General features: G+C 44.8%; 1 protein-coding gene across 1 annotated transcript; it reads right to left on the reverse strand.

The window, feature by feature from the left end:
* Nucleotides 1-21,755: 21,755 nt before the first annotated feature.
* Nucleotides 21,756-58,491, reverse strand: MRPS9 (mitochondrial ribosomal protein S9). Its single transcript, XM_068976417.1, has 11 exons — nucleotides 58,341-58,491; nucleotides 52,803-52,982; nucleotides 45,231-45,293; nucleotides 45,111-45,141; nucleotides 37,700-37,779; nucleotides 29,127-29,212; nucleotides 27,965-28,040; nucleotides 25,440-25,608; nucleotides 24,409-24,517; nucleotides 23,374-23,543; nucleotides 21,756-22,389 (listed from the first exon to the last, which is right to left on the reverse strand). The coding sequence occupies exons 1-11, from the start codon at nucleotides 58,473-58,475 to the stop codon at nucleotides 22,298-22,300; spliced, it is 1,191 nt and encodes a 396-aa protein (XP_068832518.1). The 5' UTR covers nucleotides 58,476-58,491; the 3' UTR covers nucleotides 21,756-22,297.
* Nucleotides 58,492-72,089: the final 13,598 nt, after the last annotated feature.

The following is a 72,089-nucleotide window of genomic DNA, read 5'->3' on the forward strand; positions in this document are numbered from 1 at the left end:
TGCGGCGAGTGGGAGCTGCTCTCTAGCGGTGGTGTGTGGGCTTCTCTTGCTGCAGAGCATGGGCTCTAGGGAGCACGGGCTCTAGAGAGCACGGGCTCTAGGGTGCACGGGCTCCAGGGTGCACGGGCTCCAGGGTGCACTGGTTCAGTAGTTGTGGTTTCTGGGCTTAATTTCTCCTCGGCATGTGGAATCTTCCCAGACCAGGGATTGAACCAACGTCTCCTGTACTGGCAGGCAGATTCTTTACTACTAAGCCACCAAGGAAGTCCCCAGTCCTATTTGCTAAAGGAACAGGCCAACCAGATTTAATGTGAGATACTGAAAAGAAATCAATCCAAAAGGAAATCAGTCCTGAATATTCACTGGAAGGACTGATGCTGAAGCTGAAGCATCAATACTCTGGCCACCTGACGTGAAGAGCCAACTCACTGGAAAAGACCCCGATGCTGGGAAAGATTGAGGGCAGGAGGAGAAGGGGACGACAGAGGATGAGATGTTTGGAAGCCATCATCAACTCAAGGGACATGAGTCTCAGCAAGCTCTGGGAGATGGTGAAGGACAGGGAAGCCTGGCGTGCTGCAGTCCATGGGGTCACAAAGAGTTGGACATGACTGAGTGACTGAACGACACTGAAAAGAAATTATTTTAAAAGAAATTATTTTTCTATGTTGGGAACAGCCTGAGAAGCAGTTATATCTGGAAAAGGACACAGAGGGACACTCATGGACCACAGAGATTTTCTATCTCTTGCTCTGGGAGGAGGTTATGTGGGGGTCAACATAGGTAAAGTTTGAGCTGTGCAGTGAGCTAAGTGTATAAATGCTACTTCAGTGAAAAGAAAGAAGTTAGGGCTTCCCTGGTGACTCAGTGGTAAAGAATTCGCCTGCCAATGCAGGAGGCACGGGTTTGATCCCTGGTCTGGGAAGATCTCACCTGCTGCAGAGCAACTGAGCCTGTGCACCACAGCTACCAAAGCCCGCACTCTACAGCCTATGCCCTACAAGAGATGCCACCACAATGAGACGCTCGAGCACTGCAACCAGAGAACAGCCGCCGCTGGCCACAGCCAGAGAAAAGCCCGCGCAGCAGAGGACCCAGTGCAGCCACAGACAGATAATAAAGAAACACCATCTTTAAAAAGGAGTCCTGCTACCCTGACTTGTGGGCAAGAAAATTTCCCAGCATATCAAGATATGTAGGATTGTCTAGTTTATGTCTAGTTGGATGAGAACACAAAACCCAGACGTCCAAGGCTCATTTCTAACCAGTGGGCAAAAACAGAGGGGACTTAGCTGCCTATTTTCTGAAAGTCACTTTTCGTAAGGAGCCGGTTTTGTGGGGCTCACCTTGGGCTCCCTAACAGCCTTGATGGCTCCAGAGTTGTGTGCGAGCTCCAGTCGGATCTATGGTCCCTTGGACTAAGGAAAGGCCAGTTTGAAACAGCAACGGAAACATTCTTGAGGCAGCGTGAGAAATTACATACATCCAGAGTCATGAGATCGAGATCCACCAACCGCCAAAAGCACTTTCCACACCTGACGGGACTCACTGCCTTCAGCCCACTTGGGTGACTTTTCTACAAAGGACCTCTTTTACCCCTATTCCTGGTTATTATTTTTGGAAAAGCTTCATTTTCCTCATGTCTCCACTTACTGCTGGTATTTTCACACCCAAAAATTAAAAGAGAGAGAGAGAAAAATTAAACTCCTGATTATCTAATTTAGTGAGGATATTACTTTATACTTGATCATCATCATCAACATCATCATCATTACCAAGTGAGGGGGAGTTTTTAATCAGACCTCTCCAGCACCAGAATTAGAAAAACCGAGAGCATCGAAGCCTGATTGCTACCTTAGTTAACCGGCCCCGGACAGATGACTGCACGCCCCTCTGATCTCTGATTTGAGGAGCTCTGACGCTTTTTCAAAGTATTACCCGTGAAAAGGAAGTAATCTGATAAAGTTGTCTTTACACCGGGGAGAGGAGGTGGGGGAAGCCGGGATGGGCGCAGGTCAGTGATGGTGATGGTGGTGGTGGTGGTGGTGATGATGGTGATGGTGCTGGTGACGCCAGCCCGGTCCTCTCCCGTGGCTTCATCACCGCCTGTCCTCTGCCTCCTGCGTCCCCGTGTGGCCTCTGCCCGGAGAAACACGGCCGACAGGACTCGCACCCAAGCCACACGTCCGCAGGCGCACGGCTGCGGCGCCCAGCGAAAGCGCACAGGGTCCCCGAGCACCGCGGCTCGGCACCGCCCCCACGACCCCTGCGCCTCCTCCGCGCACTCCCGCGCCCCTCTCGGCGCCCTCTCGGCGGCGGCCCTTCCGCGCCCACCGCGCCCCGGCACCGCCTGGCCGGGCGCGCACAGCCCGAGCCCCGGGCAACCGGGCTGGCCCGCATCCCCCGCAGGGAGTGCCCCCGACCCGGGCCCGCTCCCTGCCGAGCCCCCCCGCCCGGCCACCGGTCACTTACGCCTGCGCTGGGCCCTCCGCCCGGCTGCCCCGAGACAAAGGCTGCGCGGCCGCTGCGCCGCCGGCTGCTCCCCGAGCCTCGGCTGCCGGGGACCCGGAGGAGGATGGGGCGGAGGAGGCGGGGCGGAGGGGAAGGGATCGCAAGGGAGGGGCCGCCGCACCACCAGCCTCCCGGCTGGGGCTGCGAGACCTTCTCCCCGGCCCGCCGCGCTCTCGGATCCTCGGCCTAAACCTCCCCCAGGGACCAGGGTACCGCCCCTCGGGGGGCGGAGTGAGAGGAAGAGGATGGAGGGAGATGAGTGTGCGTGTGTTTTCCTCCTTCCCAATCACGAGTCTCTCCATCCACCCCCGCGTCCCCAGCCAGCTTTGGAAAATGCCGGCCTCTGCTTCACCTGGGCAACCCTGGAGGCGCTCCCAACCCACCCCCCTTCACTGCCTGCGCCCCTTACAAGAGGGACGTCAGCCCATTTCAGAGACAGCAAAACCGAGGCCAGGCTCGCTGCGGGGGTGGAGGAGGGGCGCCAGCTCTTTAAGAGCGGGACCCACCTCTTTTATCTGTTTTCCTTCCGAAAGCGTGGCACCTGTCGGACAGACAGACGGGCAAGGTGCAGGGTGGCGACTGAGCTTGCCGTCTCTGGGAGAAGTTATACTTCCGCCTGGCTGAGTGATTTGCATCTTGTTATGAAGAGTAGCTTGGATTTATTTTTATTTTTTAAACTTTTTTATTACGGCATTTAAAAAATCAAAAGTAGAAAAAATTGTATCCTGAACCCAGGAATGCTCAGCTCCAGCCTGAAAGATTGTCAACATTTTCTTTCTTCTTTAACTGCTCCCCACTCCCCCATCCCCCAGGCTAACTAAAGACTGAAAAAAAAAAAAAAAAACCAAAAACAAAAAACCCATGATCACAATATCATAATCCTGTGTTACAAAATTAAGAATAATTTCTTAATATCATCTGACTATGATTTATTGACAGCTGACTGTTGTCATCTGCCTGGTCTGTTCTAGCGCTTTACCTGTGCGGCTCAGCCTTGGTGGGCCCTGACTTTCGCTAAAGCTGGTGGTGGGCAGGCGGTGAGCTGGCAGTTACCTGCCTACAATAGTTTGTGGAGCAGGAATCAGAGAGCAGTGACCCCCTCCCAGTCCCAGACACTCCTTTCTGGGCCTGAACGCCTTGAGAATTTTGATTGAAGGCCATCCTTCCAGAAAAAAGGCACACAGAGAGTTTTTATTTAAATTCCAGGAGTTTCACGCTTATTAAATAGATAAATAACAAGGACCTAAAGGATGAGATGGTTGGATGGCATCTTATCTCAGGCGAGAATACTGGAGTGGGTTGCCATTTCCTTCTCCAGGGGATCTTCCCGACCCAGGGATCAAACCTGCGTCTCCTGCATTGGCAGGCAGATTTTTTACCACTGAGCCCCCGGGGAAGCCCAACGAACAATATCAGCATCACCCAGACACCTGTCCGTCATCCACCAGGACTGGTGCAAGGGGCGCCTCGTGTAGCGTGCACACAGATCACAGGCCACCCTCCCAAGAGGTTTCGGCCCCAGCCAGGACCTCCCAGCCATTAGCTTGAGCAACTCACATCTGTGCACTTCCTCAAGCCCTTCCTGGGGGCAGGACAGGGCCGGAGAGGGAAGGAACGTGCCCTGGGCTGGGGCGTCTGAGTCTCCCTGATTGTGACCGCTTGACCTTGCCTCTTCTCCTCCTGGTTGCTCTGTATCTGGCGCCCTGAGTGGGAAGGCTCCTCTCCTCTCTCCAGTCTCCCCCTCCCTTCCCCCACTCACGACTTCCTGTTTTCCTATCTCACGATCCGGATTGTACTGGTTTTTAAAACCATTTGATGTACTTTGCTTGTATCAGTGAGGGATGATGTAGGTGAATAAAGCCAAGATTAAAGCTTTTGTGGAGTGAGATGGACTAGTGACACTCAGCGTCCAATTCTACTCAGGGGAGAGCAGCCCAACGGGAAGACTTCAGTGGAAAATATCTGAGGGATATTCAGGCCTATGGGTCTTCTCGGGAATAAATTTACCAAAGGCTCCCAAGGTAACCCTTCCAATGAGCTGACTTATTGGAAAAGACCCTGATGCTGGGAAAGATTGAGGGCAGGAGAAGGGGGCGACAGAGGATGGGATGGTTAGCAATACCAACTCAACGGACATGGATCTGAGCAAACTCCGGGACATAGTGAAGGACAGGGAAGCCTGGCGTGCTGCAGTCCAGCATGCAAATGGCATGACTCAGTGACTGAACACCAACCACCCAAGGTAACAGAGAGCGTTGCCAGCATCTACTTGTTCTTTGGGGGACAGTCTGACACTCTGTGCCAGCTCTAGGAAGAACTATTAAAATGATAAAGACCCTTAGTCGTGGTAAAGAAATAGGGTTTGGTTTAGCTAAACTGAAGACCATGCGGTTGTGAAAGGACAATGCTTGGCGATGAATGGATTTCACAACCCTAAGGATCAATTCACAGAAGATTAATAGAAGGAGAGCTGTATGTTATCGGGGCGTCCAGCTGTCGAGAAATGGGAAAATTATTGACACTGAAGATAAGCTCAGATAAAAGGCACTCCATCCAAGTGGAGAGAAAATACTTGAAAATAAGCCTAATGTTAGCAATTAAATGAAGGCAGTAAATACATCTGTGGTTCCAGCCCACTGACTGTTATAGAGACCACAGATCATCGTAATGGGCCGCAGATGATTAACCACCAAGTGCTCCGTGCATCACAGGAACCTGAACCCTCACACTCCTACATCAGAGGAAATCGGCTGTCCTGACAAGGGAACTTTCACACCTTAGCTGGAAACCGAGGAAGCTGAGATGATCATACGGGGTGAGGTGTGGTCTGGATCCCCACCCACTGAATCTGGATGGGCTTGGGGCAGCTTCGGCCAACAGAGAAAGGAGGAAGGGTCCAGCGGGGTCTCCTGAGACCAGATCGTCAGAGGCATGTAGCCTCCATCTGGGTCATTTGGAGCACTCACCCTCCAGTGCTCCCTCTTAGGATAAGCCCATTCAGAACATGGCCATCCTGCTGGGAGAAATCTGAGCCACATGGAAAGGTCACGAGAGGTACCCAGATCAGTGGTCCCAGACTTCGAGCCCTCCCTCCCAACCCCGGTGCCTCCCGAGATTCTGGGGCCCAGCCTTCAAGCTCTCTTCCTCCCTGTGTGTCTCTTTGTCCCTTCTTTTTCCTTCTTGTCTTTGCTTTTCCCTTCTCTAGTAATTTCCATTTGTAAGACTTGACCCCTCTCTGATATATAGCCAATGATGTCAGCTTCCTGCCAGCATCCTCCAGTTCTTTCCTGGTGATAAAATCCCAGCAGAAACCTTTGCCACACATAAACCTTTGCAGTTTCTAGAACAGGAGGTGTGAGGGAGAGAGGAAAGCTGGGAAGGACCTTGGTGCCAAGCCCAGGGATGCTGGTGTACCATCAGGACAAGGGTCTCAGTGTGGATGGCAAGGGTAGGGGGGTGGGACAGAGGGGCTGGGCCAGAGCAACTCCTCGCACCCTGTTTGCACAGGTGTTGGTTTTACTCTGAGGGACAGGCTGGTCATAAACACAGTAATACAGAGGACAGACTACTCCAGGAAGGCCCCGTGATGCCCACCCCTGCCCCCAGGGGGTAGAATCTGCTCTCCTGAGTGTGGGGGACTGGTGGAAACAACCAAACCTCAGTTTGGACAGGAAGGAAAGAAAGACAGATGTGTGTTCTTTGGCCGTGTGTAAAGCAATCTGCTCGGTGGCGAAACTCCCGCCTCGGAGTTCAGAGCACATGCAGTACCTGCTCTTAGGTAAACAGCAGGTTTGGGGGCACAGAGCATCCAGGATGCCTGGGAAGCCAGAAGAGGGTGGGCTGGGAGGGTCTGTCTGTCTGAGTCCTGCCCGCCCTCGTCCTCCGGGCTGTCGATGTGCTTGGGAACGTGGTCGGGACCCAGCGAAGCAGCTCGCACTTTGCCGGTTAGATGCTCATCCTGTGACTTGGTTATTTTGTCTGAATCGAATCCCCAGAATATTAAACACACGCATAATCAAATGTAAGTACAAGCTCACATTTGAAAGTCAAATATAAAGAGTTTCTGCATTTGTATCATTTTGCATTATCCAGGCTTCTGCTTTCATCTGTGGGAATGAATAAATAAGAGTTGTCTGAGACCGAAATAATTTTCTGGGCAAGGCAGAAAGAATGTGTTAAAATGAAGGGGAAAAAAAAACCAAAAAACAAAAAAAACACACCAAGCTTCTGAAAATGAAGAGGTTTTCACCCAAGATGGAGATCGGAGAGATGGAATCTGCCTGTTACTTTCAATTTTGATCATCTAGCTTTTTGTCATCAATGTAATGATAAGGCTGCACAGAACATCTCGAAGGGAGGATGAGGCCAAAACAGCCCTGGACCTGAGCCTTGGGAAACAGTGGCCTCCAAGCAGCTCCCCTCAAGGTTCTTATGAAAACCAAATTTTGCTTGATAATTAATATGTTCAGAGGAAGCCTGAGAACGTCACTTCCCACTTAAGATCCTAAGTGAGCTGGATGTTAATTCAAATAAAGGAGATTCTGCAGTTCGTGTCCTCGTTCCATTTTTAGAAAAGAGTAGACATTTTCTGGATATCCCTAGTGGCTCAGCAGACCTGCAATGTGGGAGACCTGGGTTCAATCCCTGGGTCAGGAAGATCCCCTAGAGGAGGGCAGGGCAACCCACTCCAGTATTCTTGCCTGGGAAATCCCATGGGCAGAGCAGTCTGGTGGCCTACAATCCGTGGGGTCACAAAGATTCAGCCACGACTGAGCAACTGAGCATGCACGCACATAGATCTTTTCTAGCTCAAGGCCTCTCGGAAGCCTTCTAAACTGGGCAGAGATAAATTATTAAAACGGCTTCCCAAGTGGCTCAGCAGTAAAGAATCCGCCTGCCAATGCAGGCGATGAGGGTTTGATCCCTGGGTTGGGACGATCCCCTGGAGAAAGAAATGGCCACTCACTCCAGTACTCTTGCCTGGAGGGTCCCATGGACAGAGGAGCCTGGTGGGCTGCAGTCCATGGGGCCACAGAGAGTTGGATACTACTGAAGGGACTACAAAACAACAACAAATTATCAGAAAACTGTTTCTCTTCTGACAACTTGGTATCTCTCGTCTTGGCTTATCTAAGAAGCCCTATCTGTATTTTCAAAAATGGCTTTCTCAATAACATTCACGTAAGAACTAGCTCTATTTTAAATTGCACAGGCATCTCCCCTTGTCAAAGACAACAGGTACTTTGATTAGTGAAATGGAATCAGTGGGTTGAAATAGCATTTCTACGTGGGCCACCTGGATTTCTGCTGCTTCTCTGAACACGGAAGGTCGCTTCTTATTGTGGGACACAACATCTGTACAGGTGTGTGCAGCTGAACGGATAATTCTCCTGGGGACACTGCGTGCTGTCACTGTGGAGACCAAGACAGAGAGAACTCCACCAGCACCCAAAGGCCCCGCTGGCCCCCCACCCACAGCCCCAGACTTCACCTGCAGTCCTCCACGTGCTTTTCTCTTCTATGATTGACTTATTTACTGTTGGCTGTTCTGGGTCTTCGTTGCTGCTAAGGCTTTCTAAGTTGTGGCGAGAGGCGGCTCCTCTCTGGGTGTGTGGGTGGCCTTCTCTTGTTGCAGAGCATGGCCTCAAGGGCACGCAGGGTTTAGTAGTTGTGACCCGTGGGATTAGTCGCTCTGAGGCATGTGGACTCTCCCTAGACCAGGGATTGAACCTGTCCCCTGAACTGGCAGGCAGATTCCCCTCCACTGGCCACAAGGAAGTCTCATATCTGTTAATTTTTCACTCAGGGTAATGTGTTGAGGCTTATCTGTGTTGCTGGGTGTGTCCGTGGTTGATCCCTTGGTATTTCTGGGTAGCACTGCCCCGCAGGCAGATCACAACTGTGCATCTGTTCATCTGTTGAAGGATGTTTGGGTTGTTTCCAGGCTGGGACTAGTGAGAGTAAAGTGTCAGTCATGCCTGACTCTTTGTGACCCCATGGACTGTAGCCCTCCGGGCTCCTCTGTCCGTGGGATTTCACAAGCAAGAATGCTGGAATGGGTTGCCATTTCCTTCTCCAGGGGATCTTCACAACCCAGGGATTGAACTCATGTCTCCTGTATTGCAGACAGATTCTTTATCATCTGAGTCACAAGGGAAGTCCTAGTGAGAATAAAGCAACTACAAATCTGCCCACGTACAAGCCTCTGTGCGGACATAGTTTTAATTTCTCTTGGGTAATAATCCAGGCTGGGACCTCTCGGCCATATGGTTAGTGGTCAAGAAGCAACAGTTAGAACTGGATATGGAACAACAGACTGGTTCCAAATTGGGAAAGGAGTATATCAAGGCTGTATATTGTCACCCTGCTTATTTAACTTATATGCAGAGTACATCATGAGAAACACTGGGCTGGATGAAGCAAAAGCTGGAATCAAGATTGCTGGGAGAAATATCAATAACCTCAGATATGCAGATGACACCACCCTTATAGCAAAAAGCAAAAAAGAACTACAGAGCCTCTTGATGAAAGTGAAAGAGGAGAGTGGAAAAGTTGGCTTAAAGCTCAACATTCAGAAAACGAAGATCATGGCATCCGGTCCCATCACTTCATGGCAAATAGATGGGGAAACAATGGAAACAGTGACAAACTTTATTTTGGGGGGCTCCAAAATCATTGCAGATGGTGAGTGCAGCCATGAAATGAAAAGATGCTTGCTCCTTGGAAGAAAAGCTTTGAGCAACCTAGACAGCATATTCAAAAGCAGAGACATTACTTTACTGACAAAGGTCTGTCTAGTCAAAGCTATGGTTTTTCCAGTAGTCATGTATGGATATGAGAATTGGACCATAAAGAAGGCTGAATGCTGAAGAATTGATGCTTTTGAATTGTGGTGCTGGAGAAGATTCTTGAGAGTCCCTTGGACTGCAAGGAGATCCAACCAGTCAATCCTAAAGGAAATCAGTCCTGAATATTCATTGGAAGGACTGATGCTGAAGCTGAAACTCCAATACTTTGGCACCTGATGTGAAGAGCTGACTCATTTGAAAAGACCCTGATGCTGGGAAAGATTGAAGGCAGGAGGAGAAGGGGACGACAGATGATGAGATGGTTGGATGGCATCACCAACTCAATGGACATGAGTTTGAGCAAGCTCAGGGAGTTGGTGATGGACAGGGAAGCCTGTATAGTGCAGTCCACAGGGTTGCAGAGTTGGACATGACTGAGCGATTGAACTGAACTGAACTGTATAGATGCTGGCACAAGGCCACCCAAGGTCACCACGTACATTCCCTGTCTTGGACACAGCAGTGACTTCTCCAAGCCCTGACTCCTTTTTAGTAAAAAAATAGTACTTAGAAATCAGGTTGAGTACGGTTGTGCGCACAGCTGTGAGCAGTGGCTGTGTCGGTAAGCACTGTTTCCAGTGGATCGCTTTCTGAAAAGGTGAGTCCCTGTCTTAGCACTGCAGGTCACCTGGCCTCCTGGCCCTGGTGCAGTAAACACCAGCATTACCCCTCAGTCACTGAGAAACACACTCCCCCACAAAGGCCTCCCCCCTATTTTCCGTCCTGGAAAGAGCCACTGGTCCACACCACTTTCACCATCAAATGCAGCTGTGATCTGCATCTGCGCTCTGGCTCCCTCCTGTCTAACAGAAGAAGGGAGCTTTCTCCTGTCCGCGGTTACAGCCTCCTCTGTCCTCACTTCCCTGGCTTCCCCAGGGCCTCTCTCCTCCATGTAACCCCCTTTCCTAACATCTTCATCTCTTTCCCCCCTTCACTTCCTACCCCACCTACACTTCCGCCATCTTCACTTCCTCCCCGCAGCTTCACTTCCTTTTGCCATTATGGAAACACAAATTAAATCCACACTGAAACAACACAGAATGGCTAAAATAAAAACCAGTGGCAACACCAAATGCAGACACTGGACCTCTCACACCTGGCTGCTGCTGCTGCTGCTGCTAAGTTGCATCAGTCGTGTCTGACTCTGTGCGACCCCATAGACAGCAGCCCACCAGGCTCTCCTGTCCCTGGGATTCTCCAGGCAAGAACGCTGGAGTAGGCTGCCATTTCCTTCTCCAATGCATGAAAGTGAAAAGTGAAAGTGAAGTCACTCATTCGTGTCCGACTCTTATCAACCCCATGGACTGCAGCCCACCAGGCTCCTCCCTCCATGGGACTTTCCAGGCAAGAGTACTGGAGTGGGGTGCCATTGCCTTCTCCTCACACTTGGCTAGAGGGAATGTAAAATGGTTCAGCCCCCCAGCCAATAGTTCAGTTGTGTCCGACTGTTTTCAACCCCATGGCCTGTAGCCCACCAGGCTCCTCTGTCCATGGGATTCTCCAGGCAAGAATACTGTGGTGGGTTGCCATTCCCTTCTCCAGGGGATCTTCCCGACCCAGGATTGAACCTGCATCTTCTGCACTGGCAGGTGGATTCTTTACCACTCTGCCACCAGGGAAGCCTCTAACAGTTCAGCAGTTTCTCACAAAACCAAATAGGCAGTGACCATGTGACCTGCACACTTGGGTCTCTGGTCAGAGAAATGAAGACTTGAGAGTGAAAGTGAAGTCGCTCAGTCATGTCCAACTCTTTGCGACTCCATAGACTGTAGCCTACCAGGCTCCTCTGTCTGTGGGATTTTCCAGGCAAGAGTACTGGAGTGGGCTACCATTTCCTTCTCCAATAAAGACAGGTTCACACAAAAATACGTACCCAGAGGCTCACAACAGTTTTGTTTGATCTCAGACTGGAGGAAAGACTCCAGTTAAAACTGGAGTTTTAAGTTAGGGAAACAAAAATTGGCCATGTTCACCTTTGCTTGCAAAAATAGCCTCCCCCACACTCAACAAAATAAAGTCAGTAGCTTAAAAATGCCTTTTGTGAAGCTCTTTCCTGCTTTGTAGTTGATGCAAACCAGCGGATAATCAGGGAAAGTTCTTGTGTGATAAAAGGGGAAGTTTTCCATTTAATGTATTCATGTTCCAGGACTTTCTAACCCCTGAACAAGGTTTTGAGACATGAGAGGAGGGGGACATCCCTCCGATTTAAATGCAGACGCGCTGCCGGACACTCTAGGAACTGCACACTTCCTTCTTGATAGCATCCTGATGCTTCTCATCATATAGATGAATTGGCGGGAATTAACACTCAGCTTTATTTCCTGCCTTTCTCATTAGAAAAACCCATAAACTTTACCTGTTACTTATGCTAATGTTTTTCAGCAAACTTTGCTGTCTTATTTGCATAATATCAAAATATTGCTTGAAATCTTACATTCGTCTTAGTTAATTTCAAGCTCAGAGACATGCAAGCACCAGGATCAGGATGAGCTAAAACCTCCGGGACTGCACACTTGGTACTCCATCGCATGCAGACAGCATTTTGTTTCTCCATCATCTGTCGACGGGCACTTGGGTTGTGAGCACTTTCTATAAATTTTAGAACTGATACGACAGCCTGGAGAGAGGGGCGAGGCCCCACTGCACTGCCCCACTAGCCATCCATCCTAGTTGGGGGACACCAATGGTTAGGAACTGGGTCAGCAAAGAGGAGACAGCTGACACTTACCGAGAAGTGGCAGGAGGACACAGGCTCCGAGGTGAGAGAAAGTGTCTGGAAGGATGAGATCCAGGCCTCACAGAGACCAAGTGGAAGGGCCTCTGTAGTTAACACCCCAGTGATACTAGAAAAAGCCAGTCCCCCATGTGGTGGAAGCGTCCTGGGCCAGGGCCTGGCAGAGCAGGGTGTATGTGGGGTGTGGAAGGATGTGGACGGGCACCAGGAGGAGGGGAAGCGGGCAGGAGCTGTGGGGGGACCCTGGGGAGCAGCAGGCACACTCCCACCAAGGAAGGGAGCTGTGCAGACCGCCAGGGTTTGGGAGACCAGAGGACAGGCTGACAAGACAAGGCTCACTCCCAGCAGAGGGACGCCTGAGAACAGAATGGGCTGAGGAACAGCTGGATGTCTGTGTCCCCCAGGCAGAGCCCACGGGAAAGCTGGAGTCTCTGAAAAAGGAAATGGTCAGTGTTGACCTTGGCCGTGGGGCTGGCACATGTACCCCAGAAACAGCAGGGTGCTCTGGGGATAAAGTCACAATTCATGCCATTGATCTGATAAAGGTGGTTCAGGGCACTGACCCTGAGGGTGTGCTTAGTTGCTCAGTCATGTCTGACCCTTTGTGACCCCATAGACTGTAGCCCACCAGGCTCCTCTGTCCATGGGGATCCTCCAGGCAAGAATACTGGAGTGGGTTGCCATGCCCTCCTTCAGGGGATCCTCCCAACCCAGGGATCGAACCCAGGTCTCTTGCATCGCAGGAGATTCTTTACCATCTGAGCCACCAGGGAAAACCGACCCCAAGGGTAAATGAAAGAAAAAGCAGCCATGCATGAATGCTGGCGACACATTATTTACAGTATCATTTTTAACAAGCCCACGTGACCAACAGTATGGAAACTAGCTAAGTCCATGAGGGAGCATATGCTCAGTGAAAGTGAAGTCGCTCAGCCGTGTCCGACTCTTTGGAATCCCACGGGCTGTAGCCTACTGGGCTCCTCTGTCCATGGGATTTTCCAGGCAATAGTCCTGGAGTGGATCGCCATTTCCCTCTTCAGGGGATCTTCCCAACCCAGGGATGGAACCCGGGTCTCCCACATAGTAGAAAGACGCTTTACCGTCTGAGCCTATTATGAGGTCATTAAAACAATAATTATGCAGTTCAGGGTGGTTACGATAGTAAATGAAAATCTGTTTTAAAATCGTATGTGTGCTGCAATTACAACTATGGAAAATATGCTTTCACGTGAAAATATACAAAATAGAACTGAAAATGCTACTAGCTGTCAGTTGGGGATCAAGGTAAGATTTATTATTCTTGTTCAATCACTAAGTCATGATCGACTCCTTGCGCCTCCATGGGCTATAGCCCAACAGGCTTCTCTGTCTATGGGATCTCCAAGGTAAGAACACTGGAGTGGGTTGCCATTTCCCCTACAGGGGATTTTCCTGACCCAGGAATCAAACCTGCATCTCCTGAGTCTCTTGCATTGGTAGATGGGTTCTTTACCACCGAGCCACCTGGGAAGCCCGGATGGGTTTTTCTCTTTCTCTATTTGGTAAATTCACTTTGAATCTGAGTGCTGCCAGTGCTGGTTAAAACAACAGAAAAGCAGCTTATATCTTATTAGTTCTCAGCCTATTGGAAAGAGCTGCTGCTCTTGCTAAGTCACTTCAGTCGTGTCCGACTCTGTGCGACCAATGGCAACCCACTCCAGTACTCTTGCCTGGAAAATCCCATGGATGGAGGAGTCTGGTAGGCTGCAGTCCATGGGGTTGCTAAGAGTCGGACACAACTGAGAGACTTCACTTTCACTTTTCACTTTCATGCATTGGAGAAGGAAATGGCAACCCACTTCAGTGTTCTTGCCTGGAGAATCCCAGGGACGGGGGAGCCTGGTGGGCTGCCGTCTATGGGGTCATGGCTCAGTCCCTCGCCTTGGTCCTCTGACAGTACGGAGGTCTAAGGAGATGGCGTTTCTGTGATACAGAGAATCCGCTCACATCTGCCTTGGACGGGGGAGGGTGAGTGTTTCCAGCCAGGGCTGTCTCCTTCCCCACTGCAGCCCGGGTCACCCCGCAGGCGCCTGGATGCTTCTGGCAGAAAACATGCTGATTAAACTCCTGCCACTCTCCGTCCACGTGTCCTGCCAGGATGGATTTTGGGCGGACGGCAGGGAAGTGGAGAGATGGCCATCCTGGCCAAGTCCCTGGAGCTTCCGAGCCCCGGGGGCATGTCTCTGGGTGGGGTCTCACCCACCCCCACCCCTCCCACCTGAGACTCAGGATGAATCACCATCCTAAATGGGTTGGTGTTGTGTCTCAGTTTCTTAACACTTGCCTTCCACTGCTGCTGCTGCTGCTGCTGCTAAGTAGCTTCAGTCGTGTCCAACTCTGTGCAGCCCTAGAGACGGCAGCCCACCAGGCTCCCCCGTCCCTGGGATTCTCCAGGCAAGAACACTGGAGTGGGTTGCCATTTCCTTCTCCAATACATGAAAGTGAAAAGTGAAAGTGAAGTCGTTCAGTCATGTCCAACTCCTAGCGACCCCATGCACTGCAGCCTACCAGGCTCCTCTGCCCATGGGATTTTCCAGACAAGAGTACTGGAGTGAGGTGCCATTGCCTTCTCCGTGGCTTCCACTATTTTGAGTTAAATTCTCTCCACTTTTTTTTTTTGTAAACTAGCATTTAGACAGTTTATTAATATTCAAAACACTGATGTAAATGTATGTTTTGAAACAGCAACTCAACGTCTCAGGGGAGCCATGCTGTCCTGGGGGTGGCGGCTGGAGGAGGCAGCTGGGGCATCCAGTCTTCCCTCTGCAGGAAACTTCCTTCTCTGCAGGATGCTGTGGCCAAGTCCTGCGATGGCAGATCTTGGTCATCTCCAACAATTCACCTCTCGGAAAAGGACCCAGTTTATCCTCATCACAAAAATCCTTTATTTGTCACCATGTGCGGCAACAGATGGGAACTCAACCTCTTATGGTGATCCTTTTGCAATACAGGTAGACCTCGGAGGTGCTGTGGGTTTGCTTCCAGACCTCCACGGGTACGGCAAATATCACAATAAAGTGAGTCACATGAAATGTTTCATTTCCCAGTGCATAAAAGTTACATTTATGCTATACTATAGGCTATTAAGTGTAGCATCATGTCTAAGAAATGTACAAACCTTAATTAAAAATATTTTATTGCTAAAAAACGTTAACCATCACCTGAGCCCTCAGTGAGTCTGATTTTTTTTTTCTCTCAGACCCATTGGAGGAGTCACTATCAATGGTGGCTATAGCCTTAGAAAATGTTTTCCGTAAATAATAAGATTTGAAAGATGAAATTACTCTGAGCAATTTCATGGACTGCAGGATGAAAACAGCTGTAATCTCATTGTCTCCATCAGAGATACTCTTGGGTCACTGTCAGTAAGCAGTATTATTCTGAAAGAAACTTAAAATTACTTACTCATTCATTGTATTTTGGGGTCTTCATGGCTGCGAGAGCTTTCTCTAGTTGCGGCGAGCGGGGTTCTCTCTAGTTGCGATGCACAGGCTGCCTTCGCAGTGAGTTCTCTTGCTGCTGAGCGCAGGCTCCAGGGTGCATGGGCTTCAGCGGCTGCGGCTCCCAGGCTCTGGAGCACAGGCTGGATGGTTGTGACTCTCGGGCTGAGTTGCTCCGAGGCACGTCTTATCATCTGTGTGTGTCCACTGGAGCACCGTTCATTTTCTCCAAGGACCTTTCCTTTGTATCCACTAGCAGGCTGTTTGGCACAAGAACATTAGCTGTCAGCCTGCCGTGGCTTTCGATGTGCTTTCTTCATTAAGCTTAATCATTTTTGGCATTTTTAACAAAAGATGTATTTATTTATGCTTGGCTGCACTGGGTCTTTGTTGCTGCGTGCAGGCTTTCTCCAGTCGCGGCAAGCGGGGGTTCTTCTTTGATTTGGTATGTGGGCCTCTCATTGCAGTGGCTTCTCTTGTTGCAGAGCACAGGCTCTAGACCTCGGGTCACCTGTTGAGGCGCACGGGGTTAGTTGCTCCGCGGCAGGTGGGATCTTCCCGGGTCAGGGATTGAACCCGTGTCTCCTGCATTGGCAGGAGGATTCTCAACCACTGGACCACCAGGAAAACCCCATTTCTAAATTTTTATTTCAAGTGAGAGAGACGTGGATCTTCCTTTCACTTGAACACTAGAGGCCACTGAAGAGCTATCAATTGGCCTGATTTCAATATTGTTGTGTCTCTGAAAAGGTGGAGGCCCAAGGAGAAGGAGAGAGAGCAGTAACGGCTGGTCAGTGGAGCAGTCACAACACACACACATTAATCGAAGAAATTCCTGTCTTTTGTGGGTGTGGCTCGTGGCAGCCCAAGACAGTTACAGTACAATAACGTCAAAGGTCCCTGATCATATAGCACCCTAGCAAATTTAATAATAATGAAAATGTTGGAAACATTGAGAGAATTACCAAAACGGGACACAGAAACACAAAGAGAGGAGATGCTTTGGGGAAATGGCACCGACAGCCTTGCTCAACACAGGTTTGCCACAAACCTTCCATTTGTTAAAAAAAAAAAAATGCAGTATCTGGGAAGCACAGTAAAATGATGAGGTGTGCAAATATCAAATCATTATGTTGCATACCTAAAACTAATATAGTAAAAAGGAATCAATTTTATAAGTGAGAGAACTATATGTTCAAAGGTAAGCATATGAAAATATACCAGAATGTAGTTTCATCCACAATGCATGGATCTGAAAATATAATTAATACACCTGTTGTTTCCAAGGGCCTTAGAACATCCATGGATCACCTAGGTGAACCTGGGGGGGAGCCGGGGATCCACCCCTTCAGCTCACCGCATGGAGTCGCTTATTCTGTTGTAAACTCCTCCACCTTGTGGTTGAACAAGGGTACTGCCCGCTAGAAATCTGCACACGTCACGGTGAAAAATCACTATTTTATGTGATAGAAGTTTATGAATGAGCTTTAAAAAGTTCAAACCACACATAAAAGGAGAAAGTGAAAAATTATCCATAATTTCACCACATAAAGATATCTAGACACAAGTAGATTCTATAAGTCAAATACAGGCACATAATAAATGAATATCCTTTGATAGAAGAGAAATAGTCACCACTTGGCTTCACTTTCAACGAATCAATGTCTCCAGATGATTCAGGAATGAGAGCTGGTCAGGATTTGATCAGTTGGCATGTTGGAATAAAAACTCGGAACCCTGTCACCCAGCAATGAGGGAAGCCACCCCCTTGGTGCACCTTGGTGTCCCTGTCTGAGAAAGGGTGGGGGGCAGGTGTCAGAGGTTGCACCCCAGTGGGACCCCGAGTCTGGCCCCTGACCTCCTGGTGCGCGTGTGGGGAGCCTCTGGTTGGTGACCCCTGGACAGAACAAGCCCTAAGCTCCCGCCCACCTGACGATGCTCCTTCCTCCCCTCAGTGGTATTCTCCTACCTGACGTCTCTCCAGGGCGAGGGGCCTGTGCTTCCATCTCATACCCTGGTTCCCACATGGATCCATGGTTCCCACATGGATTGGAAGTTTCACGGTTTGAATTTGCATCATCTTGAGAGAGAACCCCTGGTGCCGATGTGTGTGTGGGCCTCCAGCTTGCTCGCCATCTGTGTGCAGAGATGCCTCCAGGGAGCGTGCCCCCACGCCGTGTGTCAGGCCAAACTGATGCCCTTGTCGCTGCCTGTGGGTAGCCAGGTCAGAGCGAAGGGAAGCCAGATCCAGGAGGGCCTGGAAGAGGGTCCTCACCAGGAATGTAGCCAGCCCGGAGAGGTCAGCCCACCTTGGGACACGGGAATGCCCAGGGCACAGCGCCAGGCAGCAACAGTGGGCACCGACTTCCTGTCACTTCTTTCCTCAGGCAGACGGGTGGTGTGCAGGGGGGCGACTGCCAGGAGCAGCTAGAGTGCAGCCTCTGGCCGCTGCCCTGTGGGCAGGGCCCATCTCCTCTGGGCAGTTTTGTTTTGATGTTTCCGGTCAAACTGCCAGTCACAGTGATTCTCTAGGACTAGATGCCTCAGACCACCCCGTGTCTCACTCCAGTTCTGAGGGGTCCAAGGAGCCCTGGAATGCCCTGGAATTCTGCCCCATTTTTCAGGCCAGAGGGCAGAGGCCGTGGGGACAGAGGGCAGTGGTCTCCTGAGCAGCTGTCACCCAGGCTTTGTAGAGACTCCAAGCCGACCTGCCAGGTGAGGGCGGCCCATCTTTGGCTCCGTGTCATTATCTCAGTCGACATTTCCCAGCAGGGCCTAATTGCCATCTAATTGTTTTCTCTGTTTGTTGTGTGTCTCTAATTAGAGACATAAACTTACGGCTTGGAGGACAGGAACTCCATCAAGGGTTTTCTGTAACCCTTGTCCTGCGGGACCCCAAGGAGTCCCCAGTGAAGACACCGCGGCCAGATGGATGATCCGAGGCAGACAGGCAGATGGGCCCAGCTCCTGAGCTACCTGAGCCACCCAGCAACGGGTCGGCAGTGATGGCCCTCCCCAAGGCGGCCTGCTCACTCCCGAGCCCCCTGCTAGCCAGGTGCTGGCCAGGCAGCAGAGTCCGCAGCCCGCGTCTGCTGGAGGAGACAGACGCAGACCAGCACCGCATGCCACGCCTGGGCTGAGGATGGGCGGATGCGAGGGCAGGAGGGGAACTGGGGCCAGTGGCCGGGCCACTCGTGGGCACCGGGCAGGGGAGGGCAGGGTGGCTGGGTGGAGGGTCAGAGTTGGACCTGGTGGCAGGGTCAGGGGTCGGCCACCCCGCTGGCGCTGGTTGGGGAGTTGCAGGCAGGGCTGAGCCTGGGGCTGGGGGTGAGGGGCCCCAGACCACTCTGCACACCCCTGAAGCGAGAGACCCAGGCCCGACCCTGGCACCCAGGTCCCACCTCCGGGCACAGGACTGTCTGCCAGGTCTGCCCCTGCTCCACCACGGCTTCCACGGGGGTGGCCCTCAGTCCCAAGTGACCCTAGATCCCTAGTCTGTGGGAAGAACCCCAAGGAACAAGCAAGCAAGACCCTGGATTGGGAGCTGAGCACCCCGGAGACGGGGGACACAGCCCCTTTCCTGCCCTGCAGGACGTCCACCCAGCCCCTCCCTCAGGGGTCACGTACCCCGAGAACCTCCCAAGAAGACCCTCCTTTTCAGTGTCAAGTCCAGGTTTGGGGCTTCTGCAACCTGCAACTGAGGTCTCCATGTTAACTGACCTGCAATATTCTGCTTCATCAATCACCATCGTGAAAGATGCCCCTCCCACCATCGACCCTTTACTTCAAGGTAGTGTACTGAAATCACAGGAGAAAAATTCAAGTAACAGTAGGGAAGCTGCGAGGGAACAGTGATAACGGCATCTCTGGTGGAGAGGTTGATGGCAGGTGAGACTCAATCAGGAGAGCTTGCGCGAACCCCTCATTCTCCACATGCAGAGGAAGACCCCACACTACAAGGCCGGCTCCCCAGGCAGGTTTCAATCAGGTGTTGGGAAAATGAAAAAGGAATAAATTTACATTTCTCATGAGAAGTTCTCATAGAGGATCCAAAAGCGGTCCTAATGTTTGTGGAAGCTTTAAGCAGCCATAATTTCGTGGGAAATGGCAACCCACTCCAGTATCGTTGCCTGGAAAATCCCATGGTCAGAGGAACCTGGCAGGCTGTCATCCAAAGGATTGCAGTCGGACACGACTGAGCGACTAAGCATGCGTGCAACAGGAATTTACCATTTTCATGAAGGGGCCTCCTCCCATCCTTTAAAGAAAATTTCCTAGAAGGAACCTGTATTTATAATGTAGCAAGTAAATGTTTGATGAACAAAACTTGAGTACGAAAAGGCACTAACAGCAAGGCTAGACTGTGACCCTCCATGCTGCTACTGCAGGACAGAGCCTGAAAGGCCGAGGCCAGGAGTAAAACCTAGGTTTTATCATGATCAGGTATGAGGAATCCAACAGACTAGGAGTGACTGCTTGGAAGGCACGGAGCAGGCATGTGGTTACCGCCTCCAGGGTCTGGCAAGCCTGGGAGGGGCCCTCCCTGTAGACAGCAAGGCCCCCAGAGCTTAGAAACACAAAGGTAAAGCAGGCCCTCGGTCCATTACATCAAAACCCCTGAGTGTCTTCTGATTCTAATGAGATACCTAATTCTAACTATGGTTCCTTTTTAAAAACATATGAATCTTATCACTTTGTTTAAAAAACTAATGGCCTGAGTTGAAGGAATACAGTGATACGACTTTGAACTCCTTTTTCCCTACACTTCGCACCTCTGTAGTAATTTATATTTTCTAAGAAATGACAGAAGAAAATAGACAAGATCTTGCTCAGTGCTGAAGCTCAGGAGTTTTTACAGCTTAGCACTCAAAGATGACTGCCGATTTTTAATTATGAGTTTACTGTGTCTTAACCAAGGGTTTACATATAATAAGAAAAATTTCTATATCCCAAGGCTGGTCACCAAAGAAGGTGGCAGTATTTTTGTGAGATGTTGATTTTTATGGCTCCTTGATTACATTTTTAAACTTTTTATTTTTTGGGCTGTGCGGGGTCTTCATTGCAGGGCCTGGCGTGCAGGCTTGGCAGACCCCCAAATGTGTAGTCTCAGATCCCCTATCAGGGATTAGGCCCACGTCCCCTCCCTTCAGTGGAAGGAGGATTCTTTACCACTGGACCACAGGGAAGCCCCTCCTTGACGGTTAATTTGGTGGAAGGTGTCACAGCCTTCATGATAGAGGTACCTTAAGTCAGCATTGTGCAAACACAATGGGCTTACCGTCCCTTATAGATACTGAGAGGTCCTCATGGTTGGCCACCTCCCTTGTTTATGTGGGCTACACACCCGTGTCTGTGGGGCTGCCAAGTCGGGTGTAGCCTGGACGTCATAACAGATGTGGAAGCCCTGCGTCTGCAGCGTGCAGCTAACTCCATCCAGAGCATCGTGCTTCTGTTTGTTCTGAGGGGCCAAGGCAATGAAGCATCCTTCATTTTCAAGGACACTGCCTGTTCACAACATGACTCCACCTGCCCAGCCAGACTGAGACCCCTGCACACACGTGTGTAACTGAACGATAGAGGATATGGGGGTCGGGGGTGGGTGGGTTTCCTGATGAGAATCACAACCCATGATCACCGTGCACCTACTGGGGCCTTGCGGGCCTGTGGATTGTCCTAACCTCCCAAACCTGGGCCAAGGCTGCTATGCCCACATCTCAAGGGTGGCCCACCCCCCACTCCCACCCAAGGCCACACCTGAGCCCTACATCCTGCCTCACGGTGGTCGGTCCTTTAGTCACTTTTATCATAAAACAGTTTGTAACAAAAGCTGTTTGTATCACATTTGGGAGGTAAAGTGGACACTCATGTCCTCCCCTCCCAGACAGAGATCATGCCCAGGGCCCTCAACCCCTGCTCCCCCTGGGCCAGGCCCTCTCACCACACTGTCCGCTGTATTCAGGGCTGCACACGAAGACCAGACTTACTGTCCTTTACGAAACCCCAAACCCACCTCACGCCTGTGGTTCCCAGTGTCACAGGGAGGGACCCCCAGGGCATTGTGCGAGCCCAGAGCCTCAGAACTGATTCATCCTGTGACTACAAGCCTGTGTCCAACCTGGAGGGCACCATGCTCCATGAAATAAGCCAGACAGAGAAAGACAAACACTGTACGGGATCACTTATACACAGAATCGTAAAGAAAAAACAACAACAACTAAAGTCAAACTCATAGAAACAAACAGAGGACTGGTGGCTGCCGGGGCCCGGGAGAGGCGGGCCTGTCGTCGTCATCAGCAACTCGGTGGGGCTCCTGACAGACACTCCGCTGGCTCCATTCTTTTTGACAAGCATCTCATCCCTCAATTGTGAAAAATGTGTAGCTGTCTGGAAAAGCGACAGCATGCGGAGGACGGAGCTCAAGTCTGCGCTGCTCTTAGGTCAGCAGTATGGCTCCAGAGCTCAGACCTTCCCATCTGAGAAAGGTCTCCTGGCTGGGTTTTGCTGAATGTTCCTTTCAGATCAAATACGCCAGGAGTCTGAGTTAGGCTTTGAAAACTCTCTTCTGAAAAAGTTTTAAAAGTGAAGCAGCAGAACAAAGCTAAAACATTTTAAGTAATTATTTTCAGAAGGCGACCTTCACAGCATTGCAAGTAAGTCATCTCACGAGGCAGCCGCCCAGCCGGCCGTGGTCTCCCGTGCGCCCCTCGCTTTCCCACAAGGGACACTCAGCGCTTCTTCCAGGTGAACTTCCTCCGGGCGCCCTCCTGGCCTGGCTTCTTACGCTCTCGGACACGGGGATCCGTGGTGAGCAGTCCAGCTGTAGCATAAAAAGAGACGCCTTTAGGAGCCATGGAAAACGCAGGGAGCCAGGTGAGTCACGTGAACCGACAGGTCCTGGGGTAAGAGGAAGCACCCAGGCCCACAGCCTACGCCCGCCTCACATAAACCTCCAGACAGCAGCGTGATTTCCCTCTTCGGGGCTATCTTCCTGATTTCTGGGACAAACACCAGGCACGTTATTTGAGTCTGCTTGTCTTCTGCTCTGAGAGCTATGATCAATTCCTTTTTGGTTTTAAAACTTGTTCAACTAAGGACAAAGCTGCTCCTGTGGTGGCATCACTAGTCACTGCAAGGAAAGCCACGTGGTGCGCTTACCGTTACAGAAGCGGAAGTTTTACAGACTCCAAGGTGTCTATACTTCCACACACTTCACCTTCCAGGAGGTTTTTCTTTTCTACCTCTGGGCTCCGTTATGTACAAGTAACATACGACTTCATGAACACATTTGAGAAAAGAAACTTCTACCTTTTAATCTGTGTGACAATAGTATTTCTTGGGACTTTGTTTCAAGATCTAAAACAAAAGTTTTAGAGTTGCGTTCTCAGCACAAGACTTCCATTCTGGGAGAGTAAAGTCAGTTTTGCTGGTGGCTCCCACTCTCCCAGTCCTCAGGCGTGATTACGAGTCACTCTCAGCCTCCATCCCTGATGTGTTTGTAAGTATTACACAGGCTGGAGTTTTTCACTGTTCTCTTCACTCTTCCAACACTAGCACTTCTTTTCATTGTGTGCCAGGCTCACATATTTTGTTAAGAATACTTTGAACGGCCACACAGCAAAGGCAAAACTTCACTTACCATATACCCATGGCTTTTGCACGCGCTCGACTTAAAAGGAGTGGAAAAAAACAGCAAGCTTGCATGGAAGGCAAACCAGACCTGTCTAAATAAATTCTAGTTGAAAAGATAAGTGATGACGCCTTATTACTTTTCAGGGCTCACAGAAACTCAAACTAGCCGTACCTTGGCGCATCCATTCAACCTCGTCCTCGGTGATGAAGCTGCACAGGGCTCTGGCCACGGCCAGGCGGATGGCCCCCGCCTGCGACGACCGCCCGCCCCCTGACACCGTGCAGGTCACGTCGTGTTTCCCAAGCCGGTCGAGGAAATGAAAGGGGAACATGAGCTGCTCTCTGAGGACATCACAAGAGGCGGAGTTAGATTTGCAGCATCTACACACGACTTCACAGAACGCTCACACTCCAGGCGTTTATAGGAATCACAACACGTGCAGAGACACTGCTGTTTCGGATACTCAGACCCCCTGAGAGTGGGGCCGGTCTCTTTTTTTCGGGTGCAGTGGCACACCCTGCCTCACTGAGGGGGAGTGATGGGAGTGACAATGCTACTAAGGGAAGCTCTGCTCACCTACTCGTTTGGGTATCTGTATCTGCTTTAAACATGTATCTGCTTTAATTTCTGAAACTTTTAAGATTCCCAAGCAAATGCTTATAAACATAAAGAAACTGAGAATAAAATTGAGAAAAAACATCAGGAGATATGAGAGCACTTGCATCAGGGTGGTCAAGGTGAGAAAGAAGCCCCAGGAGGCGGGGTCTGCACAGTCAGGAGGCAGGTACCCAGAATACAGCAAACGTCTGTGAGGACAGGGAACCACACCCCAAGGGGAGCAGCTAGAAACGGTCACTCCAGTAGTGATCTGCGTTAGCCTGGACTGGAGCTTCCCTGGTGGCTCAGTGGCAAAGAACGAGCCTGCCGATGCAGGAGGTGCAGGTTGGAGCCCTGGGTGGGGAAGATCCCTCGGAGAAGGGAATGGCAACCCACTTTAGCATCCTTGCCTGAGAAATCCCATGGACAGAGGAGCCTGGTGGGCTACGGTCCAGGGGATCGCAAAGGAGTCAGACATGACTTAGCAACTAAACAACAAAGAGAAGTAATTGGGCAAACATAAGGAAATCATGAGCCTTGTTGATCGGGATGTATCATGAAGTATATTTCCTTTAAAATAAAAAAGCCAAACCCAAACGCAGATCTCACCTGTCTTGGGTCACTGGGAAGTAGAGCAGGTAGTCGACCCCATTTATTTCTATCTTCCCACTTCCATGGCCATAAACAACCGCCTCTGCATTTGCAGTCTTTCTCTTACCTTGAAAAATACAAGACATCTATGCGGTGAACATCTTGGAAGACCAGTGCTCTGAGTGAGGCAAACAACATTAATTTCCTCCCCTCAGAATAACAATACCTAACACTCTATATAGGAAAGTTCTATAATTATTACACATCAAACAAAAATAAAACAGGCAAACTACACCATAACTGATGTGATGAACTTATTATGGGGGTGTTTTGTTCTTTGATCCCATTTTAGAAATATTACAATGATTCTAGTTTCAACCAAGTAATTCACATTTGTTTACATTATTTTTTTTAAACGAATTTACCTAGTATTCTATTTTAAATTAATAAGAATATACCTGAATCTCAACTGTAAATTTTTATAATACGTGAACAGTATAATAAAGTATAACTAAAAGAAAAGGAATTGAAATGAAAGGAATCCTCAGGGAAGGTCACACTTCTTTGAAAATATTAACTGAAAATGACAAAGGAAATGATGTTAAACTTTTGCAGACGGATCATTTAATAGCTCAATTCTTTAAAGTGACACCACGTCAAATGGCTCTGGGCATCTACAAGGAAGATGTCAGCTGAGGACCTAAAGTTTTCGGGTTTCGTAGTTTTGGCATCTGACAGGAAGATTCGCTGAACATTTTCAGTGTATGTAAGAAAGCTCTGTGATAAATATGCTGTTGTTTCCACCAGTTGAAAATGTGAAAATACCAAGTGCTAATGTGATTGTGCAGGCTATGTGTCCACAGTTTTCTTGGGACATTAAAAGGTTCGGTTTTTCAAAATGTCAACAAGAATCTTAAAACCTCGGAAATCCAGTGTAACAACAGCAAAAATAGACAAATGGACAAAATGAACAGCAAAGGGCGAGAGCGCACACCCGCCCCACCGTCTCCCCATGCTCGGGGGTGCGCCTCGTCTCCAGGGCGCGTTACCTTGGCCTGTGCTGAAGGCCATGCCCTGCTCATCATACTGCAAAGGCTCGATCAGATGCTTCTTCGACTGAACGGTCACTGTCCTGCGGAACCTGCCCACAAATTCCTCTTCAGCTGCATCGCACGGCAAGGCTGATAACCTTTCCAGCAGCCGGATGAACCGTGCGTACTGCAGACAATAAAAATTCATTAGGAGATGGGGGTGTAATTGCATTTGCTGAGTTTTTTCTATTTTTATATACTTGATCTTTCCAGGGCTGCTTTTCTTGATGAATTCTGACAGGATGACACTTGCGCTGCTTCTAAAACAGCGTGCAGGCGTGGCATTCTCCCTGGGCACCTCTGGTGCTCAATCTTTTCTTTTGAGAAACAAAGAGATAAACCTTTCAAAGAAAAATCCATTTCTCTGAACTGGGATATTACAAGAAAGTGAAATTTAAATTCCGTTTCAAAAAAATATTTAGATGATCTTTGAGTGTGACTTCTACTCTTTTACTAGAATTGCTATCAAGAGGAGCTTCATAAATAATTTCCAGTGAGTTTCGCACAGTAAAATGGGGAGAGTCTGATTTTGAGAAAATGTACCTCTTAAATTATATTTCATAATACACTTGGCAAATATATCTTTAGCTGTTCAAGCTGTGTTACTTTAATGTTTATGATTTCCTTTAAAACTGAACAATCAAGCTATTTAAAAATTCAAGAGATACTTGACTTAAAGGGCAACCTCTTGAAATAAATTATCCTTGCTACTCTGTGCATTTTTTTAACAGTTCTTGAACATGTGATTAGAAAGTAAACAACTTGGTATTAACCCCTTAAAATTAGAAGCCAGAGTAATCACTCTAAAGTGTTTATGCAGAAGGAAACAACTGACACTTGACATCCTTGGTGAGCACAGAGTGTGAAACCCAGTTTTTTGATAATCTGATTTATGTTTTTGCCAACCCTGAAAATCAGGCTCGCCTTTATGACCTCTGCCTTTATAGTGAAAATCTGCCACTAATGACTTGAAATATATAAAAATCACACATGTAAGATTCAAAGGGCTGCTTCAGCGACTGCCTCCAGGGATGTTATGAGAGAAGCAGTCTGAGGAAGGGTGAGATACTGAGGCACCCAACCTGGTGGAGCTCCATCGCCTCCATTCACCGCTGTCCTTCCCCAGCTGCTCTCAGTTCCCCTGAATGTGCCGTGACACCCTCAAACGCACAAGTAGGTAACTAGAGCTGTGACAAAGCCATGCTCAGGAACTGGGATCATGAGAAGAGCTATCACTGACCACTCCTGCCTCCTTCATCTCAACACCAGTTGTCAGCTTCAGGATTTCTTCCATTATCCAACTGTCCAAAGTACAAAGACCCCACATATTTACAGATAGATAGATGAATAGATGAGCCTATATATTTGGTTGTTCTGTCTTCATGGCTGCGCACCTTTAACAAAGTCTTTGGGATATTTCCAAAATGAAAACAAACTTGTTATTTTATAAAAAAATGAAAGCAGCCAGGAAATGGGAAACACAGAAATGATGCAGTCAGTTAAGATGCAAAAGAGATCTTTTTTTCCAGTTGCATCCAATGCAGTAATACCGACCTGGCAGTCAGGCTATCAGAAATTAATTCCAGCTCTACCACTCACCAAATGTCCAACACCTCAGTTTAGCAAATTGCAACTTTTCCAACACATTAATTTCTATAATAACTTAAATGAAGAACAGAGAAATTTAAGTATATGACTTAAAATCTACACGGTGGCAAGGTACTAACAATGTCACTCACTGCCGTGGGAAGGAAAAAACCTTTCTTGAAACAATTTGTGAAATTTATCTACACTCTCATCTTCTAGAAATAATCTAAATCCAGAACATCAACATATTTAAAACATCAGATTTCCTCTGATAATTTTGGCATATGCTGGAATACTGAGCAAAATAAGAATCTGGCTGAGACCTAACCAAGGATCACCATCTTTATACACTTTTGGGAGCCTGCTAAAAATGTATATTCCTGGGTGAGGCCGGTGGAAATTCTGGGCAAGGCCTGGACCGTAGGAAACCACATTTTGTTCCCAGCATTCCAGGTGATCCTGACACTGGTGGTTTTGCCGAATCTAAGAAGTGGCCATACAGATACTGCATATGCTAAGCAGGAAGGGAACCCTGTGCTTCGTTTCTTTCCTATTTCATCTGTAACGGCTCCTTATACTTACCTTTGGCCTGTAAAATTAACACCTGCTCTATTGAAGGATGTAAAAAATGACACCCGCCACACTAACCCCAAGACAACAGGCAGAGAGATGGCCAGTGCACTTGCAGGGGAGGGTCTGGGTCTTTTAGGCTGCCACCTTCCTGGCCTACGGGCAGAATTAGCTCCAAATGTTTTCTTTTTTTTTTTAAAGGAAAACTGTCTTAGGAACACATACCTCTTGAGGAATGTTACTATTAGGATCCTAAATATTAATATAGCAATTGTCTACAATCTTACGGCACAGGTCCCCTTAAATTAAAAAGATTAATTACTCACGTCTTGATCTGACAGTTTTTCTACTAACATTTCTTCCAGTTCCTCCTTAATCAGCCATCTGCTACCAATCGGGTCTCTGTTAAAATATCACATATATTCTCTTTTAAATTAACCATGCAATGAGAGTTATATCATGAAAGATCCCACAAGTGGTAGTGATTCTTGACGGGGAAACACACTTTTGTATTAATATTACACAGTTGTAAAACTCCATCCAAGTGAATAGTTTTTTGAGATAGGTTATTACATTTCCTCAGTCTACTTTAAACGAAGAGATACCCAGGCTAGCAATGTCCCATTGGCAGAGTTAGACTTGGCAGTGTGAAACTTGCTGGATATTCAAGTCACCAGGTTTCTCAGAAATTCAAATTGCGCTTGCTTTTCATAGTTTGTCTGAAAGGAGAGGTCATGGAGGCACAGTCATCTGTCAGTGGACTAAAGCAGTAATGAGCACAAAGCAAAGGCGAGGGGTAGTACTTAACAGATTAGACTAGCTATGCTCCCAAACCTGGGTCTTTTGAAGAAGAGAAAACACAAGAATGTGCTGTGCTGTGTGCCCAGTCAGGTCTCCGTGGCCCCGTGGCCTGTAGCCCGGCAGGCTCCTCTGTCCACGAGAAGGCTGGAGTGGACTGCTCCTCCTTCTCCAGGAGAGCTTCCCAACCCAGGGACTGAACCCACATTTCTTGTGTCTCCCCTGCATTGGCAGGCAGGTTCTTTACCACTGTGTCACCTGGGTCAAAAATTTGTGTCTTTTGAATAAGAGGAAATATACGACTAACCAGTCCAAAATTTAAAACCAGTTGGTCAAGTTGATGGATCTAGTCTATCACTGTTTGCTAAATGGATGCACACATCTTTAAACACAAAATACATAAAATACACACACATACACACATATACATACGCATACATACATAAGCACAAAAATTTTGAAGAAATAATATTCAAATATAGTAATGAAGTGCCATGTAATATATAAATCTGGAATGAAGTAATATAAAAACAATAGCCTTAATATTTACATCCTCCCAAACAAAAAAACAAATTATAAAGATTAATGTTGAAATAATGAACACATTTTTAAGCTTTATGTAATGCCTAAGAAACACCAGTGATAAGCGGTATGTTTTTAGTTAGTAGTTTAACGCAAAGAAGAACTTACTTGGTTTTAGGTTTTTCTGAAAGCAGACCTTTGGCTCGCAGCTGGTCTTGGCGTTCTTCTACATGGAGCACCTTTCCATACGCTTCCTGTGGCAAGTAAAACACAGACTAAACCGAGAGACGGCACATTCTCACCACTACTTTCTCCTCCCTTTGAGTCCTCCTCATCTCAAAAGTACTCCTCCTCAGTTCTCAAGTCACAGCTGCACAGCAAGTACTGCTGAAAATGCTTTCCCACAATGACCATCTCTCACTCAAGCTGGAGAATGGGACAGTAACTTCAATGAGAATTCCGTATTCTGCATAGCAACACACTTCAGCTGAATTCAGATAACTCCACAAAAGGCTTACAACTAGCTCAGTGAGGATATTAAACACAGAATAAAGTTACAAACGATTTATTTTCCTTAAGAGTTCCTCAAACAAAACCAAAAACTTCCTTAAAAAATTCCTAATTTATACAGCCATATGCCTTTAAACTTGGGAGAAATGCCAGTAAAAATTATACTTGCCACTGAACAACTTTTCTAACATTTAACACTTATGTAATAGTTAAGTCTTCACCATGTAGTCTGTGTCTTTTAAAGTTCTCTATTAATATTTACTTCTCATTATTTGATTTCTATTAATTTACTTTCTAGCAAAGACTTCAAATGTATGTCACCTGTTAAACTGTAATGCAAGTAAGGGAAATTTACCATTTTGTTAGAATTGTAAAAAAGCAATAATCTGGCAACAAAAGTGATTAATAAAATACATTTTTCCAGGAAATGAGTTTACAACAAGCAGAATAATGCAACTGTCTCCCAGTTTTTTTTGACTGAGCCTATCTGAAGACTCATGTTGAATCGGTGTGCATTCATTTATCATTTCATACTAATTTCAAGTGCATATCCGTTTATAATATATTAATCGAAGGAACAGACATGCTCAAAGGATGAACTAGAGATCTCAGAAGACACAACTGGTTACCCCGAGATGCCTGTCCGTATTTCAAACAGTCTTAATGATCTCCAGCTTGGGGTCAACCTTGTGTGGATGCTGATCAGAGCACTATTTTATATTCAAAGCTGCCGATAGTCCGCTCTAAGAACGGGAGTGTCCCTGGCTGCTGCCTCTGTACTGACCAGTGCTTCCATTTTATTATCTTCATTCTGCAGCCTCTTCTCAGGAATCCATTTCTTTCAAGTGGAAAAGGGAGAAAGGGCAGATGAAGGAAGAAAGGATATAAGGACTGCACCTTTGATTTGCATAAATATAGGTGAGAAAAGCCCAGATCATACTCCACGGGCTAGGAAGGGTGAGACGAGGACAAAGCTCATTTTCTATGGCTGGGAGACTCCTGAGAGTGTGTTTTGTGTTGTTTGTTCTTGGAAGGAGAGAATTGATAACTTAGACAAGAAGAAGAAAAGCAGCCCCATGTAGAAGCCGGGCTGAGCATCTCCGACACGGTGAAGAATCACTAACCGGTCAGAGGTTCTACGGCTAAGGCCCCGTCAGCAGCAGCAGCTAAGCCAAACACCAGGTCAGAAACACACCGTCTCAGGCTCCACCCCAGACTTCCGGAAGAGGAACCTCTGACATGGGCTCACTGATCTGTTAGAACCATGCCCTGGAGTAATGTACACTGAAGTCTAGGTTTAAACACCGGAACTATGGAAAGAAATTAGGTTAATTCAATTCTATTGTCCAGATTAAAAATAACTACCTCTACAACTTGGATAGCAAGATCAAACCGGTCAATCCTAAAGGAAATAAACCCTGAATATTCATTGCAAAGACTGATGCTGAAGCTCCAATACTTTGGCCGCCTGATGCGAAGAGCCAACTCACAGGAAAAGACCCTCATGCTGGGAAAGACTGAAGGCAGGAAAAGAAGGGGACAACAGAGGATGAGATGTTTGGATGGCATCCCTGACTCAACGGACCTGAGTTTGAGCAAGCTCTGGGAGACGGTGAGACACAGGGAAGCCTGGCGTGCTGCAGTCCATGCAGTCACAAAGAGCTGAACACGACTGAGCGACTAACACACCCAGCTTGTTAAAGATCTATTTAATTTTCTGGAATAACCAAGGCAACAAAAACAAAAATAGTCGACCTGCTTCATAGGTAAGTTTCAAGTCATAGTTTGGGCTGCTAAAGCTGTTATCGTTTGCTGGTGACTTCTGAGCAATTTTTACATTAAGGCCACATTTTTCTTAAACTTTTCACTCTGCTATTATCTTCTGCAGTTCATATTTAGTTCCACAAAAATGCATAAATAGTGTATGTAAAAATCACCAGAAAAAACATCGAAAATGAGAAAAACCACCCATGAAGGTACATGTCAAATTTCGAATATGCTAAGTTCTAATCATTTATGGAGCTTCCCTGGTGGCTCAGATGTGCTTTGACAGTTGTGATCCATCAAGTTATATAATGCTCACATTAAAGCCCTTCATTCAGTTCTCTAAATATTTAGGAAAATATATGTAAAGTACTTGGCACAGTGCCTGGCCTATAGCAATGGCCAAAAAAGGACACAGGGGTGAGGTATGGTGTTTGGGTGTCAAATACGCGAAACCATTTTATGTGCACGCCGTTTCTACCTTTCTTTCTCTTCTAAATAATAAACCCGCTCTTCAGAGTCTGTCCTGGCTACTCTGAGACAAGAGTCGTCTGCAAAGTACACCCTACAGCTTCAGCTCCCTGAAGAGGTGTGTGTGCTAATTTACATCAGAAAATCCTCGAGAGTATAAAATACGCCAGGCACTGTCAACATCACAGATTATCAGGACTGGCTTCTGGTCTATTGTTCAATTTCCACTTAATTTTTAAGGGGCGCTAGAGGATTAGCCGTGACCCCAGCTATGCTAAGTTTATATACTGTATTTAATAGTATAATTTTCAAATATGACAGGAATAACCCAGATGTGAAATGCTGAATCATTAATCACAGCTATGATTAATATTTCATAAAATCAAAGCCAGTCTATCCACCCCTCATGTCATCAGATTTCCATAATGTATGAGTCGCATTTAGAAGGTGCCTAATTTGAAAATACCAGATGCTCAGGGTGCAAAAAAGAAATGCTTAAACTAAACTCTTCCAAGAGCATGAGCAATACGATTTTTAGTCTAAAGAAATCTGATTTTAGTCTTCCCAAATCTGTTTTGGTTTATTAATCATGTAGAAGTTCCAATTTTAGGAAGGGCAAACAAATAACATTTCTTAGGAGGGTGGTACAGAAAAAGTCTGTATATATATATTTTTTGATATACAAAATATATACAACTAACTAATTATCATCTTAGATACTAGTTCAGTACAGTTGAGATTTTAAAATGTTTGTTGGGAAAAAGAAAATCACAGAAAATAAATTTCCTAAATAACAATCTTCTCAAAATTTTTTGGCTACTGGCATATACAAAACCAACTGAAATGAACGTAATATAATTCATTTCTCATGGATTTCGTCATGCTATTTATCTAGAGTTCCAAGAGACATATTTCCACAGGAGACCATGACTATCACTTCGTGAACACAGTATGCTATACAGGTACACTTCATGTAATGCTATTCAGCACAAACAAAAGTCTCACATATAGGTCATGGAGACAAGTCCTCTGGGAAAGTACACACCAGGAGTAATTACACAGGAGTGCTTGTGACTCGATCCCATACATTTTCACTACCTAAAGCTCCATCATATACTTAGAAAAATAATCTTATCATTACAAAAGAAGTGATCTGGTTGAAATCAACAGAGGCAGTAAGTTGAATCGGTTTTTAAAAATTGATTTTCCTAATTGTTACACTTAGAACATACAAGATCCACAACTGTAATTATTCACATGTGAGGAAAATGTATATTAAGGATACTTCCAGAACAGTAGATTCTGTTACTGAATTAGTTACCAAAGGAACTCTCCACAATTCTTGCCTGGAGAATCCCACGGACAGAGGAGCCTGGTGGGCTACATGCAGTCCAAAAGGTCACATGGAGCTGGCCACAGCTGAAGCGACACAGCACGCACAGATGCAGGTCAAGAAGGACTGAGGACAGCACGCAGATGCATGCCAGCCTGGTCTGCAGCTTTCTAAAAGGAAGCCCTGAGTGTAGTTGCAAAGCAGAATTCTCTAATACCTCACTGTGGGAAGGGTCACTGCTGTAAGTCCATTTCTAAGAAGTGGTGCTTCACAAGTTTTGAACATGCACTACCAGGTGACAGGGAGGATGGAAACCAAGGAAGAACTCTGGGGTGCCAGGTCCCTAGAACTTCCGTTAGTTGGGTCTGCAGCACCATAAGTGGGCATACACACCCCTCTGGGGCAGCTGTGTGAACCCAGAAGTTATTTAAGTCACTTAAAATAAACTGGAGAATTTCTACATGAGCCAGGCAAATGAATCCTGTTTATACCTACACTATCAGGATTAGAATCACTTTCTCTTTTTCCACATTTTAAACTTTCTCCCCGCTAATTCGGTAGAATAGTTTAAGTATATAATAATCTACTTATTCCTTAATTTGACCCTTCTTTGGGTAAAAATTTCATCTGTGGCCATATACTTGCTTTGAATTATAGAAATATTCTGGCAATACTCCAATGTTTACTGTAAGACAAGTCATGAAATATAAATGAGGTTTCTAAATTCCCAGTGTAGCCTTTAGAGATGAAGAACCTTATCTTAAGGGTTGTGGTAGGGAGAGCTGATGGATAATTTCAATAAATGCTGGATGTTTCTGACAGCTTACAGTGTTTTCGAAGTGTTTCACACCCTTTCCTGAGCTCTGGTTTCATGGGATGTGAAAAGGTGTTCTGGGTGGAGAGGTTTCAGGTCACTTCCTTTACTATCTTTTTTCATTCTGCTCCTGAAAGCTTAAATCATGTCTGAGAAGTACACAAATTCTACTGGTAAGTGGCTATTAAGGAGATGGAAAGTCATCTACTTTGGGTAAAAAAGAGATGAGCAGGACTGTCCAGCATGGAGCCCCTTAATCCTCCGCAGTGATCCTTTGAGAAACCATAAGGCTCTCATTTCCTCTTACTTAAAATGACCTTTACTGTTTAAGAATTTACTTGTTAGTAGTGTTTCACACTTCATTCACTACGTATGTACATCTTACTCACTCTTTTGTAAAATAGATGGTTTTTATTGACTTTCCCAGGAACCTGGAGACAGGTGTGCGGCTGTGCCCACAGGAGGGAGTTCCAGCCAACCTGCCTGTGAACTCTGAGGGTGTAACACACTCAGGAATAACACGCTCACTCAGGGTGTAACACACTCAGGGTGCAACCCCCAAGGACCAGGACGTGCTCCCACACCTTACATTCTCCCAGCAGTTTCACTTCCGGGCAAAACGACGAGCTGCTTCTTTCTGAGAATCCTCTGCTTCCCTCAAAACCGCCCCCACTTCTCCACAAAAGAACCGGTTGGACTAACTTCAGGCCAGTGGGAAACAGTGCTCACTAAAGCTTTACGTCTCATCCTCAACTGGAAGCTGCAGCAGGCCCGTGTTGTGTAACTTTAACAGGCAGGCAGTGATCAGACACGGGAAAGCGGCTCCGACATCATTACAGAAGGTCAACAGATGCCACAGAGGGCCCCCGGCAGAGCTGCACACAGGCTTGGGATTGGTGCTCTTCTGCCAAAAAGCCTGGCCGAGGACGCCCATGGCTCACGCCATCACAGACTGCCCAGGACATGGGAGAATCAGAGCCTGGCTTAGAGTCTTTCACCCTGCCACACGGAAAGAAATGACATTGACAGAAAGAGACGGTGACAACAGTGACTCACTTCCCGCCCACCTGTCACAGTCTTTGGGGGTTTGATGCCCTGGGCTGTGGTGGATGGTAGTGGGGGGACTCCCCTCCCCCACCAAGAGAGGGCAGAGCAACACAGGGAGCAGCTTCGAGGTATACTGTCTTATATCACATGCGATGCTGATTCACCACAAACAGGGAGGGTTTAGCCACATAACACGGTTCAGGGTTACAAGCGGCTTCTCGCATAACGCGGACCCACATCGGCCCGGCAAGGACCACAACTGTGATTAACGACATCTGCCCTGCATGAGGTGCACGCGCTTGGTATGCACTTAGGGAAACTCCTATCCTTTTTTCTATACATACAATTAGTTTAAAATTTCATAAGGTGCATTTTTTTGAAAATACAAAATTTTATTAATTATCTGAATTAATATGCTCAAATTTAACCAAAACATCTGTAATTCACAGGTGTAAACTGTTCTGATGGACAACAAAAAACAAATACCAAACCCATAGTGTTTGGGGGTCGAAACACGCAACAGACTCTTAAGACAGACCTAAATTATTGGCTTTATCTAAAACATAGAAGCCCGAAGAACCCTCCTGCATGTAACGAAAGTGTATGATACATAAAGGAAGACCGTTGATAAACTGGGCGTAATCTGACATTTGAGTTTAGACCGGGGTAGTATCTGATCGGCTGAGAAACCGACCAGATTCTTGAGCGATCCCTATTAAAAACATATAAAGTTAGGCCTCTTCTCCGATGTGTAATTTCTTCATTATGATGGAATGCAACCGAATACCGTGCCCTGAGGTTGCTCGGTTTCAGCCCAGACAAATGCAAATGGCCCGTCGGGTGACAGCTGTTTGATAAGGCTCCTCTCCACGACGCGCACGCTTTACTTTTTCCCGTGAAACTTGGGATGAAAGGCAGAAGGCAGGAAGAGAATTAATGTAGCATACAGTCTAAAGGCAATGCTACAGCCGTGATTAAGTAGAAAAGTTAAAAGGCACAGATTTTCCACAGCTTCGCTGAGTGCAAGCCATCCGTGTAACAAGCTGACAGCCGAGCGCGCCAGCTCCATCACCTCTCCGACAGCTACTGCGCGCACTGCGCCCCTTTTCAGGGGGAATTTGCGTCTGTACCATGAAGCGTTGTACATTATTTCTGAGCTCTGCAGGGGGCTCGAGTCCATATGGAACCTTCACAAATATTACCACAGATCAAACCAGAGGCGTCGGGAGGCAGATTTGACATACCTATTTAAATGAGCGGCAGGGGTTCCTGGGCTGCCGCAGGCGGTGCGGAGAGCCTGGGCGGAGAGCGCGGCCGGCTCCATTACTCAGCAAAGATGCCCTCCGCATCCATCATTCATTTCGTTTCTGCTGGGCAAGAAGCTCATTTGCCCAAGGTCAACAGAAAGTGAAAGGAAGGTTTTCTTTTTTTTCCACGCCCCTCCCCAAGAAATAAATGCTCCTGACAACTGGGATTCTATCCTCTGGCTTTGCAGAGCGCAAACACCAGCCAGCTTGACAAAGCAGAGTACCCATGTGCATGCGGGCCAAGCTGCCTCAGAGTGCACTAGGGCCACGGAGGCCTGGAGACTGTTTCTGTTAACTGGGAGAAATCATACATACTATGAATAAAATAAAACTTGACACCGTGTTCTAAAGATGAAGCGGGTTCTGCTGTTTAAAACTGGGTATTAGCATCCAGCCTTTTGTCACAGTAACTGTAGGAGATGCCCCAGTGTGTACACCATCAAACACCTGGGCTCTGAAAGAAAAATACAACCTGTTCCCAGGACAAGCAAATGCGGTGGGGGGTCAAAATGTAGTGAAATCACTTCTTTGTGGGTCCTCTAGACCCTGATTCTAACCTCATACACTGTGGTGGCCTATGAAAAGCAAATTGTATTTGAATAAGTAATCATTTCATGGCAAATAGATGGGGAAACAGCGGAAGCAGTGACATATTTTCTTTTCTTGGGCTCCAGAATCACTGCAGACAGTGACTACAGCCATGAAATTAAAAGACGCTTGCTCCTCAAAAGGAAAGCTATGACAAACCTAGACAGCATATGAAAAGCAGAGACATCCCTTTGCCAACAAAGGTCTGTACAGTCAAAGCTACAGTTCTTCCAGTAGTCATGTATGAGAGCTGGACCATAAAGAAGGCTGAGCATCGAAGAACTGATGCTTTCGAACTGTGGTGCTGGAGAAGACTCTTGAGAGTCCCTTGGACTGCAAGGAGATCCAACCAGTCCATTCTAAAGGAAATGGGTCCTGGGTGTTCATTGGAAGGACTGATGTGGAAGTTCCAAAACTCCAGCCACTTGATGCAAAGAGCTGACTCATTGGAAAAGATCCTGATACTGGGAAAGATGGAGGGTAGAAGGAGAAGAGGGGGACAGAGGATGAGATGACTCAGCGACTGAACAACAACGAGAGGGAAGGACTTTGCCTCTTTCCAGGTGAGTGGGTGCCCCATCACCCTGATGGTGTCTTTCCTGATTCTGGCTCTGTGATGCACACCCACACCTGGATACTGACCTGAGCATCTCTCTCTCAACACGACCTTTGGTAGTAAGTGTTTTAAGGACAAGCCATTCTGACATAAATTCTCTAGTGCTTACCTTTAGCAAAAATAAATTAATAAGATATAAAGCCTTTTAACATACTGTCTTACCTCCAGAAGTCTTACTTTTTGTCCATTATGAAACATACTAGGTAAATTCTGAAGCTGAGCAAAATCCCTGGTATCATTAGTTACGTAGTTAACAGCTCATATTATTTACCATAAATGTGATATACTTACATGCATTAATGAGTAGTATGACTGTTTGCCAGTGTAAAAGAGAAAATGAAATGGGCGGCCATCTTCTCCCCACTGGATAGCTAATAAAAACCAAATGAAAACAAATAAGCAAAAATAAAAATACAGAGACCAAATAGCCTGCATTTAATTGTGGTTTTATAATTCTGCAATAAGACATGCTTTTAATTCTGATTAACTTTTAAAATAACAAAAAAAAAAGCATTAATAATTAGAGTTGAGTTTGGCAGGTTTAACCTAAACTTAGGATATTTAATATTTCATACCTGTTGATACAAAACAATGTTTATATTCGATAAAACATTCCTAAACATTTCACCATGAGGGTTTCCATAATTTGTTTTAAATTAACACACAAAATACCAGTATTTTCTTGCTAGAACAAAACAATTTATGTTTGGTTATTAATTTAATGCACTCCCATATTCTTGAAAAGGAACAGCGATAAAGTCAAATGTAATACAGTCAGGAAAATATAACACAGAAGAGAACAAAACGGATTTGTCTGCACCACTGTTTGTTTCAACTCTGTGGTGACATACCTCCGAGAGTTTAAGAAGTCTAAAGTAGAAGGGGCCCCACAGATGTTATGTGTGCTTCCTTTTGAAATACAGATAATCGTTCACATCTGATAAACAGCAAACAAGCTGAGAAATGGAGTCGCAGCAGTAGAGGAAGCCAACACTAACTCCACGTCCTTGTATTTGTGCGGCAATGTTACTCTGTTAACCACTGGCAAGAACTCCAAACACGGAGGTTACACTATTGCACGGGTTGTAACGCTTTTCTCCCCATCTGCCAGCCTTCCGACCTTGTCTGGGATGTCCTTCACAGTTAAGATATGCACAGTGTGGCAGGGGACTCTGCCCTGCTCCTTCATGGTGATGCTTCTCAACTGCTTTCTCATTATCATCCCTACTCAGGAGCCCTTACTAGACCCTTTCTCCCTCATCGCCTGTCTCCCCAGGAAAGCTGAACACTGTAGATACACTGAATATCTGCTGACATGCACTGTGGCCCTTTCCAGGGCCACAAACATAGTAACAGCTAAGATTTTTTTTGCCTCCTATGAACCAATTTACACTCTCTTGGGGGCAATACCATCCTCTTTGAGAAAACCTGCTCTAAGACTCTGGGCTGTCTAAAAACTATTTTCCTGTATACTATCTTCTGGAATTTTTGTATGTTTTCCTGATCAGAAATTTAATCAACATGCAATTTATTAATACATCTGTGAGGCAGAAATCCAAGTACCCCCTATTCTGTCCAACAAAGAGGGTCATTACTCCATCAGTTTTTTTAAAAATAATATGCTTTTTTGGTTTGAAATATCAGCTGTACAGCATGTAGGGTATCTTCCTCTTCTGGGATAACTGGATTATACACAGGCCAGTTTAAGTGAATACACTTAAAATGAAGGCCATTTTATAATAAATGGTGGAAAACAGGTGTGTACTGGTATCTCACTGTTGCTTTAGTTTGTATCGTTCTGAAGCATCTTTTCATCTGCTTTTTTCCACCATCTGAGTATGTTCTCCGGTGATGTGTGCTCATTTTTAAATTAGGTGGTTGTTTTCTTATTGTTGAGTTTTAAGAGTTCTTCATACATTTTAGGTAATAGTCCTTTATCAGATGTGTCTTTTCTAAATATTTTTCTACCGTCCTATGGCTTGTTTTTTTCATTCTCTTGACCATGTTGCTCATAGAGCAGAAAATTTTAACTGTAATGATATCCAATTCATCAATTCTGTCATGAACCATGCCTTCAGCGTTGTATCTAAAAAGCTAGGGGCAAACCTAAGTCTTCTAGGTTGCTCAGTACTGGTTCAGTTTCTCTAATAGGTGCAGGCCTATTCACACTGTCTACTTCCTCATGCTCAAATCTCAGCAGACGGCCTTTCAGTGACCTGGCCCATTTCATCTGGGTTATCAAGTGGGTGGGCACAGAGCTGTTCACAGTATTCCTTGATTATACTTTTAATGTCCCAGGACCAGAATCGCTGCCCCCTTCCTTTGCTGATAACAGTATTGTGTCCTCTCTCCTTTTTTTCAGCTATGCCTGGCTAGAAGATGATCAGTTTTACTGTCTTCTCAAAGAACCAACTTTTGGTTTTGTTCATTTTCTCCCCTAATTTCCTTTTTTTCAATTTCACTGACTTCTCTTCTAACTTTTAATGTCTCTTTTCTTCTGCTTACTCTGATTTAACTTGCTCTTCTTTTTCTACTTTCCTCAGATGGATGTTTAGATAACTGAATTTAGATTTTCCTTCTTTTCTAATACATGCATTCAGTGCTACAGATTTCCCTCTGAGCACGGATCTGGCCCACTCTTATCTTTATAATCTTTCAGATATTAGAATCCCCTCAACAGAAGCAAGCTTAGAGACTACTGTTCTCGATTCCTTCACTGCATTTACATATGCCCACCTTCTGAGACAGAGATGCTTGTTGTATATAAGTACAAGTGGCATCTCTTGACCTACGCAAATATTTGTCGCTCTATTAGAGAGTGTGTAATTGAAAGAACTTAGGCTGCAAAGTCACACTTTCTTGGTTTGTTACTTTCTTGGTTTGTTTTTTAGCTTCTTTACTTAATAGTTGTGACCTTAACTGGGTTATTAATTCTTTTGTGAGTCAGGCTGCTCATTTGTGGGAAAAAAAAAAAAAAGAAAGAAAACCACAAAATAATCATAAGGATTATGAGAATAAATGAGCAATACTTAAAACACATATAAAAAATACAAATGGCATCCAGCTGCATTCACATCACACACCTGCTGCAGACAGAATGTCTGTGCCCCGCCCCCACCTTGCAAGAGCTTTGAGCCCCATGGAGAAGCCGCTGCAATGAGAAGCCTGCATATCATAAGTAGAGAGTAGCCCCCACTTGCTGCAACTAGAGAAAGTCCACGCAGCAGCAAAGACCCAACACAGCCATAAATGAATGAATAAAATAAATAAAATAATTTTTAAAATTTAAAATTTTAAAAAATTTTTATTTTGAGGATAATCCAAATGCTCTGCTGATGAAAATTCATCTTCACCAAAACAAGGTAAACTGAAGGAAACTTCTGGTGAAACAAGGAAACTGAAACATAACCCTCCGAACTGAATTAAATATCGTCAAGCAAACATTTGGAGTTTTTGGAGAACACTTTGAATCAACAGCTCAAAACTGAAAACAGAATGGACAAAAAAACTCAAAGAAATGAGACAGCTTGATTAAATTCAGGGGAGAAATGTAGACTAGCTCATAAGTAACTTAAAAGAGAATAGACTAAAACATATTAAAAAAGAAAAAGGAAACAACCAAAGAAATGAAAATGAGATAAAGAAGTTAAGAGTCAGAGTTGGTGTGACTGATCTGGAAGACAATCAAGGAAGGAATAACACTTGCATAATTGCAGTCCAAAGGAAAAGAATTAAAAGCGGAATAGAACTAAAATTTGTAACTGTTTAGAGAACTATTTCTGGATGTAAGGACTTGAATCTACCTTTTGAAAGAACTATCACCACTGTAATCTAACCCTCAATAATAATCAATGGATGCCATATTTTCATAGAGCTACTAAATAGACAAAAAACCCTTTAGGCCACCAGGGGAAGATGACTCGCACAAAACTTCTCAAAAACTACAGGCAAAGCAAGGCAACAAGGGAGCAGCATTTTCAAGTAACTCAAGAAAAGGAGTATGAACCAGAGACTTTCTCCTTCAGCTAAGCTGTCCTTCAAGTATCAAAGCTATAAAGAAACAATTTTAAAAACTTAAGAATTTGTATCTGGGAGCCCTTTCGGAAAATCTACTAGAAAATGAATGGACTGCATTCAACCAACAGATGACCAGGGAAACCTTAGCAAAAGGAGTTGTGGACAGCATTTAATCTTCCACACTGGAAAACAAGAAAAACAACACTTCCCTACTTACTAAAGCTGTTGTGAAAATTATGAGTTATGCACGCAAAATACTGAGAACTGTACCTGGTCTGCTCTAAGTTTCAATACATACCAGTTACTGTAATTCAGGACACTTCAAATCAACTAGAATCGAGTCACCCATGACGATTTTATACTTTTAAATACCCTCTGAATATCATGATGGACATTATGTTGTCCTCTTAGGTCTTCTTCTTCCATTCACCAGACTTGCTAGCACTTGATCAATTTCACTGGTTTTTCAAAGGGTTGAGTGAGTGAAGTGAGTGAAGTCGCCCAGTCGTGTCCGATTCTTTGCGACCCCATGGACTGTAGCCCACCAGGCTCCTCCCTCCATAGGATTCTTCAAGCAAGAGTACTGGAGTGGGTTGCCATTTCCTTCTCCGGGGGATCTTCCCAACCCAGGGATTGAACCCATGTCTCCTGCATTCCAGGCAGACGCTTTAACCTCTGAGCCACCAGGGAAGTCCAAAGGGTTAGTTGGTTCTATCTGTCCTACCCTTTCTTTTAAATGTCTTTAATTCAATCATCCTTTTCATGCTTTCTCTGCCTTCTTGAACTGACTACTGTTCATTTTATTTCTAGTCTTTCTCAATGCTTAATAAATACATTTGCCTCTGTGTTAAACACTGTCCATATCCCATAGGGTTTAATATGAACTGTCATATATTTTTGAACAGTCTGTAATCTCAATTTTGATTTCACTTTAACCCTAAAGGTTTACAGTTCTAATCCACATAATTTCTATTTTTATAATTTGTTGGGTTTTCTCTACAACCTACTGCATCATAATTCTATTAATATTCCACTGGTATCTGCATAGAAAATGTATTCTTTGTACTTCAATCTGTAGCTATAAAATCATGCTGTGTTACTCGAATTCTTTAGAGCCTTAGTTAACAGCTTTTTGCTTTAAATGTTTCCATGCTAAATGCCTGGTGCAAAAAGGTTCATGGTCGTCAAAGCCACTTAATGGATATTAGGTTTTATCAATATAAATTAACATTCCTGTCTCACTGAACCATTCCCTAAGCTCCCTGAGTTCCATTCTGTCTGGTATTAGGTGTTCCTCTTTGCTTCTGTCATCAACCGGGTACATATCTTTGTTTTTCCCAATAATTTTTTAATCACTTGCTTTAAACAGTAGAGCAGGACTTTATGTTAACTCAATCTAGAAGCTTCCATCTTTTCATAAAGGGAGTGGGAGCACACTGAAAGTGCCATAATCTTTTCAAATCTAAAATTCAATGATATTTTTTAACATAAAAATCAATTTGTTCTGTATCTACAAAGTATAGCAAAACTGGTAAGTAGGTCAACAGACAGATGGCAAATTCTAGCTGATTCTAAAGGTACAGTGTTTGAAGTGAAAGTGAGTGTTACTTGCTCAGTTGTGTCTGACTCTTTGCGACCCCATGGACTGACTGTAGGTAGCCGAGGCTCCTCTGTCCATGGAACACTCCAGGCCGGGAATGGTGGAGTGGGTAGCCATGCCCTTCTCCAGGGGACTTTTCCAACCCAGGGATCGAACCTGGGTTTCCTGCATTGCAGGTGGATTCTTTACCATCTGAGCCACCAGGGGAGCCCCCAAAACACAGATAAATGTAGTTAACTGAAATGTAAGAAAATCCTATCAACACGGACATGTTTCCAGGATAACACATGGGCATTTTGCAGGGACACACGGACATTTCACTGGTTACATTCCAGCTGACAGTAGCAAACACTTCCTACTACTGAGAAGGTGGTGTGACATCAAAGGACCAGGCTCAGAGGTGCAGATATACAAGAAGAGATGCAACCAACAGAGACGTAGAACAAAGAGAGGAAGAGACACAGGTGAGGAGCCCGAGAGGCTGAAAAAATGGAAAAACCGCTAAAAGAGGGGGGAACATCACTATCATTACGATCATCTACAGAAAAGCTCTAAGTGTAAGCTACTGTGCGCTATGCCTTCAGTTTTATTTCTAGAAAGCTGAGTTGTGTCTTTAAATTTGATTTACATTCTTAATATAGCCTCATTTATTATCTTCCCAGAAGCTATTAATTAAATTGATGTCACAGTTTATTATCAACCACATGTAAGAGTTCAGAAAATATAAAAGGCAGAAAATATGTATTAGAAGATTCAAAATACCTCTAGCAGGATTCAAAATAAAAGTTATCCTGAAGAGTGAAGCAGAGAATGAAAGAATGCCTAACTTTGAATAGAGGTGAACATTCAGCAAAAACATCAATTTGGAACAAATTGATTTTTAATAGAAATATCTACTCTCTTACCAATCAATTTATTGGCTCTGAAACACTCTAATGCCACCCACAAACTGAGCATCTGTGGCCAGCAGGCGACCCTCCAGTATCTCCACACATTTTCACTGCTGACGCACACGCTCACTAAGAGTCAGTTGTGTTTATTCCCAAACGTGTTTATTGCTATTGTACTGACTCCTATAATTACATGAATTAAGTATTCTATAAACAGATGAAACATGGGTGAAAACAGAAAAATATAGTATCTGCTTCTCTGAAGACTAAGTTGAATGCTTTAGAAAGATTCAAAGGCAAGTTACTGAAAAAAATTTAAAAAAAGGTTTGTTCAACTTCAGTGTGGTTGGGGGGACATCTGCAGAAATATAGAAGTATTGCTCACTCAGATTTCTTAAGGAAGTTTAAGTTCTTTGCTCCACTGTAAGGAAACCAAAACTGAAACCTGTGATGAAACATCAGCAGCAAAGGTGCTGAAAGATACAAGGAGGGACAGACACATCCTCAAAGGAAAACTCTCCAGGGTTGCAGCAAAAGTCTGCCGAATACAAATCTCTATTTCAAACGTTTTCAAGAAATGATTTCTGGCTTTAATACTTTTTAAAGTAACTAACAACCCACCTTCCCCCTGCAAGCTTATCCAAGAAGCTTCTAATCTGAATTAGAAAAAGTATATATGCTATTTCCTGGTGACCTTAAAACTTGCCCCATGCTTTCTCCAAGGTTTCAGTTGACATATTTAAAAGATAAAGAGAAAATCTTAAAAGAAAATAAAGACAGGGGGCAAGAGAACAGTGATGGCTAACTGCTCATCAGAAACAACAGATCACATAAATAAGACCAAAAATCTGTATTTAGTGAAAATATGCTTATAAAATGAAGAACATTAAAAAATTCTCATATTTAAAAAAGCTGAATTTGTCTCTAGCAGATCTATACCCAATTCTTTCTTAAAAAGGCATATTAGAATGCAAATAAACTCACATCAGTATAGGCGTAAACTCTAACCTGATCTAATTTTAATATTATTTAGTGAAAAGGAAACAATGCGCAAACTCCAGTCATTCACTATTAGTTATAAAATATTCCTGACTTCTTTCACAACCATGATACAGATTTCCACACACCTGGGTGACTGAGGATGTGTAACAGCACTGTGGAAATTAAGAGCTAGTTTATTCTTGAACAAACTCACCTCTCTGTTTTGGAAAAATCTCTTCGGGATGCTGTAAAATAAATTAAAAATGCATTAGGTAATTAGTGTAACATATAAAGCTAAGTGAAATTAGTAAAAAGTATTAATAAAGAGAACTACCTTCATTATGGGCCGGGCTCGCTTCTCAAACAAACCACTGGGAAAAAGGTAAGTGATGGCCCTCTGAAAAGACACTCAAAATTAATACCGGTTGTAAAATCAAGTTCACGTTTATGACTAATAGTGACTGAGTGCTTACCACGTGCCAGATAGTGAACCAAGGGTTTCACGTGCATTGTCTTACTGTGTAGTCTTTAAGTGAATTGATAAAACCACCACACATACATTCCCCAAAGGGCAGGCCCCAATCCCCCACCGCTGTGACACCTGGATGTTTTCAGAAGCTCTCTGAACTTTTCCTCAAACTTGGGAGAGGCTCTTCAACTATGTTTTCCCAAGTATGTTCTCTTCAGTGCCTGCTTCTCAGTGGGGATGCTCTCGGCATTTTGAACGTGAGGCCGCCCTGTAGGCTAACTTCGCCCATACAGCAGGTCATTCTGTCATCCCTGGTCCTTCTCCCAAAACCTCCGGCAGGAACATACCCAATGCTCTTGACAAATCTCTCCCCCACGTTTCCCTTCACCTCCTGGGGGCAGTAGTGCCCCCAACCTGAGAGGGACCATGTAAGCCCCTGCAGTCTTCTCCAGCACCCTCCTCATAATCAAAAGGAAAAGCAAACACAAAGAGCACGGGTCTTCATCTCTGCTGCACATCAGATGCAAAGCCTGTGGACCCTACACCCTCCCTGAGCTACGGATGGACTGGCAGCGCCTTGCAGCACCCGCGCTCTTCTTTCAGAACCTGTTTCTTCTGCACAGAAAACATGCTGGAGACTCCCCTGGGGGTCCAGGGACTAAACTCTGTGCTCCCAATGCAGGGGCCCGGCTAGGTCAGGGAACTAGATCCCACATGCCACAATCAAGGCTCGATGCAGTCAAAGAAATATATATATATTTTTAAAGAAAATGTGCTAGACCAGATCCTGTCCCTAGAAGCAGGGCCTATAAATTCTGGGGTGGGGTGGGGAGGGGCGGCAAATTCAATTACACTAAGGAGCCTAGGTATGTCTCTGGGTCAAGTTTTACTCATTCTGCCTTCTGGCAGTAAAACCAACACTAAAAAACAACAACAACAACAACAACAAAACTCAGGTCAAACACCAGAGTGCTACTTTTGTGAACTTTTTTCTTTTTGAAAAAACCAGGGGCTCCTCTCTCTCCTTCTCTGCAGAAGGCGGACTTTTTATTTCATAAATGATGTTGAGACAAATGGTCGCCAATTGGAAAAGATAAAACTGGACCCAAACCTGACACCACATTATCTGAATAAACTCCAGATGAGTCAGAGAGCCAAAGGTGGAAAGCGAAGTCAAAGCGGTACCAGAAGACAATGTGGATGAGTTCGCCAGGGCCTCCCCTGGTGGCCCAGAGGTAAAGAATCTGCCTGCAGTGCGGGAGCCTTGGGTTTGCTCTCTGCGTTGGGAAGATCCCCTGGAGAAGGGCATGACAACCCATTCCAATATTCTTGCCTGGAGAATCCCATGGACAGAGAAGCCTGCCAGGCGATAGCGCATGGGGTCGCAGAGTCAGACATGACTCAGCAACTGAACAACAACAACACAGAATCCTTTAGAAATTTATAAGACTACAGCATGGCTTATCTAAATCCAAAACCAAAGAATGTAAAAAAAAAAAAAAAAAATTAACCCAAGTGTCACAGAGTAAAGTAAGGTATTTCTCATTTGCAAACATGCTGCTTACATCTTCAAATTTTCATGAGAATGCTGGTGACTGCAGTGTTCCCTCCCATGAAGGCTAAATATGTAACTATATATTCTCAGGCTTTATGTCAAAGGATGAAAGGACTGCAGACGCCATCCGGGACATGGAAGCCCTGGGTCAGGACTGCAATCCCTATTAATTAGGGATCCCAGCTGGGCAGTGGGTCTGCAGCTGTTAACGTGATCAATGACTTACCTACATGTCATCTCTACTGATTCGCTTATAAATTACCAGCAAGTGAGACTAATGTACAGGTGCTAATTTATTTAAACTGTTCTCGGCAGCGCTACACAGCTTTATAAACTGCATCTGGCACCTAATGTTGGCTGTCAGTTGTACTTAGACATGCCTGTCCTAACGACTCTGTTCATTAGAAGTGAGCACAAATTATGAAATATTGTGAAAAATGATACATCAAATGGAATGGGCACAGCAAATCAATTAGAGAAACTTCACACAGCAGATTCGCACTTAGGAGAATAAAACACTCAGGTTTCGGAAGGAGGTCTATAATACCAATTAAAAAGTAATTGGTAGACTTCAGCAGTATTATATATCAATTTGCTGGCTTTTTTCCTGAATTTCTCGACTAATGCAGAACTTAACTTTTAATTCCCAAATACACTCATTAGTAAATGCAAGTGCAATTCTGTATACGTAATATTTAGGATAACTGAAATATCTCCAAACTTAAAATTGATAGGCTGAATCAAAAAGAAAGATGCAAATACCAGTGGTCTTCACCTTTTTGTGTATTTGCAGCATGACTTTGAGAAAAGGAATTTTGATGATCCATGTGAACCATCAAAAAGGGTTAAGAGTCAGCAACAATACAGAGGTCTGTCTACTCCAGCAAGCAACGTGTGACTGTGTCTGTGGATTCTGGGGCCCTGACCACCACTCACCTGACCGGTCTGCAGCCCTGGGTCAAGATCTCTACCCCACTCCTGTAATACATGATGGGGCTATTTCTCCGTTTCTGTACAAAAAGACTCTTCTCTTGGCCAAAGTACAACTGCTTGACATTGAATTACAACCCCACTCAGCTCAGTGTTCATCTGACAGAAACTACCACCCCTTACCACCCCAACCCAGCACACAGTATTCTCAGATGAGAACACTCGCCTGATCAACATCTGACAGTCACCTGGGAAAGATTTATGGCACAGGAGTTGAGGTCCACGCCATTAAGATCTACCTTCAAAATATTTAGCATGCATTTAAGTACTTTCAGCAAGATGCCACATACACAGACTATCACTGCTTGTCACGGGGTTCCCTGGCAGCTCAGTGGTAAAGGACCCGCCTGCCAATGCAGAAATATAAAAATATTGCTCACTCAGATTTCTTAAGGAAGTTTAAGTTCCTTAAGAAAGAGACTTGGAAAAAAAAAAAAAAAGAGAGAGAGAGACTTGGGTTCAATCCCTGGCTTGGGAAGATCCCCTGGAGGAGGGCATGGCAATGCACTGCAGTACTCTTGCCTGGAGAATCCCATGGACAGAGGAGCCTGGCAGGCTACAGTCCATGGGGCGGCAGTCGGACACGACTGAGCAACTGAGCACAGCACAGCACACTGCTCGTCAGAGGGACTGCTTTTCCTGTCACCAGCAGCACCAGTGACTTGGGAATGAAGAATGGTTCGCAGCTCCTTTCTCTTCAATATAACTGAAGAAATTAGACAAAATTCAAACTATTTCGAAATGGAGAACGTCTACACCTAATTTCTTTCCAGTGAATTTGCTATTTTACCAACTAAAAGGGTATTTTTCATATAAATTTAGCATTAAATATTTTGCAAAAACATTTCCAGCAGATATACAATGCTGGAGCTTTATTAATAATAAAATTTCTAATAATGTAACTTAAATATAAACAGTGACAAGCAGAATTATTTTTATTCATAAATTATACCAATGATATTTCTTTTTTATTTCACTAATCCACCTCAGCACTCTTTTTAAAGGCTTATTTAATTAAGGGTGCACCAACATGCAAGATTAGCTAGGTGTAATTTTCATACTTTTATGTTATATATGCTTCTTTCACTGAGGCCAGAGGCCAGACTCCTAGTCCAGCTCAACCTTCTGGAATAAAGTTGTAAACCTAGAAGTCAATGAAAAAGGCCTATAAATAAGCTGACGTAAATCTGTGATTTTACTTAGAAGGAAGGGTATGTGGGTCCTTATGCCGAGTCCAGTGGCTCTTGGCTGTAAATCCCACACCTAACAACCTGAGCTGTGCCAAAGACAGGCAGGTGAAGGGGCGCTGAGAGGCAGAAGCCGAGATGGACACGCTGATGTGGAAGAAGGGCCGTGCCAGGTCATTCAGTACAGGGACAACATGTCCTCCGGGACCCCGCAGTCTGACAACCACTCCAGAAAGGAAAATCCTGCGGCTCCAAAAGGTTCATTGTGCTCACTGTGTTCTACTAAGTAAGGCAGGGAGACTGCATCAGATTGTAGAAAGTATTACCCAAATCAAATCTTTGAAAGCATGGGAACAGCAGACCTTGGGTGAACGCCTTGTATAGTCTTGGCGTCCGCAACAATAAACACCTGCCCTGCGAGGTTTTTATGAAGATGAAACACAGGGATGCATCATGAGCACACACAGGAGGTTTCAGTAAGTGGCAGTATTCTTCACTACTACAAATAACGATTAAAAATCAGTTTCTCTCCCTCTGGACTTCCCTGGCAGTCCAGTGGTTAGGAATCCACCTGCCGATGCAAGAGGCACAGGGTCCTTCCCTGACTGGGGAATTCAGATGCCACGTGCCACGGGGCAACTGAACCCACACACATGGCAAGTGCAGACTCTGTGCCACAAAGAAAGACCCTATAAGCTGTGTCTATGACCTGACATGGTCAAATAAATATTTTAAAAAATTTTCCTAACTTTATTGACTATGCCAAAGCTGTGTGGGGCACAATGAACTGTGGAAAATTCTGAAGGAGATGGCAACACCAGACCACCTGACTTGCCTCTTGAGAAATCTGTATGCAGGTCAGGAAGCAACAGTTAGAATTGGACATGGAACAACAGACTGGTTCCAAATAGGAAAAGGAGTATGTCAAGGCTATATATTGTCACCCTGCTTATTTAACTTATATGCACATACATCATGAGAAATGCAAGGCTGGATGAAGCACAAGCTGGAATCAAGATTGCCAGAAGAAATATCAATAACCTCAGATATGCAGATGACACCACCCTTATGGCAGAAAGTGAAGAGGAACTAAAAAGCCTCTTGATGAAAGTGAAAGAGGAGAGTGAAAAAGTTGTCTTAAATCTTCAGAAAACGAAGATCATAGCATCCGGTCCCATCACTTCATGGGAAATAGATGAGGAAAGAGTGGAAACAGTGACAGATTTTATTTTGGGGGGCTCCAGAATCACTGCAGATGGTGACTGCAGCCATGAAATTAAAAGACGCTTACTCCTTGAAAGGAAAGTTATGACCAACTTAGACAGCATATTAAAAAGCAGAGACAATACTTTGCCAACAAAGGTCTGTCTAGTCAAAGCTATGGTTTTTCCAGTAGTCATGTATGGATATGAGAGTTAGATTATAAAGAAAGCTGAGTGCAGAAGAATTGATGCTTTTGAACTGTGGTGTTGGAGAAGACTCTTAAGAGTCCCTTGGAGATCCAACCAGTCCATCCTAAAGGAGATCAGTCCTGGGTGCTCATTGGAAGGACTGATGTTGAAGCTGAAACTCCAATAGTTTGGCCACCTGAGGCATAGAGGTGACTCATTTGAAAAGACCCTGATGCTGGGAAAGATTGAGGGCAGGAGGAGAAGAGGATGACAGAGGATGAGATGGTTGGACGGCATCACCGACTCAATGGACATGAGTTTGGGTGAACTCCGGGAGTTGGTGAGGGACAGGGAGGCCTGGCGTGCTGCAGTTCATGGGGTTGCAAAGAGTTGGACACGACTGAGTGACTGAACTGAACTGAACTTTGGATATCAAATTATTTATTTTTGTCCTTAGAAATAAGCAAGCATTGTGTCAGTATGGAAATGTTAAAGGAGACCCATCAGCTGTACTGTCTCTTTTGAGTGATACACACAGCCAAACCTCTTAACAGAAAGAATAGTTTCAGAAACATAAATGGAAACAGGAATTATAAAATGACAGACTCCCATAAATTTCAGTGCTTTGGTCATGGTTGGTTGTCACTGTCCTCTTCTGCTTTAGTGTCTACTCTAACGATAGAGAGTTTAATACAATGCCAGAAGAGTCAACGGGCATAAAGAGTGAGACTTGGTAAAGCTGGTCAGTCAGTGGCCGTAAAGTGGAAGGCAGGGGCACTGTGTCCCAGAGAAGGCTCCCATTTCCGCACGGGCTCCCAGACGCGGGCGAGGCGAGAGCACGCCCCAGCCCACAGCACAGAGTGCTCTCGGGATGAAGCGGCCCCAGGACGAATCCACGTTCCCGATGGGACTGCAGGACTCAACAACCGTCTCGTGGAGAGTCTGCAACCAAGGCCACTCGGGCACTGGCAACTGACTCAAGTCACGGTGGATTTTGTTTATTACCGCTAACGGCGATAAGAGCAACAACACAGCACATCAGTCTCCTGCTCCCTAGTTAGATTCTGAGGTCACAAACGGCAGTTCTTCTTTCAGAGTTGGGGAAACCAAGCGACGATGCTGTGAGCTGCTGCACGTGGAAGTCCACGACACTGAAAGGGCTCTCCTGACGCCAGCTTCTGTAGCTTTCCACAGCATCCCTTCAGCTACAGCACATTTCTCTTCTAAAGAAAGATCAGTAACAAAGGCCTACATCTACATTCCTCACAAGAAATCCAGCTTCCTTTTAAAAGGTTCTACCTATTTTAAAAGAAGCTATTGTATGTTTTTTCCATACTAATTCATGATTTCACTACTTTGTTGGCAAACTCTAAAGAGGATTTTTATCATGTTCGATTAGCACAATGATACTAAATATTATCAACTTTACTTTACTTACACTGAAAACACACACACTACAGTTTTAAAAGTGTAGGAAAGCTGTGGCCTCTCACATTTATAGCAAGATTTTAAACATATCTTCGCTGGAAAACAACTCAATATTTTAAGGGGCAGAACTAATAATACTGCTTCTACCTGACTGAATGACAGAATATTTACTCTAGATAAAAGATACCAATATGTATTTTTAAACTTCTTAACAAAAAAGTTAGCTATTTTAATATGTGAAAAAATTGTTTTACATCTTCAATATTTTTGCCTAAATGAATTTCATAAATAATTTCAGTGATCATTATTTTAGCAACTGGTTAAGTATTAATAATAAGGAAAACCCAATCTCTAAAACACATAAAATAATAACAAATGGTTTAATGTGAATACAGTGGCACCCAATTTTCCTATGTAAAAATTACACAACGAGCCCAGACTTTTAACTAGGTGTATTCAGTCGCTCAGTCATGTCCCACTCATTGTGACCCCACAGGCTGTAGCCCGCCAGGCTTCTCTGTCCATGGGATTTTCCAGGCAAGAATACTGGAGTGGGCGGTCATTTCCTTCTCCAGGGGGTCTCCCTGACCCAGGGATCAAACCCAAGTCTCATTCGGCTCCTGCCTTGGCAGGCAGGTTCTTTACTCACTGAGCCACCAGGGAAGCCCCTAGTTTAACAAGTCAATTAATGCAATAAATAAATAAATAACTTGTATCCTTTAAAGTATAATTTTAAAAAAAAAATCTGATTCTTGTGAGTTTTAACTGACATCTAACACTTCGTTTGAAGACTTTACTGTTAAGAAGTCATGTTTCACTGAACAATGTTAGAAAAACAAAGATCTGCCCTTGTTCCCATGATTCACAAAACAAGCACTGCACTTACATCAATATCCTCCTGGGTAAACGTTTCTGGGTCCTCCCCCATCATGTTGGCCAAGTGTCTCTTCCCGATGTTGAACTCTTCAATCTGCTTTTTAATAAAGTCCACTGTGTAACTTTCACGTCTTAAGGCTGCAACATTTTTCTTTGTTGTTACAGCTGGGGAATGTTTGAGCCTTAATATCTAGCAGAAAATACAAATGGAAAGAGAAGATTTTAAGTTAAACAATGATCTTATAGGCCACTGTCTCTAAGTAAAAGAAAACATTTTAAACAATTGTCTTTTTAGGACGGTACTCAATTGACAGGAGTCTGGAGACGAGATAAAGCTTGCTTTTAAAAGCCTATGCTCACAAAGAAGTTTAAACCACTAGCATTTCCACACATTAAAAATAATAATAAAAATAACTGGGTGATATGCTACCTCCATTATCTGCTAGAAATATCCAGATTTGATACCGACTGGTCAATGTCAGCTGCTATGGGACTTGACATATAGCGAATGAGGGTGAAACGGTACAGTGCATCCTCAGTCTTGTCTGACTCTTTGCATTCCATGAACTGTAACCTGCCAGGCTCCTCTGTCCGTTGGGATTCTCCAGGCAAGAAAACTGGAGTGGGTTACTGTGCCCTACTCCGGGGAATCTTCCAACCCAAGATGGAACCTGTGTCTCCTGCACTGACAGGGGGATTATTTACCACTAGCGCCACCTGGGAAGCCCAAAGAGAGAAACACCACTCCCCTTAAAATAAGCCTGTGTACATGTAGAGAGAAAGCAGCAAGCAGAAGACACAGACCTGGCGCGTGCTTCTCATGGACACAATACCCTGACAAAGCTGAAGGACACTTCTGAGGTCAGGTGACAAGAAGACTCTCCTCCCCCTCTTCTCTCTCTTGATCAGACCGAGGAAAGCAAGACGTGGTGAGCTGCCCCCCAGAGATCCACAGGCCAAGCACTGAGGGTGGTCTCTGGCCAAGAGCCAGCACAACAGCTGCAAGGATGTGAGTCCCGCCCACACCCACACTGAGCATGTGGGCAGCAGATTTCCACCCCTGGCCCGAGATGACCATGGGCTGCTGCCTTGCGGGAGACCTTGAGCAGAAGGCCCAGTGCAACTGTGTCTGGAATCCTGACTCACAGAGTCCACGAGGGAAATATCTGTTGTTTCAAGCTGCTCTATTTGAGGTTAATTTGCTACACAGCAATAAATAATCACTGAACACCCCAATTTGGAGAAGGCAATGGCACCCCACTCCAGCACTCTTGCCTGGAAAATGTCCCGGATGGAGGAGCCTGGTGGGCTGCAGTCCATGGGGTCGCTGAGGGTCAGACACAACTGAGTGACTTCACTTTCACGCATTGGAGAAGGCTATGGCACCCCACTCCAGTACTCTTGCCTGGAAAATGCCCTGGACAGAGGAGCCTGGAAGGCTGCAGTCCACGGGGTCTCTGAGGGTCGGACACGACTGAGCGACTTCACTTTCACTTTTCACTTTCATGCATTGGAGAAGGCAATGGCAACCCACTCCAGTGTTCTTGCCTGGAGAATCTTAGGGACAGAGGAGCCTGGTGGGCTGCCGTCTATGGGGTTGCACAGAGTCGGACACGACTGAAGCGACTTAGCAACGACACCCCAATTACAACAATAAAGCAGAGTACAAGAAAGTTCACTTACTCTGCTTTATAAGGAAAGAGAGGTAGCAACAATGGGCATACCTATTATCAACTTTTCTTTAAATAAGAACTTTGTAAACTACATGAGGAAAATGAACATTTTGATGACCCAGTATTTTAATTAAAGTGACGAGGGACACACTAAAACATCTTGAAAGATGACATGGCCAAGGGAACAACTTATGCTACCAAAGGGCCTTCCTTTCCCAATGCTAACAAAATGGAATTTTTAAAAATTATCTGGGGGAAAACACAACTAATGCACATAGCTGTATAAAGCATCTGCTACAAACACTGGTCAATTTTTAAATCTGCTTTGCAAAGACTTTTGAGGAATTTGCCAGTAGTATTAAGACTACTGAAAACAAACTGGATGCTGTGAAAAACACAGAACATTATAACCTCCAGGAGCCCACAAGATGAGAGATGAAAAGAACAGATCCTTAAGACAGAGGCAGCAATGTCTTCTGCAATAAAAGCAAAATACACAAGGGCTAAGCCATCGAATATCATCCAGCATTCTTCTCTGGCTGACAGTCTGATCAACAAAGGCTTGTTGACTCAGTAAAAACTTAGAAAGTGCTCAGTAGAAAATCAAGAGAACATACTGATGTTTGTAGTAACAGTTTTCAAAATAGAGATTGGCTTACTGCTTTTTTCCTCTTGTGAATGTCATAAATATTACGGAAAGCTAAATGAGCATTCCTACATAAAACTATATTGATAGGCATTAGGAATTCATGGATAACCTTTGTATTACACCGTGACTGTCAACTACTTATAACAAAGCCAAAACTACTTTTATTTGTGACAGTAAAAGAGACATGTGTACCCCAATGTTCAATGCGGCACTGTTTACGATAGCTAGGGCATGGAAGCAACCTAGATGTCCATCGGCAGACGAATAGATAAGAAAGTTGCGGTACATATACACAATGGAGTATTACTCAGCTATTAAAAAGAATGCATTTGAGTCAGTTCTAATGCGGTCCCTGGAGCCTATTTTACAGAGTAAGTCAGAAAGAAAATAAATCAGAAAGTAAGTCAGAAGAAAGTCAGTCAGTCAGAAAGAAAAACACCAATACAGTATATTAATGCACATATATGGAATTTAGAAAGATGGTAATGACGACCCAATACGCGAGACAGCAAAAGAGACACAGATGTAAAGAACATCTGTGGGAGAAGGTGAGGGTAGGATGATTTGAGAGGAGAGCATTGAAACATGTATGTTACCACATTTGAAACAGATCACCAGTCCAAGTTCAATGCAAGAAATAGGGCACTCAAAGCCAGTGCACTGGGACAACCCAGAGGGATGGAATGGGGAGGGAGGTGGGAGGGAGAGGGCTGGGGAGGGAGGCGGGGTTCAGGACCGGGGGAGGGGGGAACACATGTACACCTGTGGCTGATTCATGTCAGTGTATGGCAAAACCCACCACAATACTGTCAAGTAATTAGCCTCCAATTAAAATAAATAAATTTTTAAAAATCAAGTATCTTAGCATAGCAAAACACTTTCTAATCCCGTCTCGCCATTCTCTCATCAGTTATTATACCAACTGTAATTGCTAGAACCAATTATTTGTCATTGCCAGAATCCACTGACTGTGCACATCTCTGGTACTTGGGTACCAACGGCACCTTTCTGGAACAGAAACCCTCTTTTCTCATGTAACTCCTGACGGACGCTCCCATCACCTCCTCGAGAGGAGGCTGCCATTCTGTCCGTCTCAGCCCGTCTGTCTTAGGCTCGGCATGTCTGCGCTCCTCCGTATTTACCGCTACAAATCTCAGAGTGCACTGTGTGTAGATCCCTGATATTCTCAGGTTTAAAACCAGAAAAATCTGGCCATTCACAAGTAATATTCCCTCCTCCACTCAAATTTGGGACACCCAGATGCACTTGTACTGAAGCACTGATGTGAAACATGGATTCCACAATTCTGGCACACAGGAGAAAACCCATCGCAGAGGCTCCCAACTGAGCACCCAGGAGTCACAGGTCAACAGAACTTACTTCTTTTTCCTTGTTGCATCAGTGTCTCTCAAACGTTTCTGACTGTGACTCATAGTAATAGCTACTGCTTATATCACTACCTGGAACACACTTATACTTAATAAACAAAAAATAAAAATACCCTCTGTAAGAAGGCTTCCCTCGTGGCTCAGTGGTAAAGAATCTGCCTGCAATGTAGGAGACGAGGGTTCGATCCTTGGGTTGGGAAGAGCCCCTGGAAAAGGAAATGGCAACCCACTCCAGTATTACCTAGAGAATTCCTTGGACAGAGCTGGTGGGCTACAGTCCATGTGGTTTGCAAAGAGTTGGACATGACCAAGCAATTAACAACAAAGACACATAATAGGTATTTAAAAATAATAATAATAATTGGAGAGACTTGTACTATACATGTTAGGTAAAGAAACAAAAAGTAGAAGAGACTCCATTCTTAAAAAAAAATATGCATTTCATGTATGTCTGTATGTGATTAAAAAAACATAAAGACACAGAAGGATACATGCATTAGCAAGTTTGGGAGTTCCAGGGATTGAAAAAAATACTCTTGGCCACCTCCCCCACACTGTCAACAATAAACACATTCTGTAACCTACAGTACCTTTCCCAGAAAATTGTGTGTATACAAAAGGATATACTCAAAAGAGATGCATGAGAAAATAAAAACTTCCAGCCTATTTTCCAGTTAAAAAACAATAAAAACAAATGTTTGATGGGTAAATGAATGGATGGATTGGCTGCTGTTAAAATGTAGAAGAAAAAATGAAAAATGGATAGTATTCCTTTTTTCAACACAGTTTTTGACCATAGTACTTCTTTACAATATCTGGTCCTGTTAATCACTTTCCCTCCTTGCAACATTCTCCTGTTTCCTATGACTCCACACTGCCTGGTTCTTTTCCTACTTCTTTGGTAGGTCACTCCCAATCTCCTGGGGGCCCTTCTTTCTCTACTGTTCGTCCTTCAGGGTCTGGTCCTTCTTTTCCTCACTGACTGCACCTTCCCCCAAATGATCTAATCCATTAATCACCACACACAAGGTAACAGAGGACTTGTAAACCAGCTCTCTTCTTGAACTATGGCTTGCCTCTCTTTGGGTCCACTTGGACACCGCAAATATAACTATATAATAAATACAATTATTTCCAAAACTAAGCTCTTTTTTTCCCCTCTCAAATTTTGTTCTTTTTACTCAGATCCCATGTCAGTAAATGGTATTATCATCCAATCAGTTCTGAAGCTAGAATCCTGGCTTCCCACTGGCCCCAGGATTAAATGTAACTTACACGCTCTGGTCTCCAGCATTCAGGGACCTATTACCGAGAACATTAACAGAATGGAAACTGCTCAGACGCAAGACACTTTTAGACATGTTTCTCTCTCCTCTCCACCGTATGACCTCCTGCATTAAGTCTTTGGGCCACTGCAGGAGTCCAGTTCTCATCCACCTCCACCCTCTTGATCGGAGTCTCGGGGGGCAGGGCTGAACCTATAATCCACCCAGAAGACAGGTCAAGGGAGGGGTCACTCTGTTTCTGTCTCAGGTAAGTTCCCCCTCACTGCACCCTGAGAAAATCAGCCACAACCTCAAAGGTTGGCCGCTGCAAAGCAATTCCATCCTCTGTTTACCTGAGACCTCTGTTGAGCACCTAAGATCCCACAGGCCCCGTCTCCCAATGCTGGGGGCCAGGGTTCGATCTCCGGCCAGGGAACTAGACCTCCTATGCCGCAACTAAAGCGATCTCGCACCCAGCAACTAAAGATCCTCAGAGAAACTTAAGGACTCCGGCGGCGCCTGGCCACACCGCGTGCTACAGGGATCAGCACTGCCACCTTTCCCAAGCCTTACCTGGCAGCTGGTACCTGTCTGCAGCCCAGCAGCCGCGGCTTTCCAGAGGCCTTGTCCCCGAGCGAAGCTAACCCTACCCGCAAGAAAGAGCCGGTAGGAAGCTGCTGCGCCGCAGGACACACAGGGAGCTGCCATGTTGGCGGCAGGAGGCTCGGGCCGGAGGGCGATGGGGCCGGGCCTGCAAACTGCGCCGGCGCAGATGGGCGCCGGGTCCGCGAGGCTGCCGGGAAGAGGCTCCGAGCGAGGGGCGTGTCCCGCGACCCAGGCTGGCTAGTCGCTGATTGGGTGCGTGATCACGCGGGGCGTCTCCGGCCCCGCCCCTGGTCCGGGTCCCTAGTCTACTTGGCATCCTGGTCTTTCACGGCATCCTGAAGTCGGTGGCTCACCCAGTCTCCTTGGAACGACTTCCACGTGGTTTCTCGCCAACACTTTCGTGCCACGCCAAGCCTGCCCTGGCGCCAGCTTCCCCTGCGCAGCCCTGACTTCACGCCCATTATCACGCAGCTCCTCTCCGAGCCTCTGCTCCCAGCCGACCGCGTCCGAGCACGGGTTTTCCCTCCTTCCACCTTCCCACCTGGGTCCGGGTCCAGGGTCTCCATCCTTCTCCAGGAAACTGGTTATTTCCTAAGTGTATGATGCACAGGCTAACCCTTACACCGGCGGGAACAGACCCTTGTCTTTGCTCATCACTCCCCAACTGTTGGGCTTCCCTGTGGCTCAGCTTGTAAAGAATCTGCCCGCAATACGGGAGACCTGGGTTCGATCCCTGGGTTGGGAAGATCACTTGGAGAAGGGAGAGTCTACCCAATCCAGTATCCTGGCCTCATGGACTACCCAGTCCATGGGGTCACAAAGAATCGGACTCGACTCAGCAAATTTCACTCTTGCTTTCCCCTACTGCTGGGCTTCCCTGGTGGCTCAGTGGTAAAGAATTCACCTTCCAATGCAGAGGACAGGGCTTTGATCCCTGATCTGGAAAGATCCCTTGGAGAAGGAAATGGCAACCCACTCCAGTATTCTTGCCTGGGAAACCCCACTGACAGAGCAGCCTGGTGGGCTACTGTCCATGGAGTCGCAAAGAATGGGACAGGACTGAGTGACTGAACAACTAAGCCTCCCTGGAAACCCAATCAGAACTAAATATTAATAAATAGGTATGAATCCTGATGACTGTGCCTTACCTTCTGAGGCTTGTATGCTCCTTACAGTAACTCCCAACATGCTTTCTACAAAATACTTATTAAAGAAAGCAGTAAACAGCTCTGAAAATGTTTCCAAACACTTAGATTTGAAAGATCAATAAAATTAATACACAAACACACACATATGGAAAATCTGAGGTCAAGTTGTCAAGCAAATAAATATCATCTACTATTACTTATTTTGTAAAACAGAACATTTTAATTAGTAAGAAGGTACAAATGACACAATTGCAGAATGAAATGTCCTTTAATTGGAATCCATTTATTTGTATAGTCAGTTCACTCTTCTATTCTTTTTGTTGTTACTTTTTAGGCCAGAAGTTGGGAGAGGCCCATGAACTAGCATTTGGGAATCAAGATTTAGCTCATGAAAATTTCACCAAGTATAAAACAATCAAATAAGTATGTTAAAACTGAATTTATATCATTTTTAAAAAATGACATGTCAGAGCACATAAAAACTACAGAAGTACTCAAATCAAGATTAGAAATTGTGGAGGGTTTTTTTTTCCTCTAAGATTCATGTTATGATATTTTACTTAGATTTACTGCTGTTGCTACTGCTAAGTCGCTTCAGTCGTGTCTGACTCTTAGCAACCCCATGGACTGCAGCCCACCAGGCTCCTCCGTCCCTGGGATTTTCCAGGCAAGAGTACTGGATTGGGGTGCCATTGCCTTCTCCTTAGATTTACTAGATTACAGTGAAGTAACTAGTAAAGTAACTGTAATACATATTCCATCTCTAGGGGCAACCCTTAGACTGCTGTGTTCAATTTCCTGTGTAGCCTTTGCGTTTGGGAAGAAATACACCACTGTAAGTTGACCCTGGGTGCATAAATCTAGAGAGAGAAGGAAAGAGTGGAATCAAGAATGTACTGATAAACGTTTAAAATACGAAAAAAAAATCTTATGATTTTACCAAACAGCTGAAGTTTAAATTCGTTTAATCTTTTCTCATTTACTGAGCACCCGTTATGTTGGAGACATCAGGTATTCTTGGTCCCATATCAGGATCACAAAATCCCAACTATCCAACATGGTGGAATCATGTAAATATGAAAGTTTGGTTCTAAAACCAGCTTCTAATGTAAATATCAGGAGAGTCAAACATTGCACTAACAAAACAAGTGCTGCCAGATATGAACAGCAGAAACTGTTAGGTGCTGCTGGTGAGGGTGTAAATTGATACAGTTTTCCTGAAATCAGCGAGTCAGTGATCTATGTTAAGATGAACACACCACACAACTTTACTGATTACATTTCCAGGTATATACCCTGCAGAAATTTTTGCACAGTATATCAGGATACATGCATGCAAATATGTATAGAATCATTTTCTTTTGTAACAACACAAAAAACCCCACACACACCTTTAAAGGATTCCTAGAAATCTCTGGAGCTGCAGAGCTTTTTTGATCAATGTGGAAAACTTTGAGGGGCTTCCCAGGTGGCACTAGTGATAAAGAATCCACCTGCCAATGCAGAGGACTCCAGTTTGATCCCTGGGTTGGGAAGATCCCCTGGAGGAGGAAATGGTAGCCCACTCCAATATTCTTACTGGGAAATGCCATGGACAGAGAAGCCTGGGGGGCTATATCCATGGGGTCACAGTGAGTTGGATACGAGTGAGCATGCACATCATTTAGTTAGACCAGAGGCCTCCCCTTTTGATAATCTATTTACAAGCATTTTTGAGGATCTTCCCTAGGGTTAAGAAATTTGTGTTCTCTGTTTAGACACTGTACAAGCCTTTTTACTTAATAATCACCAGCTGAGTATCTTTGGTCAAGCTCACTACCTCAAAATTCCACATTCCAGGGTCTACTAAGGTCTACTATTAACTGTTCCTTTGTTAGAACCATCTAGTGATGAGGGTGGTTCCCTTGTCCCTTGAGAAACAGAGCGGCCCCTCAGTCTCTTCTCATTAAAGGGATGGGACAGTCAGGCACAAACAGAAAGGGTTGTAAAAATAACAGGCCACTGATGCTGCACAAAAGTGGTTCCAGAAAAGTGTGCCCTGATTTCTTTCCTGACACCCTCATTACATATTCCTTATGGCTCCTAAGGTTTCCAGTCCTTTGGGTTAAGACTGAAAGGTTGCACCAGTGTCTGTCAGAAACTCTATTTAGTGGCCGGCCACATCACTGCCTGCACAAGGCTTGACATTGGTTATGTAGATGGTATCTCTAGGCAGAATCACTTTTGGCCTGGGGCCCCTTCAGTCTTCTGATCACAGAATTGTCAGTGACTGAGGGGGCCCCGATATTCTGTAGCATCTGGGGCATTCCCTCTACCAATACCCTGCCTCTTTGCAGAGGGTGTATCAACTGCAATCCTCCCCCTAGTGCCCCTGTTGTCCACACAGGCTGCAGTGGTCCTGTCTGGGTACCCATGGGCCTGCCAGGGCCAAATTGGCCCCAAAAGACAGCCCTCCCCATTGGTGGTCCCTGAACGAACACACCCACTGCAATCATTTGGGCTGTTTGCATAGTTCTCCAGGTGCATTCAGCCTTTTCGGCCATATCCCTATTACTGAAAACTGAATAAAACAATTGGAACAAATCATTCATCAGAGTCTGAGGACCAGCACCGCTTTCTGAATTTTGTGCCTGATGTCTGGGGCAGACTGGGCAATGAAATGCATGGCCAAAGGGCCTGAACCAGGGGATGGGGTGGGGGCGGGGGTGGGGTGGGTGAGAGGGATCCCTGCTGGTTTGGTACCCATGGCCTTCTAGGGTGGGTCAGTTAAAACGTCTTCTGTGTCCTTTCTAGAGTTTTCTGTCCAAGCTACATAGGCCTTAAATTCCTTTAGGGTTCCGCTGCCTAGACACAAGGATATGAACATTTGAATATAGGGTACTTCCATCCTAACTCATATATGATCAAACCTGATTACATATCCCACTAAGGTGTTTTATTTGCTTGTTTTTCCTTTTTCATTTCTGTTGCCTGAATCTTTTGCAGTCCTAGAGGATATGGTCCAGGGGGTGTCAGCCAGGATTGATGCAGCCTGACCCATTTCAGATCTAAGCCTAAGATGATGTTTCTAACTCCCATGCTAGCCAAAATTCCATTCAAGTGAAAATCCAGGACACAATCTGGTTGAGATTTGCACTTATGATTTCTCATGCTATCCCTTCGAAAATGGTCTCCCAACCAGCTGTCAGTGCCCAAAAAATTGCTGCAAGGGAATGCTACAGAAGGTGTCCCCAGTGGTGTCCGCAGTGAGTGGGAGCTGGTCTTGCGACAAATTGGGAATAAAGAGAGGTTCAACCCTTGTAAGGGGCAGAGGGAGGGAAGTGATTCTTTTTTGTGTCATTTTTAATTGGATGAAAATTGCTTTATAATGCTATGTCGGTTTCTGCTACATCAACGTGAATCAGCCGTATGTATACATACATCTCCCTCTGGAACCTCCATCCTACCTCCTAACCTGTCCCGCCCCTCTGGGTGGTCACAGAGTGCCAGGCTGAGCTCCTGGTGTTATTCAGCAACTTCCCATTAGCTATCTGTTTTATACACGGTAACGTATGTATTTAAATGCAACTCTCTCAGTTCGTCCCACCCTTTCTTTCCCGTTGCGTCCACAGCTCCAGTCTCTCTGTCTGTGTCTCTATTCCTGCCCTGCAAATAGGCTCATCAGTACCATTTCTTGATTCCACACACATGCATTGACATATGATATTTGTTTTTCTCTTTCTGACTTACTTCAGTCTGTATAACAGGCTCTAGATTCATCCACCTTGCTAGAACTGACTCAAAACTGTTCCTTTTTATGGCTGAGTAATATTGGAGAGGAGTAATTCTAATGAAAAAGTTGTGGGTTCAAGTCTTACTCATTTACTTATCTTATGGTATGCGTCAGAATTTCATTCCTTTTTAAAGCTACCTAATATTCCCTTGTGTGTACAGACCACATTTTGTTTATCCATCCAAGTGTCCAGGGACACTTGAGTTGTTTTCACCTTTGAGCTTGTAAATAATGGTGCTACAGACACCATTACCTGTACAGTGTCTGTTCAGGTCACTGCTTTCAGTTCTTTGGGGTATATACCTAGAAGCAGCATTGCTGGATTCTTGTTTTTAACCTGGCCAGATTTTTAACTTAATCAACACAAGTGTGTGCCCATAAAAGATAACTTGATAATTTAAATCTACAACTTAAAAAGGCTCTAGTTGTATTGACCACTCCCAGCGAAACAGATAGTATACATGGGGTGTGAAAATGAGTAATGTAAATCTCACTGGAGTTTAAAAATATTTATGAGGTAATTTTAGTACATAATTTCTATAGATCAAGCTTCTATTACAGTTTAAAAACGGAATCTGTCTCAGCCCACAAGTAAATGTATTCTCCCAAGATGCATATATTTTACCATATTGATTGAATTTTAATAAATAAGAAATAGAATAAATATCTCCTTTGGTTTTTGCCCCACTGTGTTCAGTGTGAACCCCATCCATCTGCATAAGCCCTTTACCTACAAGCTGTCAGTTATGTCTGCTATAAAACAGACAGCACTTAGGGAGCTGTCAGTCAATGCTGTTATGATGCTTCAAGAATCATTCCTTCAGGCTTCATTATCAAAAATAAAACAAATTTACATGAAACATAAAGGTGGATTGATCGCACGATTTGCTGTGCATGGAAAATGACTTCAAACACACAAAAGTTCAAGGGGCCATATGCTTGGTCTCCTTGACCGTGTTTGTAATTCGTTTGTTTAAACTCATTTTTTAAAGTGCATTGAGACAGTGAAAGTGGTTATCCTGATAGAGTGGTGGGACTATATGTTGTTCCCTTACCTGAAATAGTAGTGTGTAAAAAAATGTTCTATGTTATTGTGGGTGTCTCTTTATCCATGCCTGTGGCCTGGATTTGGGCTGCATCCAGGTCTCCCCTTTGATGAGTGAAGGTAAAAAGACCTAGAAAAGAGGAACTATATGAGCACGATTGTAGCCTGGATATAGTCAAGAGCCTGGGGCTTGCAGAATGAAATAGAATTGGAATCAATAAAATCACTGAGGGCATGGCAAAAATAAACAATAATCAAATTCCAGAAAACCAGAACTAAAGTGTACTTCTTGAGGCATCAAAGAGACGATTTTAGGACCAAGAGAGGAAGTGCCACTTTACCCAGCAGGGAGGCAACTTAAAAAGCACATTACTCCTAAGAGGTTGATGCAACCTGAAAATGTAAATAAGTAGAAGAAGGCTGTGATCAGACCTGAAAAATGAAAGTGTTCTCATTCAAAAATGTACTGAAGGGTAATTGTCAGTTTTTACTCGTAAAGGTGAGAGCAAATCTCTAGGGTCGCTATCAGAGAAAGTGCGTGGATTTAGATGGACCACAGAGTATGATTCTAAGCAATATAAAAGAGAATTGTATAAATTGTACTTGTATGTACATATGGGCTTCCCTGATGGTTCAGATGTTAAAGAATCTGCTTGCAATGCAGGAGACCTGGGTTCGATTTCTGGCTCTGAAATATCCCCCGGAGGAGAAAATGGCAAACCGCTCCAGTATTCTTGCCTGGAGAATCCCCATGGACAGAGGAGCCTGGCAAGCTACAATCCACGGGGTTGCAAAGAGTCATACATGACGTAGCGACCAAAAAACAACAACATAAACACGAACCCCCAAATTATTCAGATTTTACCTACTCAAAGATAGCTAGGAATGCTCAAGTTCTAGGACTCAAAGAATTCTTCCAGAAAGGTCAAACTTTCAGGGAAGCAGATACTTAGTGATTTGAAGACGTTGGATAAACCTGCCCCACAACTCTGCTAACTGCCACCCAGCTGGAAAGTGGAGTTTGGTACGTTAAGAATTAAAGTAAAAAAATAATCTACACAGAGACTACTTTATCACCATTTATTGATGTATACTTTGCAAGGCTCTGTGATAGAAACTATCTGGGTATTAAGATGATACCTGTCTTTCAGGAGCTTATCAACTTATAGAAAAAAGATATTTACACAAATCTAATCATTCTAGAGAGACTGTGATGTAGTTGTGAAAGAATCGCAGAGTAAAGTGGGAGTTTGCAAAGGAAAACATTACTCCCTGCCAAATGGATCAAGATGGTTTTATTTCCTAAATGTTTTAAAGAGCTGCAAATCAAAATAAGGAAACCATCGAACTCATTTCTTCACCATTATGCAGAACCACTTCTAAACTCTCTCTGAAAGCAATTAACCAACCCCATTTTACAAACCCTACAAAGTGGAAATTTTCTATCTCAATTTATCAGATCAGGCGATTAAAAATTATTCTGCAATATCCTTAAATGACTCTCAAGAATTTGCACACCACCTTTCCTATTTCCAGTGAAGAAACATTCCTGGCCCATTTTCCAAGTGTTTTCCAAAATCAAGTATCCTACCTGAAAACTGAAATTGTGTCCAATTTCACTGAGCAGATCACAGCCTGGTGTATGATTAAACCATCACATCTCTTTATGAATAAAGTTCACTGTGATTAGATTGTAAACACCTGCATGTAGTTATTTTAACTTTAGACTCAAAAGAACATTTTATCCTGGGAAAATGCAGGTTCCTGAAATAAGCATGTCAATTTTCAAATGAAGCTATTAGAGTTACATTCTTAATAACCTTGAAGCTTAGAAACATCTATGCTTACATGGTAAATCCATGATTTCCCATCGTTTTTGTGTCCAGCACTCTTTAGATATAGGTTGCTGACCTCAGGGTACACACTTGTCAGATATTCATTTTCTTTGTGACTTCATATCTAATTAGAGCAATGAGTTTCTTTATGTAGTCAGAACTCGAGTTCAATTTCAGAATTCAACCGTTCTTGCAATTTATTACAGGGGAGATAAAATTGACAATACAAGCCTGTGTGACTTCCAGATTTTATTATATGTTTCATCTATTGTTGGAAAGAGAAAGTGAAAGGAAAGAAATGGGATTTTGGTTTTCATCTTTTGTTTTTGGAGTCAGTATTATAGAGTTACATCTTCCCAGCAGCAGGGAGGGACTCCCAAGAAACCACATATGGAAGCACTGGGTTATTAATGTTGCATCAATCTGTGCTCAGTTGTGGCTGGGGTGTATTACCTGGTAGTAAGTAACTGACGAAATCATGGAACAGGGTGGTGAGTCAAGCACCATCTCCCTGGAACTACACTGAGGATGCTAAGATGTGCACCAGCTAAGTGGATGCCTCATGCTCTGCCCGCCTAGGACCAGTGAAAGTGAAAGTCACTCAGTTGTGTCCAGTTCTTTGCAACCCCATGGTCTGTACAGTCCACGGAATTCTCCAGGCCAGAATACTGGAGTGGGTAGCCTTTTCCTTCTCCAGGGAATCTTCCCAACCGGGAAATGAATCTGGGTCTCCCACATTACAGGTGGACTCTTTACCGTCTGAGTCCCTAGATCACAAGGGAAGCCCCTAGGATCACTACATCCAACTATAAATCCAAGTCTCACACAGAGGCCTCTGATTAGCCAGAAACTAAATCATATCTGGAGCTCTAGCTGCAAGGGGCTCTTTAACTTTCCAGCTTTCGCTGTGCAGGAGGGATGACATTTTTTGTCATCTTGCTTGCTGCTCTATTCCTAACAGTTTTCCAAACAGTACCCAGAACCTGGAACATAAACGCCTGTTGAAGGAAGGAAATTGGAAGCTAATTCATGGTTTTTGCCACATCCACTCAATGGCTCAATGGGGATAGGGTTTCTCAGGTGGCTCAATGGCAAAGAATCTGCCTGCCACTGCAGGAGACACAGGTTCAGTCCCTGGGTTGGGAAGATCCCTTGGAGTAGGAAATGGCAACCTACGCCTGTATTCTTGCCTCGAGAATCCCATGGGCAGAGAAGCATGGTGGGCTACAATCCATGGGGTCACCAAGAGTCCGATACGACTGATCGTATAGGTATACTCAGTGGGGATATATTGCAAAGGAGGCTTAGCGTGTACAGATGCTTAGATGAGATGAACTGGGGTCTCTGTCAAATCCCTAGAGGACAGAGTCCACGTCTGTCTCGTTCATACTGTGTCCCCAGCTCGACTATCAGCAGACTCTTGCTGGTTGAATGAATGACAACTAAAACAGAAGCTGTCATTTTCTTCCATCTCTACCTTTCTTTAGGGGCCAAGATTTATATATCGATTACTCTCCTATTTCTGTTTGCTCTCGTATAGGCATCATAGTGGATGCTCTTATCATTTGGTTTCCTTTTCCTCAGCCGAGGATGAGTGTAAACTGAGGATTTGTGAGTATGTGTGTGTGCACCTGCTCTTCATGCTGACAGCTGAATTTATTTATTTTTTTAGATTGTACTTTACTTATACTTTTTAAGATTATACTCCAGCGTATATAACATAAAATGATGACTGTATTCTCTGTTCTGTGTAACACATCCTCATGGTTTGTTTGATTTTTTACGGGAGTGTCATTGCTTTGCAGTGTTGTGTTAGCTGAATTTATTTCGCTGCTTAGTTAACTCAGGGTAAGTCTGGCCGTTACAGTAACAGTGCTGTTGTCTGCTGCGTCCGTCACTATTTTTACTGCACAGAAAAAATATCCTTGAAGATCTTTATCCTCGTAGAAGCTTTCTTCCTTCTAACCCTGGAAAACGGCACCTTGGCTCTTGAAGCAAGGCTAATGCCACAGGATTAATCAGATAATAACGATCATCATGTCGGCGCTCCAAAAGCACGTCCTTGCTGTGGCTTCATTTCTGTGAGTGGGAATTAATGATACCCTCCCTTTTTCTACACGCATAAGTGTTTTTTATCCTTTATTTTTAAAACTCTGACTTTTCTTTTTAAAGAAAAGTCATTGGTGTTTCATTTTCTGTTCCAATACCTGTAGGGACCTCCATTTCATTTTACGTGCAGACCCAGTTTCTGCATATTTCTATCAGTGAATTATTGTGATGATTATTTAATCGAATTACCCCAAATTCAGCACCTTTAGGAATTAATTAAAGGGAATGTATTGCACATTATACACAATTCTGTGTTTTATTTCACAAATTTCCACTTCATAAGACTTCTTCTTTCCAAAATTAGATTTACAACCATATCTACAGCAGAAAGTATACCTTATATTTATTCAATAACATATTTTTAAAGCATTTTTACATATTTTACTTCATTTGATTTTCACAACAACCTAATTATATTTCAAATGTGCTAAAAACTGTGTCGAGTTTGGATACACTGGCTTGATATTTTAAATGCTAAAAACTGATATTCACAATGGAGAAATGTTATTTGAGCTTTAGGAAGAAAAAGCCACCTATTGATACCGTGAAAATAAAGTATTCAAAGGAAAAATAAAACATTAGGTAGACTGGTTGCAAAAATAGAATTACTCCTTGCATTTCTTTGATGTTCTTAATTTCGATAACACACAAACACACGTGCGCACACACGGTCAATAAAGATTACCCTGAATAAGATGAAATAAATCCTTTAATAATTTTTGAAATGATTTCATCACCACAAACACAAATTTGCCCTAAATATTGGTATCCAGGTTTCATGAAATGATCCTTTGGCCAGGGATTCAAGCTGATTCTCCAAATTCTGGGTAAGAGTGAGTCAGCAAGGAGTCAGAAAACAACTGGCTGAATGTTTCTTTTACTCCTTTAAAAAGTATTTGTTTATTTTTGGCTGTGCTGGGTCTTCGTTGCTGCTTGCGGGGGCTATCTTTTCACTGTGGTGTGCAGGCTTCTCATTGCGATGGCTTCTCTTGTCGAGGAACATGGGCTCTATAGAGCGTGGACTCAGCTGTTGTGCACAGGCTTGGCGGCTCCACCACATGTGGGGTCTTCCTGGACCAGGGATGGAACCCGTGTCCCCCATGGCGGCAGGCAGATTCCTATGCATTGAGCCAGCATAGGAATCCTGTGAGATTCCTGCTGAGATATTTCTTCCATCACTTCCCTGCCATTTCCTTCAGTGCCTTATTCTCATCATGTAAACTTTTTTTTCTCTCTCTTTCTTTTTGTGGCAAAATAAACATAACTTAAAATTTATCTTGCAAAACTGAAACTCTGAACTCACAAAACAGTAACTCTTCATTCCTTCTTCTCCCCAACTCCTGACAACCACCATCTTATTAATTTTTTCTTTATGAATCTGAACCTCAAGGAACCTCATGTAAGTGGAATCACACAGAACATGTTTTTTTATGGCTGGCTTACAGATGGCATTGTGATAAAAAAAATCTGCCTGCAATGCAGAATATGCAAGAGACTCGGGTTCAATCTCTGGGTTGGGAAGATCCCCTGGGGAAGGAAATGGCTACCCACGCCATTATTCTGGCCTAGGAAATCCCATGAACAGAAGAGCCTGGAGGGCTACAGTCCATGGGGTCACAGAGTCAGACATGACTGAGCACACACACACTCCCCTCACTTAACACGATAGCCTCAAAGCTCATCCCTGTTATGACAGATGTCAGAATTTCCTTTTTTTAAGGCTGAATTGTATGAATATTATTTTTCTCATCCATTCATCTGTCAGTGGCTGCTTGGTTGCCTCTTCATTTTAGCTAGTCTGAATAGTGCTTCTATGTAGTTATTATTTGCATGGAATATCTTCTTCCACCTTTTGTCTCCAATCTATTAGCATCTTTCATCTAAAGTGATCCTCTTGAATTGGGTAGATAGTATATAGTTGGGTCATGTGTTTATCCATTCTGCCAATCTGTCTTTATTTTTTTTTTTAGAATAGTTTTATTGCTTTGCCAGACAAAGGGGGCCACAGCAAGCTAATGCTCTCTAAACTGTGTGTCCTTCAATCTCTGTCTTTTGACTGGAGAGTTTAATCCACTTACTCTCAAAGCTATTACTGTTAAAGAATTGATGTTCAATCACAAAGTCATGTCCGACTCTTTGAGACCTCATGGTCTGTAGCATGCCAGATTCCTCTGTCCTCCACTATCTCCTAGCGGCTTCCCAGGTGGCTAGTGGTAAAAAGAACCCTGCCAATGCAGGAGACATAATGAGATGCAGGTTCAATCCCTGGGTCAGGAAGATCCCCTGGAGGAGGACATTGCAACATAGGCCAATATTCTTTCCTGGAGAATCCCATGGACAGAGGAGCCTGGTGGGCTACACTCCATAGGGTCGCAATGAGTTGGACATGACTGAAGCAACTTAGCATGCATGCATGCCACTATCTCTCAGAGTTAGCTCAGATTCATATCCATGCAGCCGATGATGGTATCCAACCATCTCATCCTCTGCTGTTCCCTTCTCCTCCTGCCTTCAATCTTTATCAGCATCAAGGTCTTTTCCAATGAGTCAGCTCTTCACATCAGGTGGCCAAGGTTTTGGAGCTTCAGCTTCAGTATCAGTCCCTCCAATGAACATTCAGAGTTGATTTTCTTTAGGATTGATTAGTTTCATCTCTTTGCTATCCAGAGGACTCTCAAGAGTCTTCTCCAGCACCACAGTTCAAAACCATCAGTTCTTCGGTGCTCAGCCTTTCTTATGGTCCAACTCTCACATCCACACATGACTACCGGAAAAAGTACAGCTTTGACTATATGGGCCTTTCTCGGCAAAGTACTGTCTCTGTTTTTTAATATGCTGCCTAGGTTGATCTTAGCTTTTCTTTCACGTCTGCAGTGATTTTGGAGTCCAAGAAAAGAAAATCTGTCAGTGCTCCCACTTTTTCTCCATCTAGAAGTGAACTTTCATCTCCATGAAAGAAGTGAACTCTTTCATGAGGTGATTTGACCAGATGCCATGATCTCAGTTTTTTGAATGTTGAGTTTCAAGCCAGCTTTTTCACTGTCTTCTTTCACCCTCTTCACTGTTAAGGAGAGACTTGTTAGTTTTTGATTGCTGTAGGCTGTCTCTGTGCTGATAATCACCCTGAAATGCAAACACACAGTCATCTATTTGTTTCCTCAGGCAAGCATGATGACTTTTCTTAATTCCCCCATATACACGCTTGCTCTGAAATGTCCTAGACCCTAAATGTTTGACTCTCAAAAGAAAAAAATGAAAAGGGAAAAGGAAAACTGAAGAAATGTTTAGAAGACATGCATGTGTGCTGAGTCATTTCAGTTGTGTCTGACTCTTTGCTACTCCACAGACTGTAGCCTGCCAGGCTCCTCTGTCCATGGGATTTTCCAGGCAAGAATACTGGAGTGGGCTACCATGCCCTCCTCCAGGGGATCTTCTCAACCCAGGGATCAAACTCACATCTCTTGCAATGGCAGGCGGGTACTGCTGAGCCAGCTGGGAAGCCCCCATACCGTTAGCTAACAGCTACTGGTAGGGCCAGTGAAAACGCACCTCTCTTGCTCCATTTGGGATAAACTGTGACAAAACTCACAGATCAGTTTTCCCGCGGGATCAACCTGTTTCTTCTCTCCAGCAAACTTGGCCTGAGGTCACACCCTTGCTTACTTTTGCTCTTTTCGTCTTGCTCCACCCAGCAACCCCATTCATGATTGGCTCCCCCTGGGAGCACTTGCTGAATAAATCATTTGCATACACATTCTTGTCTCAGGATCTGCTTCTGGGAACCCAGTGAGGCTACGGTTCCTTGGA

Source organism: Capricornis sumatraensis, chromosome 1 (genome assembly GCF_032405125.1).
Source record: "Capricornis sumatraensis isolate serow.1 chromosome 1, serow.2, whole genome shotgun sequence".
Classification (NCBI taxonomy): Eukaryota; Metazoa; Chordata; class Mammalia; order Artiodactyla; family Bovidae; genus Capricornis; species Capricornis sumatraensis.

What these genes read in the sequence shown, in the direction of transcription:
- MRPS9 (XM_068976417.1), bottom strand. Translation starts at nt 58,475, where the DNA reads ATGGCAGCTCCCTGTGTGTCCTGCGGCGCAGCAGCTTCCTACCGGCTC. An exon ending in AGACAGGTACCAGCTGCCAG is followed by an intron (nt 52,983 to 58,340) that starts GTAAGGCTTGGG and finishes ATTTTCTGCTAG; the next exon opens with ATATTAAGGCTCAAACATTC. An exon ending in TTACCCAGGAGGATATTGAT is followed by an intron (nt 45,294 to 52,802) that starts GTAAGTGCAGTG and finishes GTGTCTTTTCAG; the next exon opens with AGGGCCATCACTTACCTTTT.